The 72,089-nt window shown below is 33.5% G+C and overlaps 3 protein-coding genes across 4 annotated transcripts in view; 1 reads left to right on the top strand and 2 right to left on the bottom strand.

Annotated features, from left to right (window-relative positions):
* Positions 1-1,348, bottom strand: part of gmeb2 (glucocorticoid modulatory element binding protein 2) — an 11,184-nt gene extending 9,836 nt beyond the window's left edge. The window contains exons 1-3 of one of the 2 annotated variants that reach the window (XM_073822578.1): positions 1,294-1,348; positions 650-818; positions 479-579 (exon numbers count right to left, since the gene is read on the bottom strand). In XM_073822578.1, the coding sequence (XP_073678679.1) occupies positions 479-579; positions 650-783 (235 nt within the window). In that variant the 5' untranslated portion in view covers positions 784-818; positions 1,294-1,348. The remainder of the gene's footprint in view (positions 1-478; positions 580-649; positions 819-1,293) is intronic. The other variant, XM_073822579.1, reaches the window with a different exon arrangement.
* A 2,287-nt stretch (positions 1,349-3,635) lies between these two features.
* Positions 3,636-5,820, bottom strand: LOC141291488 (dolichyl-diphosphooligosaccharide--protein glycosyltransferase subunit DAD1). Its single transcript, XM_073823647.1, has 3 exons — positions 5,540-5,820; positions 4,628-4,783; positions 3,636-4,002 (listed from the first exon to the last, which is right to left on the bottom strand). Exons 1-2 carry the CDS (start codon positions 5,748-5,750, stop codon positions 4,653-4,655), a joined length of 342 nt encoding a protein of 113 aa, XP_073679748.1. The 5' UTR covers positions 5,751-5,820; the 3' UTR covers positions 3,636-4,002; positions 4,628-4,652.
* A 35,534-nt stretch (positions 5,821-41,354) lies between these two features.
* Positions 41,355-69,371, top strand: scp2b (sterol carrier protein 2b). The gene is made up of 5 exons (XM_073823726.1): positions 41,355-41,476; positions 47,479-47,578; positions 53,460-53,589; positions 59,969-60,048; positions 68,471-69,371. Exons 1-5 carry the CDS (start codon positions 41,382-41,384, stop codon positions 68,564-68,566), a joined length of 501 nt encoding a protein of 166 aa, XP_073679827.1. The 5' UTR covers positions 41,355-41,381; the 3' UTR covers positions 68,567-69,371.
* The last annotated feature ends 2,718 nt before the right edge of the window (positions 69,372-72,089 follow it).

Below are 72,089 nucleotides of genomic sequence, written 5' to 3'. Positions count from 1 at the left end.
AAAAGTGGAGTGTTCCTTTAAATATGTTAAATAATTCAAATATCCTTTATGTGTTTAATCCCATTTTATTAACCAATGTCTTTGCTGCCGACCTTCTATGATCCAATTTATCCATACTAATAAGCAAAGATTACATTTGTTTACCTTTCTGTATTTCTGAAGAGTTTACTTTTTTTTCTGTGGTTTACTATACAGACGTGAATTTACTTTTCTCTAAGCCTGAGGCTCTTGGTGTGAAAAAGGCGTTTACATTTGCCAAAAAATAGAACTTTTTATATTAAAAACAAACAAGCAAGCCCTACCCAGATTTAAAAAGCAACGCAAAAGTAACGTAGCGCATTACTTTCCGTAAAAAAGTAACTAAGTAATGTAATGAGTTACTTTTTTAGAAAGTAACTCAATAATGTAATGAAAGTAACTTTCTCCAACACTGGTAATGAATCCTTTTAAGTAGATTATCGCTTCATTCAGTTCCTACCCAACACAGTGTCCTTAGGCAGGGAAATACTGGTGCTAGACTCAGCCTCGGACTCCATAGTTTGCTCCTCCATGTTTTCACTGTGGACGAAAAGACAAAAGCTGCTGCGAGACCATGAGAGGTGCGTTATAAAATATGATAGGGTGAGTCACAAAAGAGTTACATGCTCACCCAGACTGTTCCAGATCCGTCGCCACCAGTATATTCTTCTCCTCCTCGGCGGACGAAGTCTGACCCGCCGTGTCGGGGGTCGTAACCACCACAACCTCCTCCATGTGGACGTTCACCTCAGAGGACGATGCCATGAGGTCAATAGCGTCTGACAGGTGTCAATCAGCATCTGATGGGGATGGAAAAGAAACTAGAGTTTAAATAGTGCTTTACTTACTTACTGCAGTTACTCTTACTATTTAAAGTACTGTACTGCTACTATGGTAAAATTACGTATCAGATGGTTGTACCATTTATTTTTGATATATAACATGGTGCTGAATGACTGCATTTGCATACCCTTGTTTTCAAAGGAGCTTTTGAAAATGCCATGGTAAATGTTCAATACCACTGCACATTTACTTAGTATAATCAGTTATTGCATTTATTAATAGCTATTCATTATTGTAAGCCAGTTCACAGCCTTCAAATCAATGTTTTGAGTTCTATCGCTGAATGTTTGCGCTTTGGCCAAATTGACCGAGTTAAATACGAAAAAGCAGCGACGACAAACGATAAATATGAACGTATGCGGAGGGAGGAAATATATTCCAAAAGCAATTCTAACAGCACGCAGAAAAACACAGTATAAACCGAAACTTTACCAGCAAGAGTTTGAATCCGTGTTTAGGAAGCGCTGTGCAGACAGACTCTACCGCGCATGCGCTCTCGTGACGTCACGTGTGCCTAAAACAACAGAAATCGAAATAGGTAGATGTCATGAAGGTGTATTTTGTGTATCTGGGTTTCTATTTCAATATTTTTGTAATGTCCATTTATTCTTCTTTAATAATAATAATAATAATAATAAAAAAAGATGTCATGAAGAATATGGAAGTCTATACTAACATAAAAATGGAATGTATGATAGAAATTTGTATATTTGATGTGCTTTTTTATACGGAAAATGAAAGATTACGTATTAAAGAACAACATATAATACATTTGTTTATTTTATAAGGAAAATTCCATGTACGTAAAAAAGTAGGCTCAATGTAAACCAAATTTTTCTCATTTTATTAATGACTTCAAATTGTATGTAAATCGGAACAAAAAAAGCACTGAAAACACGTAATGCTCTAAAAACATTGACATTATGTCATTTTATTATTACATATTACGCAATACCCCTTGTTCTTGTGGCATTGAATTAAAACTAATAACAATAAAAGATGTCATGAAGCATTTAGGTCGACTTTTCTAATTTTGGAAAAAATACTTAGATCCAAACTTCTGTATAACCCCCAAAATGTATTTTTTTTTTTTTTTTGGTTTCTCTTTAAATTTAGACCCTTCTCACTGTAAATGTATTATTAATTTATAGTTATTCCTTGCTAAATTTGACATTCATAAATGTACATTTTCAAAGAAAACTCCTTACTTTTTTATTTTCAGGAAAGATTTTTTTCTCATTAAGAAACTCTATAACCTAATAATTCTATTGCATGTAAGACTCTTTCATGGCGTAAATCCTATAAGCTAATATAATACTGTATGCTTTGGATTAATGTATGTAATCCTCATTGTCTTTTTGTTATTATTTTATTTTTGTAGTTGTAATTGTTGTTGTTTATTGCATAAAAAAGCAATGGTAAAATGAGCAGAGTTAGCAGACTTAACTTTTTTTTTGTTCAGATCCTTATTTGAATTATTTGAATTAATCAAAAGCCAAGCTTTCTTAGTATTATTATTGAGATTCAATTCATTGTCTAGTGCTGAAGAAGCACACGGTTAGGCTACTTTTCCGAGATTTCAATTACTTAAAATGGAGGATTTGGGCTTTCTGGGCCTCCATGGGCCCTCTTGTGGAAAGTTCACAACAAGTTGGTTACATAGTAAACAGTAATTATACCCAGGCATCATTTGAAAGAAATAAAATAAAAAATACATTATACAATTACAAAATGTTGTATTGAATTCTAATTTGCATACGAGTCTTAACTATTGTGCATTTCTCTTTTATTTCACTTTTTTATTTACATTTATGCAGTTGACAGATGCTCTGATCCAAAGCGACTTAACATTACATATAAGGCATATATTTTTAACAGTGTAAATGTTCTTAAATGCTGGGAAACAAACCCATGACCTTAGTGTTGTTTGAACTACAGAAGTGTTTTTTTTTTATTAATATATTTTTTTATATGAATAATTTGTGTATATACAGTTGAAGTCTAAAGTTTACATACACCTTGCAGAATCTGCTAAATGTTAATTATTTTACCATAAAACTTTTGAACAGAATGGAGATGTGTGCATTTAGCTTATTTTGCTTAAATATCTTTTTTTTTTTTTTTCATTTAGTACTGCCTTCAGAAGCTACAGAAGATGCTTACATTTATCCCAAAGAACAAAATAAATTCAATTTACCCTGATCTTTAAATTACAAAAGTTTAATCCCAGCTCTTATTTTTGCCTTCTGGAGCATCAGTGAGTGTTTGAACCTTCTGTAATAGTTGCATGTGAGTCCCTCATTTGTCCTCAGTGTGAAAAGATGGATCTCAAAATCATACAGTCATTGTCGGAAAGGGTTCAAATACACAAAAATCTGAAAAACCAAAGTATCTGTAGAATCTGAAAGATTTTTCTAAAGAACAGCAGGCAGTTTAACTGCTCAGGACAAACAAGGGACTCATAAAATACTACCACTAAACAAAAAACAAACAAACAAACAAAAAACAAACAAACAAAAAACACAGCTGTGAATCATTCAGGTAACAACAGGGTCATTTTTTATCAATTCAACTAATACTTACTCTTGTGGACTCTAAATGTCTTTTATGTGAAATATCTGCTTTAGGTCAGTATACTAAATAAAAAAAATAACACGCATTTTGTATGATCCCTCTTATTTTGATAAAATAATTAACATTTTGCAGATTCTGCAAGGTGTATTTAAACGTTTAACTTTAACTTGTGTCGTAGTCACAGACAACATAAATCAGCGTGGTTTATTATGATTTATTTCTGAATCAAATCAAAAATATATATCTATATAATACTGATAATGTACAATCATGTTTGACATTAAAAGAAAAAGAATATGAATCAACACTCCAGTTGAGCATAATAACCTAGACTGAATTATCTTCAATAATCACAGGTTATTGGAAGGCAACATAAATGAGCCCAAAATGTATCCCATCACATATCATTTAGTAGTATTTTAGGATTTGTCACAGTGCTGCTGAGAATCTCAATAAAGTGTGCAGGTGCTGTCAGTTTTGGGAGAAAACAATCATACACATCATGCTTATTATCTGCTTCCTTTAGTTGTATGTGCTTTCCAGGTTTGGTCATTTTCAACAGTCAATCTGCATAGAGAGAAAGAAATTCATTAATGAGTAATTGTGAAAAAAAAAAAAAAAAAGTAAAAACAAATATGTGACCCTGGACCTCAAAACCAGTCGCAATAGACAAAAATACATTGTATAGGTCAAAATTATCAAGGTTTCTTTTATGCCAAAAATCATTAGGATATTAAGTAAAGATTATGTTTCATGAAAATATTTTGTAAATTTCCTACAATAAATATTTAAAAACTTAATTTCTGATTAGTAATATGCTTTGCTAAGAACTTCTTTTGGACTACTTTAAAGGCGATTTTCTCAATATTCAGACTTTTTTTGCATCCTCAGATTTCAGATCTAAATTTTGTCCTATCCTAACCAATTTATTCACCTTTCAGATGATGTATAAATCTCAATTTCAAAAGACTGATTCTTATGACTGGTTTTGTGGTCCAGGGTTTAGTACAGTGCAAAGTTACAGGTTATCTGGTAAACATTAATCTTCATGTCAATATTTTAATGGATTTATCGCCATATGTTGATATATGAGACATAACAATGACCCTTAAACACTTGAGTTACAAATTACACAGTGACCAATAAGGTTTGTGTTTTCCTAAGGCTGTAGGTTAAAGTCAGTTTATTTTACCTTTTTATCAGCACATGAGGACACTTTAACCGATGAAATTAATAACAACCAAATGAAGCACAGTGTGGGCAAACAGGAAGTCAGCAAATGCTCTTTCTGGTGAGATGGACAAGAACTCGCCTTTATTCTGAGGATTAATCTGGATTCTCAGACACACTGAAAAAGATGTTATAGAGATATTATTAAATGCAATAATTAAACCTATTTGTATATGAGTGTTTTCTAAATGTGAACCTGGACCACAAAACCAGTCTTATGTAGCGCAGGTACATTCATAGCAATAGCTAAGTATACATTGTATGAGTCGAAATTATCTATTTTTCTTTTATGCCTATAACTAAAGATCATGCTTAATGAAGATATCTTAAAAATTACCTACCATAAATATATTAAAATGTTATTTTTGATTAGTAATATGCATGGCTAAGAACTTCATTGTGACAACTTATAGGCGATTTTCTCAGTATTTTGATTTTTTTGCACCCTCAGATTTTCAAATTGCAAATACTGCAACCAAATACTGTCCTATCATAACAAACCATACATCAATGGAAAGCTTATTTATTCAGATTCCAGATGGACAGACTTTAAAAAAAGTGACCCTCATTGCTGGTTTTGTGGTTCAAAGTCCCAAATAATAACAAAAATAAACAAACTATCACTTAATGTTAACTTTATTGCACATCAACAAATAACGCTCAAGAAAGAATCAGTTACCTAAAGTGGAGATGTCGTGACATTGATAATAAAATACAATGAAGTAGAAGGATAAACAAGTCAAATGCATGTCTATAAATAAATAATATTAGCCAAACAGCACAAAAATAAACAAACCATTCTGTTAAACCAACACTGGATAGTCATTGTGCACATAAACAAATAACGAAAAAAATACAAGAATAAATCAATTACCTGCAAGAATAAACGATCCAACGCAAGCAATAAAGCCAGACAGAAAGCTGTTGAACGGAAACGTGCCGACTAATAAACAATAGAGAAACTGCAGCGCTCCTGTCATCAGAATATAGAGGAGATACGCGTCTATCACTTTCAGTTTGTTCGGCGTGGTCGACGCATATTCCTCCAAAAACCTGGAAATGACAGAAATTACTGAATTAGACATTTTCAATATCGATTTAACAGCTAAACACCGAACGCTGACGTGTGCGTAAATAATGTTTACGCAGATAACGGAATCCCGTGAGGCACAGTTCTTCCTCCAGGCGGCGCTTGATGGCTCATAAACAGTAAAAAAAAAAAAGAAAAAAAGCTACTTACCGTCATGTCTTTCCAAAACTGAATACTGTTGTGTTTTCTTGCCAAGTAAAGTTTTAATGTGAAATAAAGAAAAAAATAAATTTATAGAACTAATTTAGCATTTAATTGAAAAGACAGACTGTGGACTAAATTAGACTTCTATCCTGATGCCATGATTCTTTTGTTTAAATCAAATATCAGTTTCTTTACACACATTTTGCATACAGGTATGACTTGCATTCTATTTATCAGGAGCCGTTTCCATGTTTCATTAACAGTTAATGTTAACATCTTCATTAACATCTTAGTGTTGAGTACTAAAGACTGCTATTTCCGTTACCCCAAAAATGCCACTTTTTTATTTTCTCCCCTGGTGAAAAAAACCCCCAGCTAAAACCAGCTTAGACTGGTTGGCTGGTTTTAGAGGGGTTTTGGTTACTCTTCCAGCCTGGGACCCCACCAGCTAAAAGCAGCCTGCCCAGGCTGGGAGACCAGCTAAAACCAGCTAATTCCAGCTAAGACCAGCCAACCAGCCTAGGCTGGTTTTAGCTGTTTTTTTTTTTTTTTTTTGTTTTTTTGTTTTTTCAGCAGGGGCTGAATGGCACTTCTTCCTTTTTTGAATTAAGCAATTTTGTTGTGTGGTTTTGTCGATTTTATTGACCTGTGCTACAAAACAACTCATAAGGGTTAAAAAAATGGGATAAGGCTATACTTGAACAAGATACAACCATTTGAAAATTTGGAATCTAAGGGGGCAAAAAATAAATAATAATTGAAAAAATACATTTTAAAGTCATCCAAATGAAGTTCTTACTAAATAGTTTTTTTCTTTTTTTGGATGCATTTACAGTAGGAAATTTACAAAATATCTTAATGAAATATGATCTTTACTTAGTAAGTGAATTATTTTTGGCTTAAAAAAAAATATATATATATATAGAGAGATCATTTTAACCCCTACCATGTATCTTTGGCTGCTGCTACAAATATACCCCAAGGCTATTTTGGTTTTGTGGTCCAGGGTGTAACAATCTCTGGAAGGAAGGACCCAAAAGGTTAAAAAAAATAAATAAATAAATAAATAAATAAAAATTAAAAAACCCAGCACATACACACAACACCCCATCCCCCCCCCCACCAATTTATTGAAGCACAATAACAGTACAAGCCAAACATGTAGAGTCCTTTGAAGCTGCATTGAAACTGAAATTTGGCCTGTTGTCTCTCATCGAAATATGAAGAAAAATCCTGAAATTCCTCAAAAACCTTTTTGACAGAAAAAAGAAAGACATTTTTCTTAGAAATGCATCTTGATTTAAGAATCTTTAGATTTTTTTAAATTGGAAACAACAAGACAATAATACTACTGTAAGAAAAGCATTTTTTAGGTGCATTAATTTATTGCACATATTTTCATAATGCAGACACTGTCAAAGTGACAAAAAAAATTATATATATATATATATATATATAAATATATATGTGTGTGTGTGTGTGTGTGTGTGTGTGTGTGTGTGTGTGTGTGTGTGTGAGAGAGAGTTACCATATATATATATATATAAAAATTTAACCACCACCACAGCTATCTTTTTTCCCTAAATGCACAAATGCAACTTTTATTCTTTTTCATGTTGGATTTTAATATTCTTCCAGTACTTCCATCTCCTCTTCATCTGAGCCTTCTTGCTGTTGGCTGAGTAGGCGTCAAATGTTCATTTCATTACTCTAATTAAGAAATGCAACTGTTTGGATTAGAGAACATTTAATTATGTTAAAAGAGCATTAGACTGTGGAAAAAGCTGCTGCAAATTGAAACAGACACAGAATTATATTTTAATGTCAAATATTAGTAAAGTCATGTAGCCTATACCCATGAACCCTTTATGCTTAAAGCTTTACCTGGTTGAATTATGTTTTTATACTTTATGTTTAGCTGTTTCATTCTTCTTATTTTTTTTTATTTTATTTTTTTGCCTGTGGGATACCATGAAATTGAATAGTTTAGTAACTTACCGTTCTGCCAGTTTTTACCTTTGCTATTCTAATTATTAATAATTAAATTATTATATTCTTAATAATTATTAAGAATTAAAGTTAAGCATTGGTAAGCTCGAAGTATGCAGAGGTCTTTTTGGCAGGAGCTGTTGCCATGGTGAATCATAATTTCGGAGCTCCATTGATCAGGGCTTTTCATAGTCATGGTGCAAGCACTAAACTCAGAGTAAACCTACTCAGAGTGGATTGAACTAACTTAGTTCAGCTGTTCTGAAACCAAAAACTCAGAGTTTCCCATCTCAGGGTAAGTCAATTCAGAGTTCAAGTTTAAACTCAGAGTTGGTTGAACCTCCTTATTGAAACAGGCCCCAGTTCTGGACAAGGAGACAGGAAAATAATCAAACAGATATCATGAAGGTGCAGGGCAGTCCAGCAACCAAATCCAATCCACAAAACAAAAAGTCAAGCAGGCTAAAAGGTCAAGCTGCACTTTACCTAAAATAATAATTATTGTTATTATTACTATCATAATAAATACATACAATCTTTGACGGAATGGTTCTTTGTGAAACTAAAAACCTTTTAAAGCACCTTTATCTTCAAGAGTGAGGGTGCAGACAGATCCATCCAGAAAATCCAAAGCTCACAGTTCAAACAGGGAGAAGAAAGGCAATCTAAAAGGCAAATGGAACCCCTGGAAAATGCAAACTCCAAAGTAACAGTCCATTAGGTCAGCAACTTGAAATTAGCAGACTCTGAAGATAAAAGGATTACAGCAACACAACTACACAAAAAGAAAGTCTAGTAGAGTTAAACTAAAGTAACTTAATTTCATAACTAAAATAAAACAAACTTATCAACAGCAAAATAACAGAACCCGCTGGCAAAAAGCAAGATAAAAACAGAGTAGATATCGGAGAGAAAATCAAACAATGAAATAAAACAGGTGCGTGATAACGAGCAATCTTAGGTCACACACCATCAGCTGTGCACAAAAGCACATGGAAGAACCCAAAACAAAAACAAAGACAGACAAGGTGGAAGATCAAACCCAAGTCCTGACACAGGGTCACATATACAGGTATGTGCCAGAAAATTAGAATATCAAGGGAAAGTCCATTTATTTCAACAATTTGTTTCAGAAAGTGAAACTTGTATGTTATATTAGTTCACACAGAAAGTGAAATATTTCAAGCCTTTATTTGGAATTAATGCAAAAGGAGGCCCAACAAAGTACTGAGCACATAATACAGTACATTCACACACTTTTCAAAAGGCCAACATGTGTTTAAGATCCGTTTTTTTATTGGTCACATGATATATTCTAATTTTGTGAAATACTGTTTTTTTTTTTTTTTGTCTTTAATCCACGATCATTAAAATTGAGACAAATAAAGGCTTGAAATATTTCACTTTGTGTGTAGTGAACTAATATAGCATACAAGTTTCACTTTCTGAAACAAATGATTGAAATAAATGGACTTTCCCTTGATATATTTTTTGGCACACACCATAGTTTTTGTCATATTTTATTTTAGGTTTAGTTATTTTAGTAGCTACCTGGGGCCTGTTTCAATAAGGAGGTTCAACCAACTCTGAGTTAAAACTTGAACTCTGAGTTGACTTACCCTGAGATGGGAAACTCTGAGTTTTCGGTTACAGAACAGCTGAAATGAGTTAGTTCAATCCACTCTGAGTAGGTTGACTCTGAGTTTAGTGCTTGCAGCTTGACTATGAAAAGCCCTGATCAATGGAGCTCCGAAATTATGATTCACCATGGCAACCGCTCCCGCCAAAAAGACCTCTGCATATTTCGAGCCAATGCTTAACTTTAATTCTTAATAATTATTAAGAATATAATTATTTAATTATTAATAATTAGAATATCAAAGGTAAAAACTGGCAGAACGGTAAGTTACTGAACTATTAATTTTCATGGTATCAAACAGGCAAAAAAATAAAATAAAATAAAATAAAAAATAATAATTAGAAGAAGAAAACAGCTAAACATGGAAGTAAACATAATTCAACCAGGTAAAGCTTTAAGCATAAAGGGTTCATGAGTGTAGGCTACATGATTTTACAAATATTTGACATTAAAATGTGTCATATAAAAAAACAATTATGTGTCTAATTTCACTTTGCAGCAGCTTTTTCCACATAGTCTAATGCTCTTTCACAAAATGAAATGTTCTCTAATCCAAACGGTTGCATTTCTTAATTAGAGTAATGAAATGAAGCCAACAGCATGAAGGCTCGCAAAATGATGAAGAACAGATGAAGAGGAGATGGAAGTATTGGAAGAATATTAAAATCCAACATGAAAAAAAAGAATAAAAGTTGCATTTGTGCATTTATAGGAAAAAAAGATGACCTAGTAAATTTAACAGCTGTGGTGGTGGTTATATATATATATATATATATATATATATATATATATATATATATGTGTATATATATATATATATATATATATATATGTATATATATATATTATACATTTTCATCTGCCATTCTTCCATTCCATACAGCAATCAGCTTCATATTTGATGGATTTGTGCTCAGTAGGCAATGACACTAAAATTCTCAGAAAGAGCATTAGAGCAAGGCACACTTTCTTTACCGCTCTGCATACAGTGTCTGTACTAATGTGCTCTGACTACCATTTAAAAATGACACAGGTCAAATAAATACACATGTCTAATCAAAATAATCCTATACTATATGATAAATAATAATCGTATTTATGAAAGGACATGCCATTTTTGTCACTTTGACAGTGTCTGCATGATGAAAATATGTCCAATAAATTAATGCACCTAAAAATGCTTTTCTTACTTAGTATTGTCTTGTTGTTTCCAATTTAAAAAAAAAAAATCTAAAGATTCTTAAATCAAAATGTCTTTCTTTTTTCTGTCAAAAAGGTTTTTGAAAAAAACATTCCAGGATTTTTCTCCAATTTTCGATGGGAGCCAACAGGTTGAAGGTCCAAATTTCAGTTTCACTGCACCTTCAGAGGGCTCTACATGATCCCAGCCAAGGAATAAGGGTCACTGGAAACTTCAACTTCAACCCATTGTAGTCCACTATATGCAAAAATCCGGGAATATTTTCCTCAAAAACTTTACTTTTTTTTTATTTGAAGAAAGAAAGACATGAACATCTTGGATTACATGGGGGTGAGTAAATTATCAGGACATATTTTCTCTGCAAGTGAAGTTGTCTTAAGTTGAATATATATTTAATTAAACATTCTGATGAAACTGTTCCATGTTCTTCATCAGCACAGTATTTTAAATGTAATTGTGCTGTATTTCTTAAAAAAAAGCTAAAAATTTAAAATGTACATTTTATATGGCATTTGTAAAGACTTTGTATTTTGTCTTTTAAATAAAACTGTCCATTTTCCACCTTGAGCATGCTTTGAAACTTTATTGAAGGTTTTTTTTATTGTAATGATTTGTAAAATAACAGTGTTTCTCTGTAGAACATTTAGTGCTTTTATTGTAGTAATCTAGGTAAAATCTGTCAAATAAGGGTTTTACACTGTAAAAAAACAGTCAAACCACTGGCAGATACAGCTGCCAAAAAGGGTTTTACAGTGTAAAACCCTTATTTGACAGATTTTACCTAGATTACTACAATAAAAGCACTAAATGTTCTACAGAGAAACACTGTTATTTTACAAATCATTACAATAAAAAAAACCATAGTAAAATATTGTAACTGAAACAAGGGAAATTTTGTAAAATAAAGGTTTTATACTGTAAAAAAGGTCCCGTAAAAAAAACGGTCAAATGACTGGAAGCTGTGTCTGCCAAACAAAAAATTTAAAATTAAAGTTAAATATCATAATTGAAACAACGAAAAATCTGTAAAATAACTTTTTTCTGTAAAAACTTCTCTCTGTAAAATTATTGTTTTTGCACTTTATTTCATTTTTTATATTTTTTTACAGTGTACAGTGTAAGGTGTTTATTTAATCTTTTAAGTGTATTTTTCTTATTTTGCATATTATCTGTCAATTGGGTAAGAAAAATAATCTTGTTTCCAGTTGCATTAAGATTATTTTTCATGTTTTAAGTAAAATGCACTAAATTTACATTCCAAAACACTCATTAAGAAAAGCATTTTTGAAGCATAAATGAATGAATGATGTATTTAAACATCACTTGCGCTTTAAAAAGGGGGAGGAGACCGAAAGAAACTCTGGGTTTACCGAAGAAAACCTGCTCCCGACCAGGTTAGGTTCACAGAGTAAGTTGCCATGGTAACTGACTCTGAGTATAAGTTACCTCTCTTTCAGAAACGGGCTTGACTTACTCTGCTTTCTCAGGTTTAACATACCTCCCATTCTGAAACCGAAAACCCAGAGTTTCCCTCATTTCAGGGTTAACATACTCAGAGTTTTCACTTAACCTCCTTTCTGAAACGGGCCCCTGATGTAAGACCAAATGAAAATGCAGAAATGCTTTCATTGCATTTTTTGTCAATAAAATAAACGTGAATGGAGACAAGGAAATAACAATGAGATAGGTGCAAAGCACGGATTTCTCTGGGAATATTAATTTCCGCACTTGAAAATAAGGTGGATGGTTAACCACCTCTGCCCAGAGATGGCAGCAGAGGGCTGTCCCGAGGGTGCCTCACAGTAAATCCAATTTTGCTTAGATTCTGCCTATGTATCCAAACAACAACAACAACAACAACAAAAAATAATAATAATAATTAAGAACAAAACTACTTGCGTCAATAGCCTTGCCACATTTCTGTATAGCTTTACACAAACTACTTTAGAAAAGTTTTATGTGATTAATTGATACTGAATTTGAGAAGCATCAAGCTGATGTTTGCAGAGATTTTTTTATTGCAAGTATAACTGCGGCAATTAAATACAACATTGGATGACAGTATACATAAAGAAATAATACAGGAAGACAATAAAGCAAATATAAATATACTTAAAAAAGCATAAAACAAGAGGTACAGAGGTAGCTACACAAATTGCATAATATTCAACAAAATCATTATACATTTTCACGAATTTGACACTTTTTTATGTTGTTAGTATATTTAAGTGTCCTACTTAGGTAGTTAAAGTCAAAAGGAAAATTTAGCAATTTAGTAATGTTGAAGAAAATTGATTAATATGTGACCCTGGACCACAAAACCAGTCTTAAGTCGCTGGGGTATATTTGTAGCAATAGCCAAAAATACATTGCATGGGTCAAAATTTTTTATTTGTCTTTTATGCCAAAAATCATTAAGAAATTAAGTAAAGTTCATGTTCCATTAAGATTTTTTGTAAAATTCCTACTGTAAACATATCAAAAAGTAATTTTTGATTTGTAATATGCATTGTTAAGAACCTAATTTGGACAACTTTAAAGGTGATTTTCTCAGTCTTTTTGATTTTTTTGCATCCTCAGATTTCTGATTTCAAATAGATGTATCTCAGCCAAATATTGTCCTATCCTAACAAACCATACATCAATAGAAAGCTTATTTATTGAGCTTTCATATGATGTATAAATCTCAGTTTTGTCAAATTTAACCTTATGACTGGTTTTGTGGTCCAGGGTCACATATTTATGAATATATTTTGCCAATAAAATAAATACATTTCCTTTATATTCTGTTAAGTTTTAACATATACATATTAAATGTACTTTTTTAACTTTAAATGTTGCTCTTTTTGTTTTGAATTTTACACTTTATTCAACTCTTATTGCACTTCACTCTTTCTCTGCATGTAGATAAACATTTCATCCATTTTGAAAGGATATAGAGTGTAATGTTTACAAAAGCCTTTTATTTCAGATAAATGATGGTCTTTGGAGCTCTCCGTTTATCTGAGAATTGTCAAGGTTTGGCGAAGAGGACCCAAATGCAGAATGAACAAAGTTTATTAGCAGAACTGGGTGCACAGAAGGATGAAGCGGGTAGACGGTCCACACACAACAGGGAAAACAGGCTGGTCGAGGATTGAGAAACTCCAGACTTTGTGGAAAAGGAGACTAGATTGAAGCCTAAGGAACCACAGGCTTGGCAGTGGCACAGATGAAGAAACTCCAAGCCCCAGAACGTCTGTGAAGCCAGGGGCGACTCAAACAGGGTAGGAACCAATTCGACAAACACAAGGACAAGACAACAAGAAAACAGATCAACAAGTATAAACTCACAAAAACTATGACCTAGGGGGAATAGAGAAAATAGAGCTGAAAAAGACAAAAAAAAAAAAAAAAAAAACAACAACACAATGATTTCTAGAAATAAACTAGAATGAATGAAACTAAAAGGATAATGAAAAAAAACCACACACACGTTGGGTTTACATGTTTTATGGGGACATTCCATAGGCGTAATGGTTTTCTGTACAAACCGTACTTTCTATGGCCCTACACCTAAACCTAGCCCTCACAGGAGATTGTGCATACTTTTACTTCCTCAAAGAAACTCATTGTGCATGATTTATAAGTCTGTTTCCTCATGGGGACCTAAGAAATGTCCCCACAAGGTCAAAATCTACTGGTATTACTATCCTTGTGGGGACATTTGGTCCCCATAATGTGATAAATACCAGGTACACACACACACACACACACACACACACACACACACACACACACACACACACACACACACACACACACACACACACACACACACACACACACACACACACACACACACACACACACACACACATGCTGGGTTTACATGTTTTATGGGGACATTCCATTGGCGTAATGGTTTTTATACTGTACAAACCGTACTTTCTATCGCCCTACACCTACCCTACACCTAAACCTAGCCCTCACAGGAGATTGTGCACACTTTTACTTCATCAAAAAAACTCATTGTGCATGATTTATAAGCCTGTTTCCTCATGGGACCTGAGAAATGTCCCCACAAGGTCAAAATCTACTGGTATTACTATCCTTGTGGGGACATTTGGTCCCCACAACGTGATGAATACCAGGTACACACACAAACACACACACACACACACACACACACACACACACACACACACACACACACACACACACACACACACACACACACGAGAAAGGGAAAAGACTAAACTAGACTGGAAGAAATACACCAAATAACAAGCTCTAACTAAAGATACTAGCTAAGAGAATGCACACAAGGCACACGCAAAATGAACCAGCAAAGACAAAATAAATAAATTGTTTGAAATAAAAAAATTAGAATGAAACCAAAAGGATAAGTGACAAAAAAGCTATAAAATAAAAAGTCTAGAACTACTAACAAAATAAAAACGACAGCAACCTTGCTGAAAACTAGAAATTAATTACATTTACATTTATTCATTAAGCAGACGCTTTCATCCAAAGCGACTTACAATTGGGAATACAACAAGTGATTCATCCTAAGGAGGCAGATCAACATAGGATGTGTTCAAACATACCATATATCAGGCGTTGTTAGAGGTGTACAGGCTAGAAAGGGAAGATCAAGAAAGAGAGGAGAACAAAGTTTTTTTGTTTTTGTTTTTTATTACTGAGTCAGATAGCGTCGAAAAAGATTCAAGGTTTTCAGCAGTCGCTTGAAAGCTGTTAAGGAGTCTGCGTTCCAGATAGGGGTGGGAAGATCATTCCACCAGGCAGGAACGTTGAACGAGAATGTTCTGGAAAGTGAACTGGACAAAAATCGAAGTAAATAACTAAACAAAGACAGCAACTAGACAAGGAACAAAAATAAAAACTAAAATCTAAGAGAGAGGATAAAGACTAAACTAGACCAAACGAGACTAAAGATACTACCTATAGGAGAATGCAGACAACCCACACGGAAATAACCTATAAACATATATGTTTTAATATAGGTTTTGATATAGGTTTGTAATATATGTGACATATATAAAATTGGCCGTTTTCCTATAATATATGCACATATAATGCTCAGACACAAGACAAATAAAGAGACATTAAACAAAGACAAGACTGACAAGGCTGTCAGGGCAGGACCCTGACATCAATCTTGTAAAAAAGTATCAACTGTTTTAAATATTGATAATAATAATAATAATAATAATAATAATAATAATAATAATACATTTTCTTGAACATGAAATCAGCATTTTAGGACGATTTCTGAGGGACATTAAAGACTGGAGTAATCATGCTGAAAATTTAACTTTGATCACAGGAATAAAATACATTTTAAAATATATTCAAAAGGAAAGCAGTAATTTTAAATAGCAAATATATTTCACAATTTTACTGCATTTGCTGTATTTTGGAGCAAATAAATGCAGGCTTAGCGAGCAGAAAAGATTTCTTTAAAATCATTAAAAATCTTACTGTTCAAAAACTTTTGACTTATGACAAAATTATATATATATGTGTAAAAATATATCAAATAAAAACAGTTTTGGAGAACATTCTGCAAAACCCAAAGTGAACGTCCACTTATATTTATTTACAATGATAGTTATGTGTAAATATGTAAATGTTGCCCTTTTTGTTTTGACTTTTGAACTTTTTCCCTTCTTTCAACTTTTATTTTATTTTATTTTATTTATTGCACTTATCTCTTATTTCTTTCTCTGCGAGTAAATATACATTTAATTCAAGATACAACGTTTTATTGCCAGCCATCACTGGTGCATGTTGTGTTAGGCCTTTGTATTTGAAATTGAGATTTATACATGCTGAATAAAAAGGCTTTCTATTGATGTATGGTTTGTTAGGATAGGGCAATATTTGACCGATATACAACTATTTGAAAACCTGGAATTTAAGGGTGCAAAAAAATCAAAATATTGAGAAAATCGCCTTTTAAGTTGTCCAAATGAAGTTCTAAGCAATGCATATTACTAATTAAAAATTAAGTTTTGATATATTTTCGGTAGGAAATTTACAAAGTATCTTGATTGAACATGATCTTTACCTAATATCCTAATGATTTTTGGCATCATTTTGACCCATACAATGTAATTTTTGGCTATTGCTATAAATATACCCATGCTACTTAAGACTGGTTTTGTGGTCTAGGATCACAAGTGTAGACTTGACTGTTAAATGTGGGATTCTTTATTTTTCACTGTTTGATATTCCATCCTTCATGTTCAGACACTCAGTCCAAAAACTGATAAAACTATAAACCTGAAACTTCATCTACACTCTTAAAAATAAAGGTGCTTCACAATGCCATAGAAGAACTTTTCATGTCTAAATGGTTCCATAAAGAACCTTTAACAACGTTCTGTTCCGCAAAAGGTTCTTTTTGGAGAAAGGTTCTTCAGATTATAAAAAGGCAAGAAAGAGATGGTTCTTTAAAGAACCTTTGACTGAATGGTTCTTTGTGGAGCCAAAAATCGTTCTTCTATGGCATCGCTGTGAACAACCTTTTAAGGCACCTTTATTTTTAAGAGTGTAGCCTTTTTAGACAACTATTGTGTTAGTGCCATCATTTAGAAACTCTTCTTTTTTTCTTTATTACAGTATTTATTTCTTGTTTAAGTCTGTTGACTTAGAATACTTGTATGAATAATCAAAGTATAATATTAATTAGAATTAAAGCTGCAAGCAGCGATGAACGGGCCCTCGCACACGGGCTCACCGCCGACCGGTGGCTTTAGGAACACAGCAAATGGTGGGTAGTATGCTTTTAATACAGTAAAAATAGGAGAAATATGTCAAAGTCACTTAAATGTGCCAAATTTCCTGCTGCCAGCTGGTGGCGCTATGCATATAACTGATTATTGGCATGTAGATGTGTTCAGGCCACCACTTTCATCAAACATATGAAGTTTGGTGCAGATTGACCTTGGTATGTTTGAGTTAGTGAAAGATATGATATATCTTGCTGCCAACAGGTGGCGCTATGATAATATCTGAATATTGGCCTTTAGGTGTCTTCAGGCCAGGACTCTTACCAAACCTGTGAAGTTTGAGGCAGATCGGACATTTTATGGCTGAGTTATAACAACTTCTATGTCCATGGCGAAACATCAAACTTTGTCACGCCGCCACAGACACGCCCTTTAACGAAAACTCAAGATCTTCGCAATTTAACATCTCTAAGGTCTCTAGATCAGACTGACCAAATATAATGTTGATATCATTAAATCTCTAGGAGGAGTTTGATACAAGTCATTTCCTGTTGCCAACAGGTGGCGCTGTGATTATAATAGAATATTGGCCTTCAGATGTGTTCAGGCCAGGACTCTTATCAAATAGGTGAAGTTTGAGGCAAATCGGACATTTTATGGCTGAGTTATAACAAGTTTTATATCCATGGCGAGACCTCGAAATTTGTCAGGCTGCCACGGACACGCCCTTTACCGAAAACTCAAGATCTTCACAATTTAACATCGCTAAGGCCTTTATATTAGACTGACCGATTTTGGTGTTGATCTGAATAAATCTCTAGGAGGAGTTGGTTGTAGAGTACAGCATGACACTTCCTGTTGCCTGCAGGTGGCGCTATGACTATAACTGAATATGGGCATGTAGATGTCTTCAGGTCAGGAGTGTTATCACACATGTGAAGTTTGGGACAGATAGGACATTGTATGCCTGAGTTATAGCAACTTCCTTTTTCATGGCGAAACATCGAAATTTGCGAGGCCGCCACGGACACGCCCTCCGATGAAAACTCTAGATCTTCACAATTTAACGTCACAAAGGGCTTTAGACTAGACTCAGCAAATTTGGCGTTGATCCGAATAAATCTGTAGGAGGAGTTCGTTCAAGTACGACACCTGAAAAAGGCAAAAATGACACAAATTTTGCTGAGAATATTAATATTAACCGACTTCCTGTTGGGTTCCGGATTTTGCTCCAAGAGGCTTTTTTGTAGGTTTTGGTGTGTTACATGTGTGTACCGATTTCCGTGCATGTACGTGAATCACAGCTGAAAGCGCACACCGCTGAACGTCTAAAGGTGGCGCTGTCGAGCCATTTTGCCACACCCACTTCTGAAACCCAAATCAGACGTAAATTTTCGCCAGGTTTGATGTGTGTGCAAAGTTTTGTGAGTTTTCGGGAATGTTTAGGTCCTCTAAAATGCGATTCACTTTGGAGAAGAAGAATAATAATAATAATTAAAGCTGCGAGCAGCGATGAACGGGCCCTCGCACCCGGGCTCAACGCCGACCGGTGGCTTCAGGAAATCAGCAAACGGTGGGCAGTATGCTTTTAATACAGTAAATGTAGGAGAAATATGTCAAAGTCACTTTAATGTGCCAAACTTGCCGCTGCCAGCTGGTGGCGCTATGCCTATAACTGATTATTGGCATGTAGATGTGTTCAGGCCAGCACTATTATCAAACATATGAAGTTTGGTGCAGATTGACCTTGGTATGTTTGAGTTAGTGAAATATATGAGATATCCTGCTGCCAACAGGTGGCGCTATGATAATATCTGAATATTGGTCTTTAGGTGTCTTCAGGCCAGGACTCTTACCAAACCTGTGAATTTTGTGGCAGATCAGACATTTTCAGGCTAAGTTATAACCACTTCTATGTCTATGCAGAAACATCAAACTTTGTCAGGCCACCACGGACATGCCCTTTAATGAAAACTCAAGATCTTCACAATTTAACATCTCTAAGGCTTCAAGATCAGACTGACCAAATATAATGTTGATTTAACTAAATGCAATCAATGCAAGGACTTCAGATAAATGCCAACTGTGAACCAGTATGCTACCAATGATGATAAGAACATGATTCATGATGATAGCAAAATGATATTATTGCTTCCTTTACATCCACCACTTCTGCTTAAATGTCATTGTTACCTATCTGTACAATTTTTGTGTGGATATTGCTTTGCTGGTGACTCCTGTTATAAGACATCACTCTTAAGCGCTACATAACTAAGAATCAATAAGGAAGACGGTGCCCAGTTGGCACATGCATTCACAGTAACCCTCTGCTAGTTTGGATTTTAAGTTTACAGAATTGAAAGGGTTACACTTTAAAATCAACACACAGACACATACACACAAAATATAAAATGTTGCCATCCAGTTTCATTTGTTAAAATTAACTATATTAGTTAACATGACCAATAAATAAATAGCATTTATTAATGTTAATTAATATTAAGCTAAAAAAAGTATTCATATAAAGTTTATGTACTGTGAATTAACATGAACATGAACACAGTTCATGTGGGTGTACAGCAATACACAATAAAGTGCTCTATAAACTCTTCATTCTTTCAAAATATCTTTAAAAATCAAGTTGAGTATTTTAACGGGGTGATATATATTTATAACTGATCTTAAAATTATGGTTTTCAGATGTTTTGAAGAAATTAACAGTAACGTTTGTTTTGTTGTCAAAGTTTGTCATAATTTTTTATTATTATTATTTTATATTCAATAAATAACACTATGTAAATATTGTCTATCAATGAAGATAAATTGATCATGCTAAAAAGTTGTATTTTTTTTAATCTTTTGCTATGTGACTGAATAGGACAAGTTCATGGTACAGTTAAGTAAAAAATAAATAAAAAACAACAACTGCAAAATACGAACAATGAAAGACTAAGTGACCCTTTATATTTTCTCAAAATATCAGACTCTCAAAGATCAGACATATTTATGTAATTAAAATACATATGTGCATTTTTTGTTCAAAGATGGTCTGTAGGATGGCTCTCTACTCTGTCACCCTCTCTGCCTCTCACCCCTCCCCCCTGCAATAATGAGCTTCTCTGTGCCTGACTGAACGCACACACATACTGTAGAGACATTCACCAGAGTGACAGCAGGTTTCTGAGTTATTTTTTTAATTTTCTTTAATTCATTGAAGCTTATATAAAATTAATATTTCCAGCACTTGCTCAGAATGATTAGATCTCTGTGTGAAAAAAGTTTTAAAGAGTTTGGATGCTGCACTTTAAAGATATAAAAAATTAGGGTTATGTTTTTTACTATATCTTTAAAAAATCACCACGTCAACACCGTTCGAAATATCCAAAATCCGCTCGCAATTTAACATCTTCAGAATCTTCTCTTCATGTTAAAAAAGTTTGGTGTGAACAGCTGGTTGTTCTTAGGAGTAGTGTGAATTTGTTTACTACCTGATTTTTCAAAAAATCCACCTTCAAATCAAAATAGCCGGCTTTCTGTTGGTCTTAGCTAATGAGTTTGATTTAGAAAGTTGTCCAGATTGATGAGAACAATATATGTACAGAGTTTGGTGACTGTAGGAAAAACTAACCCCCCAACTTTTGTCAAAAGATGGCGCTATAGAGTGCCTGCTCCACGCCCATTTATGACCTTTTGCCAGTGTCTAACTATCATTAATATTGATGTGTGTGTTGAGTTTCATGAAATTCTAAGCATGTTATCTGCCTCGAAAAGACAGGAATGTAATTTTAAAGTTTGTCACGTTGCCATGGCAACAGCATTTGATTTATCATCGACCCCTTTACATATTCTTATCGGCCGTGTTTTGACATGATTTTGATGAAGTTTAAAGAAAATCGAGTAAAATTAAGAGGCTGATTTCAAAGCATTTTGAAAATGACACGTTTCCTGCTGCCAGTTGGTGGCGCTATAACTTTGACTCATAATAGTCACATTTATGGAATCGGCATCATACAAGGAACAAACTGGTGAAGTTTCATCAGAATCAGGCAATGTGTGCAACAGTTATTAGACACTTCCTGTTTCTCATTTCTCGCCATAACTTTGTCGCCTTGCCACGGCCAAACCGTTCGAGATATCAAAAATCTCCTCGCAATTTAGCGTCCCCAATGTCTTGAGATCATGCTGACCGAGTTTGGTGACAATCCCATGGAATTCCTGGGAGGAGTACGTTAAATTCCAGAGCATGCGCTTTTTAAACAGCCCTAAATATCTCACTTCCTGTTGCGTGGAGCCCATGACATAGAGTACAAAAGTTGTTCAGCTCGATGAGTTCTATATGTGTACCGAGTTTCATATGAGTACGTGCAAGTATGTGTGCGCAGTACATCAAGTTTTCAAACTGTGTTCCAGGGGGCGCTGTAGATGCCCTGAACCACGCCCGGGTCCCAGCCTCTGTGGCGTCCGGACGACGGCAGATTCCAACGTGTGTGCAAATTTTCAAGAGTTTTTGAGTATGTTAAGGCCCCCAAAAGTGCCCCAACGGTTGAAAAAAAAAAAAAAAAAAAAAAAAAATTAAAGCTGCGAGCAGCGATGAACGGGCCCTCGCACCCGGGCTCACCGCCGACCGGTGGCTTCAGGAAAACAGCAAACGGTGGGCAGTATGCTTTTAATACAGTAAATATAGAAAAAATATGTCATAAGTCATTTAAATGTGCCAAACTTGCTGCTGCCAGCTGGTGGCGCTATGCCTATAACTGATTATTGGCATGTAGATGTGTTCAGGCCAGCACTATTATCAAACATATGAAGTTTGGTGCAGATTGACCTTGGTGTGTTTGAGTTAGTGAAATATATGAGATATCCTGCTGCCAACAGGTGGCGCTATGATAATATCTGAATATTGGTCTTTAGGTGTCTTCAGGCCAGGACTCTTACCAAACCTGTGAATTTTGTGGCAGATCAGACATTTTCAGGCTAAGTTATAACCACTTCTATGTCTATGCAGAAACATCAAACTTTGTCAGGCCACCACGGACATGCCCTTTAATGAAAACTCAAGATCTTCACAATTTAACATCTCTAAGGCCTCAAGATCAGACTGACCAAATATAATGTTGATTTAATTAAATGCAATCAATGCAAGGACTTCAGATAGATGCCAACTGTGAACCAGTATGCTACAAATAAGAACATGTAATTCATGATGATAGCAAAATGTTGTTATTGCTTCCTTTATATCCACCACTTCTGCTTAAATGTCATTGTTACCTATCTGTACAATTTTTGTATAATATATTTTTGTATAAAATTAATTGTTGTCATAACTAAGAATCAATAAGGAAGACGGTGCCCAGTTGGCACATGCATTCACAGTAACCATCTGCTAGTTTGGATTTTAAGTTTACAGAATTGAAAGGGTTACACTTTAAAATCAACACACAGACACATACACACAAAATATAAAATGTTGCCATCCAGTTTCATTTGTTAAAATTAACTATATCAGTTAACATGACCAATAAATAAATAGCATTTATTAATGTTAATTAATATTAAGCTAAAAAAAAGTATTCATATAAAGGTTATGTACAGTGAATTAACATGAACATGAACACAGTTCATGTGGGTGTACAGCAATACACAATAAAGTGCTCTATAAACGCTTCATTCTTTCAAAATATCTTTAAAAATCAAGTTGAGTATTTTAACGGGGTGATATATATATTTATAACTGTTCTTAAAATTATGGTTTTCAGATGTTTTGAAGAGATAACAGTAACGTTTGTTTTGTTGTCAAAGTTTGTCTTAATTTTTTATTATTATTATTTTATATTCAATAAATAACACTATGTAAATATTGTCTATCAATGAAGATAAATTGATCATGCTAAAAAGTTGTATTTTTTAAAATCTTTTGCTATGTGACTGAATAGGACAAGTTCATGGTACAGTTAAGTAAAAAATAAATAAAAAACAACAACTGCAAAATACGAACAATGAAAGACTTAGTGACCCTTTATATTTTCTCAAAATATCAGACTCTCAAAGATCAGACATATTTATGTAATTACACTACATACAGTATGTGCATTTTGTTCAAAGATGGTCTGTAGGATGGCTCTCTACTCTGTCACCCTCTCTGCCTCTCACCCCTCCCCCCTGCAATAATGAGCTTCTCTGTGCCTGACTGAACGCACACACATACTGTAGAGACATTCACCAGAGTGACAGCAGGTTTCTGAGTTATTTTTTTAATTTTCTTTAATTCATTGAAGCTTGTATAAAATTTATATTTCCAGCACTTGCTCAGAATGATTAGATCTCTGTGTGAAAAAAGTTTTAAAGAGTTTGGATGCTGCACTTTAAAGATATAAAAAATTAGGGTTATGTTTTTTACTACATCTTTAAAAAATCACCACGTCAACACCGTTCGAGATATCCCAAATCCGCTCGCAATTTAACATCTTCAGAATCTTCTCTTCATGTTAAAAAAGTTTGGTGTGAAAAGCTGGTTGTTCTTAGGAGTAGTGTGAATTTGTTTACTACCTGATTTTTCAAAAAATCCACATTCAAATCAAAATAGCCGGCTTTCTGTTGGTCTTAGCTAATGAGTTTGATTTAGAAAGTTGTCCAGATTGATGAGAACAATATAAGTACAGAGTTTGGTGACTGTAGGAAAAACTAACCCCCCAACTTTTGTCAAAAGATGGCGCTATAGAGTGCCTGCTCCACGCCCATTTATGACCTTTTGCCAGTGTCTAACTATCATTAATATTGATGTGTGTGTTGAGTTTCATGAAATTCTAAGCATGTTATCTGCCTCGAAAAGACAGGAATGTAATTTTAAAGTTTGACACGTTGCCATGGCAACAGCATTTGATTTATCATCGACCCCTTTACATATTCTTATCGGCCGTGTTTTGACATGATTTTGATGAAGTTTAAAGAAAATCGAGTAAAATTAAGAGGCTGATTTCAAAGCATTTTGAAAATGACACACTTCCTGCTCCCAGTTGGTGGCGCTATAACTTTGACTCATAATAGTCACATTTATGGAATCGGCATCATACAAGGAACAAACTGGTGAAGTTTCATCAGAATCAGGCAATGTGTGCAACAGTTATTAGACACTTCCTGTTTCTCATTTCTCGCCATAACTTTGTCGCCTTGCCACGGCCAAACCGTTCGAGATATCAAAAATCTCCTCGCAATTTAGCGTCCCCAATGTCTTGAGATCATGCTGACCGAGTTTGGTGACAATCCCATGGAATTCCTGGGAGGAGTACGTTAAATTCCAGAGCATGCGCTTTTTAAACAGCCCTAAATATCCCACTTCCTGTTGCGTGGAGCCCATGACATAGAGTACAAAAGTTGTTCAGCTCGATGAGTTCTATATGTGTACCGAGTTTCATATGAGTACGTGCAAGTATGTGTGCGCAGTACATCAAGTTTTCAAACTGTGTTCCAGGGGGCGCTGTAGAGGCCCTGAACCACGCCCGGGTCCCAGCCTCTGTGGCGTCCGGACGACGGCAGATTCCGACGTGTGTGCAAATTTTCAAGAGTTTTTGAGTATGTTAAGGCCCCCAAAAGTGCCCCAACGGTTGAAAAAAAATAAAAATAAAAAAAAAATAAAAAAAAAAAACAAATAAGAATCCTTAGAAGAACAATAGGGCCTTCGCCCTTTTGGGCTCGGGCCCTAATTAAAGCTGCAAGCAGCGATGAACGGGCCCTCGCACACGGGCTCACCGCCGACCAGTGGCTTTAGGAACACAGCAAACGGTGGGCAGTATGCTTTTAATACAGTAAATGTAGGAAAAATAGATCAAAGTCACTTAAATGTGCCAAATTACCTGCTGCCAGCTGGTGGCGCTATGCATATAACTGATTATTGGCATGTAGATGTGTTCAGGCCACCACTTTCATCAATCATATGAAGTTTGGTGCAGATTGACCTTGGTATGTTTGAGTTAGTGAAAGACACAATATATCCTGCTGCCAACAGGTGGCACTATGATAATATCTGAATATTGGCCTTTAGGTGTCTTCAGGCCAGGACTCTTACCAAACCTGTGAAGTTTGAGGCAGATCGGACATTTTATGGCTGAGTTATAACTACTTATATGTTTATGACGAAACATCAAACTTTGTCATGCCGCCACAGACACGCCCTTTAACGAAAACTCAAGATCTTCACAATTTAACATCTCTAAGGCCTCTAGATCAGAATGGCCAAATATAATGTTGACTTCATTAAATCTCTAGGAGGAGTTTGATACAAGTCATTTCCTGTTGCCAACAGGTGGCGCTGTGATTATAATAGAATATTGGCCTTCAGATGTGTTCAGGCCAGGACTCTTATCGAATATGTGAAGTTTGAGGCAAATCGGACATTTTATGGCTGAGTTATAACAAGTTTTATATCCATGGCGAGACCTCGAAATTTGTCAGGCCGCCACGGACACGCCCTTTACCGAAAACTCAAGATCTTCACAATTTAACATCGCTACGGCCTTTATATTAGACTGACCGATGTTGGTGTTGATCTGAATAAATCTCTAGGAGGAGTTGGTTGTAGAGTACAGCATGACACTTCCTGTTGCCTGCAGGTGGCGCTATGACTATAACTGAATATGGGCATCTAGATATCTTCAGGTCAGGAGTGTTATCACACATGTGAAGTTTGGGACAGATCGGACATTGTATGCCTGAGTTATAGCAACTTCCTTTTTCATGGCGAAACATCGAAATTTGCGAGGCCGCCACGGACACGCCCTCCGATGAAAACTCTAGATCTTCACAATTTAACGTCACAAAGGGCTTTAGACTAGACTCTGCAAATTTGGCGTTGATCCGAATAAATCTGTAGGAGGAGTTCGTTCAAGTACGACGCCTGAAAAAGGCAAAAATGACACAAATTTTGCTGAGAATATTAATATTAACCGACTTCCTGTTGGGTTCCGGATTTTGTTCCAAGAGGCTTTTTTGTAGGTATTGGTGAGTTACATGTGTGTACCGATTTCGGTGCATGTACGTGAATCACAGCTGAAAGCGCACACCGCTGAACGTCTAAAGGTGGCGCTGTCGAGCCATTTTGCCACACCCACTTCTGCAACCCATATCAGACGTCCATTTTCGCCAGGTCTGATGTGTGTGCAAAGTTTCGTTAGTTTTCGGGTATGTTTAGGCCCTCAAAAAAGCGATTCATTCCGGATAAGAAGAATAATAATAATAATTAAAGCTGCAAGCAGCGATGAACGGGCCCTCGCACACGGGCTCACCGCCGACCGGTGGCTTTAGGAACACAGCAAATGGTGGGTAGTATGCTTTTAATACAGTAAAAATAGGAGAAATATGTCAAAGTCACTTAAATGTGCCAAATTTCCTGCTGCCAGCTGGTGGCGCTATGCCTATAACTGATTATTGGCATGTAGATGTGTTCAGGCCACCACTTTCATCAAACATATGAAGTTTGGTGCAGATTGACCTTGGTATGTTTGAGTTAGTGAAAGATATGATATATCCTGCTGCCAACAGGTGGCGCTATGATAATATCTGAATATTGGCCTTTAGGTGTCTTCAGGCCAGGACTCTTACCAAACTTGTGAAGTTTGAGGCAGATCGGACATTTTATGCCTGAGTTATAACAACTTCTATGTCCATGGCGAAACATCAAACTTTGTCACGCCGCCACGGACACGCCCTTTAACGAAAACTCAAGATCTTTGCAATTTAACATCTCTAAGGCCTCTAGATCAGACTGACCAAATATAATGTTGATATCATTAAATCTCTAGGAGGAGTTTGATACAAGTCATTTCCTGTTGCCAACAGGTGGCGCTGTGATTATAATAGAATATTGGCCTTCAGATGTGTTCAGGCCAGGACTCTTATCGAATATGTGAAGTTTGAGGCAAATCGGACATTTTATGGCTGAGTTATAACAAGTTTTATATCCATGGCGAGACCTCGAAATTTGTCAGGCCGCCACGGACACGCCCTTTACCGAAAACTCAAGATCTTCACAATTTAACATCACTAAGGCCTTTATATTAGACTGACCTATTTTGGTGTTGATCTGTATAAATCTCTAGGAGGAGTTGGTTGTAGAGTACAGCGTGACACTTCCTGTTGCCAGCAGGTGGCGCTATGACTATAACTGAATATGGATATGTAGATGTCATCAGGTCAGGAGTGTTATCACACATGTGAAGTTTGGGACAGATCGGACATTTTATGCCTAAGTTATAGCAACTTCCTTTTTCATGGCGAAACATCGAAATTTGCGAGGCCGCCACGGACACGCCCTTCGATGAAAACTCTAGATCTTCACAATTTAACGTCACAAAGGGCTTTAGATTAGACTCACCAAATTTGCTGTTGATCGGAGTAAATCTCTAGGAGGAGTTCGTTCAAGTACCACGCCTGAAAATGGCAAAAATGACACAAATTTTGCTAAGAAAATTAATAATAACCGACTTCCTGTTGGGTTTCGGATTTTGTCCCAGGAGGCTTTTTTGTAGGTATTGGTGAGCTACATGTGTGTACCGATTTTCATGCATGTACGTGAATCACAGCTGAAAGCGCACACCGCGGAACGTGTAAAGGTGGCGCTATCGAGCCGTTTTGCCACACCCATCTCTGAAACCCATATCAGACGTCCATTTTCGCCAGGTTTGATGTGTGTGCAAAGTTTCATGAGTTTTCGGGTATGTTTAGGCCCTCAAAAATGCGATTCATTCCGGAGAAGAAGAATAATAATAATTAAAGCTGCAAGCAGCGATGAACGGGCCCTCGCACACGGGCTCACCGCCGACCGGTGGCTTTAGGAACACAGCAAATGGTGGGTAGTATGCTTTTAATACAGTAAAAATAGGAGAAATATGTCAAAGTCACTTAAATGTGCCAAATTTCCTGCTGCCAGCTGGTGGCGCTATGCCTATAACTGATTATTGACATGTAGATGTGTTCAGGCCACCACTTTCATCAAACATATGAAGTTTGGTGCAGATTGACCTTGATATGTTTGAGTTAGTGAAAGATATGATATATCCTGCTGCCAACAGGTGGCGCTATGATAATATCTGAATATTGGTCTTTAGGTGTCTTCAGGCCAGGACTCTCACCAAACCTGTGAAGTTTGAGGCAGATCGGACATTTTATGGCTGAGTTATAACAACTTCTATGTCCATGGCGAAACATCAAACTTTGTCACGCCGCCACGGACACGCCCTTTAACGAAAACTCAAGATCTTCGCAATTTAACATCTTCAAGGCCTCTAGATCAGACTGACCAAATATAATGTTGATATCATTAAATCTCTAGGAGGAGTTTGATACAAGCCATTTCCTGTTGCCAACAGGTGGCGCTATGATTATAATAGAATATTGGCCTTCAGATTGGTTCAGGCCAGGACTCTTATCGAACATGTGAAGTTTGAGGCAAATCGGATATTTTATGGCTGAGTTATAACAAGTGTATTATCCATGGCGAGACCTCGAAATTTGCCAGGCCGCCACGAACACGCCCTTCAACGAAAACTCAAAATCTTCGCAATTTAACATCGCTAAAGCCTTTTTATTAGACTGACCGATTTTGGTGTTGATCTGATAAAATCTCTTGGAGAAGTTTGTTGCAGAGTACAGCATGACACTTCCTGTTGCCAGCAGGTGGCGCTATGAGTAAAACTGAATATGGGCATGTAGATGTCATCAGGTCAGGAGTGTTATCACACATGTGAAGTTTGGGACGGATCGGACATTGTATGCCTGAGTTATAGCAACTTCCTTTTTCATGGAGAAACATCGAAATTTGCGAGGCCGCCATGGACACGCCCTCCGATAAAAACTCTAGATCTTCACAATTTAACGTCACAAAGGGCTTTAGACTAGACTCTGCAAATTTGGTGTTGATCCGAATAACCCTCTAGGAGGAGTTCGTTCAAGTACGACGCCTGAAAATGGCAAAAATGACACACATTTTGTTGAGAATATTAATATTAACCGACTTCCTGTTGGGTTCCGGATTTTGCTCCAAGAGGCTTTTTTGTAGGTATTGGTGTGTTACATGTGTGTACCGATTTGCGTGCATGTACGTGAATCACAGCTGAAAGCGCACACCACGGAACATGTAAAGGTGGCGCTGTCGAGCCATTTTGCCACACCCACTTCTGCAACCCATATCAGACGTAAATTTTCGCCAGGTCTGATGTGTGTGCGAAGTTTCATGAGTTTTCGGGTATGTCTAAGCCCTCAAAAATGCGATTCATTTTGGAGAAGAATAATAATAATAATAATTAAAGCTGCAAGCAGCGATGAACGGGCCCTCGCACACGGGCTCACCGCTGACCGGTGGCTTTAGGAAAACAGCAAACGGTGGGCAGTATGCTTTTAATACAGTAAATGTAGGAAAAATAGATAAAAGTCACTTAATTGTGCCAAACTTCCTGCTGCCAGCTGGTGGCGCTATGCCTATAACTGATTATTGGCATGTAGATGTGTTCAGGCCACCACTTTCATCAAACATAAGAAGTTTGGTGCAGATTGACCTTGGTATGTTTGAGTTAGTGAAAGATATGATATATCCTGCTGCCAACAGGTGGCGCTATGATAATATCTGAATATTGGCCTTTAGGTGTCTTCAGGCCAGGACTCTTACCAAACCTGTGAAGTTTGAGGCAGATCGGACATTTTATGGCTGAGTTATAACAACTTCTATGTCCATGGCGAAACATCAAACTTTGTCACGCCGCCACAGACACGCCCTTTAACGAAAACTCAAGATCTTCGCAATTTAACATCTCTAAGGCCTCTAGATCAGACTGACCAAATATAATGTTGATATTATTAAATCTCTAAGAGGAATTTTATACAAGTCATTTCCTGTTGCCAACAGGTGGCGCTGTGATTATAATAGAATATTGGCCTTCAGATGTGTTCAGGCCAGGACTCTTATCTAATATGTGAAGTTTGAGGCAAATCGGACATTTTATGGCTGAGTTATAACAAGTTTTATATCCATGGCGAGACCTCGAAATTTGTCAGGCCGCCACGGACACGCCCTTTACCGAAAACTCAAGATCTTCACAATTTAACATCGCTACGGCCTTTATATTAGACTGACCGATTTTGGTGTTGATCTGAATAAATCTCTAGGAGGAGTTGGTTGTAGAGTACAGCATGACACTTCCTGTTGCCTGCAGGTGGCGCTATGACTGTAACTGAATATGGGCATGTAGATGTCTTCAGGTCAGGAGTGTTATCACACATGTGAAGTTTGGGACAGATAGGACATTGTATGCCTGAGTTATAGCAACTTCCTTTTTCATGGCGAAACATCGAAATTTGCGAGGCCGCCACGGACACGCCCTCCGATGAAAACTCTAGATCTTCACAATTTAACGTCACAAAGGGCTTTAGACTAGACTCTGCAAATTTGGTGTTGATCCGAATAAATCTGTAGGAGGAGTTCGTTCAAGTACGACACCTGAAAAAGGCAAAAATGACACAAATTTTGTTGAGAATATTAATATTAACCGACTTCCTGTTGGGTTCCGGATTTTGCTCCAAGAGGCTTTTTAGTAGGTATTGGTGTGTTACATGTGTGTACCGATTTCCGTGCATGTACATGAATCACAGCTGAAAGCGCACACCGCGGAACGTGTAAAGGTGGCGCTGTCGAGCCATTTTGCCACACCCACTTCTGAAACCCATATCAGACGTAAATTTTCGCCAGGTCTGATGTGTGTGCGAAGTTTCATGAGTTTTCGGGTATGTCTAAGCCCTCAAAAATGCGATTCATTTTGGAGAAGAATAATAATAATAATAATAATAATAAACGAAGCAGATCCAATAGGGTCCTCACACCATCGGTGCTCGGGCCCTAATTAAAGCTGCAAGCAGCGTTGACCGGGCCCTCGCCGTCTGGCAGTCGCCATCCCAATAGCATCAGGAAAACGGTGCCCAGTTGGCACATGCATTCACAATAACCCTTTGGACTAACCCTAACTGTCTCTCCTCCTGTCTGACTCTTTCTCTTACCACCCATCCCACCTCCTTACACTCAGCCACTTACCACACAAACACACACATAGAGTGCAGAGCAGAGTGAGATCAGATTTGTTTTTTAATTTTCTTTCATTCGTGGAGTTTTATATAATTATGAAATGAACTGTGTTTAATCAGAATGAATAGTTATTTGTATGAAAAAAGTTTCAAAGCGTTAGGATGCTGCACTTTAAATATATAATAAATCATTGAAAATTGAAAATGGGAAATGAAATTCTAGGCACGCTATCTGCCTCAAAAACACAGGAAACAAATATTTGAATGTATTTTTTATTTTTATTTATTTGCCATGGCAACAGCATTTGATGCATCAGGGGCGCCTTTACAGACTCGGCCGTGTTTTTACATTATTCTGATGAAGTTTGAATAAAATCGAGTACAAATATATTGTCCGTTGTTCGTTCGTGTTTGTTAGTTCATTAACCAATGTTAACAAAAGAGACCCTATTTTAAATAGTTACCATGTTTTATGATCTACATCCATTTTTTTATATTATTTTAATGATCTATAAGCATCTGTGAAATAATTATAAACAAATATATTAAAAATAAATACATATTTACTTAGTTGATGTATTTGTTTCTCATTCTAATTAAGTGAACTGAGCAGTATAGTGTCATACTTATAATATTTTTTATTCTATCAGTGAGATTGTATATATGTATATAAATCATATAATTTTTCATTAAAAGATTAAAAAAATATTTTAATGCTCTTTAAGCACCTATACAAAATAATTATGTAAAAGTACACTGACAGTACAGTCTATATCAACTGATTCTATGGATTATTTTCATTCTTATACACTGAGAATGAGCTAAATAGCATTAGAGGTCAAACGATTCCTTATCTTATGAGGACCTCTAGTGTTCATCCCTGGTATTAGAGCTTTAATCTGACAAATTTATGTGACACTTTTAATGTTTTTGGGGCCTCTGAGCATGATAACATTTTGAAACTACACGTATTTCCTAAGAATTTCTTGTTCTTTATATGTAAAAAGTTTTGATGAGTTAGAATAATGCAATTTAAAGATATATGAAAATAACTCTTCATCTTTTTTATTGTTACTTTCATAAATCACCACATCAACACCGTTCAAGATGTCCCAAAGCCGTTCACAATTTAACATCTTCAGTATCTTGGCATCATGTTGACAAAGTTTGCTGTGAACTGTCTGATTCTGCTATGAGTGATATGAATTTATTCACAGCTATATTTAAAAACACAGGAAACAAATGTTAAAGTTTGACATGTTGCCATGGCAACAGCATTTGATGTATCAAGGACCCCTTCACAGATTCTCATCGGCCGTGTTTTGATATTATTCTGATGAAGTTTGAAGCAAATTGAGTAAAATTAAGAGGTTGATTTAAAAGCGTTTTGCAAGCAACACACTTCCTGCTGCCAGTTGGTGGCGCTATAACTTTGACTCATAATAGTCACATCTCTGTGATCGGTATCATACGACGAACAAACTGCTTAAGTTTGGTCAAAATCAGATAAAGTGTGTCAAAATTATTAGACATTTCCTGTTTCTCATTTCTCGCCATAATTTGTCGCCCTGCCACGGCCAAACCGTTCGAGATAGCAAAAATCCCCTGGCAATTTTGCATTCCCAATATCTTGAGATCATGTTGACCGAGTTTGGTGGCCATCGGTGGAAAGGTCTAGGAAGAGTATTTCAAATTCCACAGCTTGATTTTTCCAAATATCCATATTTAAATAAAAATAGCTGACTTCCTGTTGGTCGTAGCTAATGGGTGTAAATTAGAAAGTTGTTCGGCTTGATGAGTCCAATATATGTACCGAGTTTGGTGACTGTAGGACAAAGTAACCCCCCAACTTTTGTCAAAAGGTGGCGCTATGGAGCGCCTGCTCCACGCCCATTTATGGGCTTTTATCAGTGTTTAACTGTCATTAATACAGATGTGTGTGTTGAGTTTCATGAAATTCTAAGCATTTTAAGTGGCTCAAAAACACAAAAAACTAAAGTTAAAGTTTGACACGTTGCCATGGCAACATGATAAAAGTTATGGATAACGCCCTTCACAGATTCTTATCGGTCGTGTTTTGACATTATTGTGATGAAGTTTGAAGCAAATTGAGTAAAATTAAGAGGCTGAGTTTAAAGCGTTTCAAAAACGTCACGCTTTCTGCTGCCAGTTGGTGGCGCTATAACTTTGACTCATAATAGTCACATCTCTGTGATCGGCATCAGACGGTGAACAAACTGCTGAAGTTTGGTCAAAATCAGACAAAGTATTTCAAAGTTATTAGGCACTTCCTGTTTCTCATTTCTCGCCATAAATTTGTCGCCCCGTCACGGTCAAACCGTTCGAGATATCAAAAATCCCCTGGCAATTTTGCGTCCCCAATGTCTTGAGATCATGCTGACTGAGTTTGGTGGCCATCGGTGGAAAGGCCTAGTAGGAGTATTTCAAATTCCATTGCATGCACTTTTTAGACATCCCTGAATAGCCGACTTCCTGTTTGGCGAAGCACGGACTATGAGTGTGAAATTTGTTCGGCCCGATGAGGTCTATATGTGTATGAATTTTGGTGACTGTAGGTCAACCGTTGTGCGCTCCAGAGCCCTTCAAAAGTCGCAATTTTTAACGCTGTGCCATGCCCCCCCCAGGTGACCCCCCCATGTCAAAGTCTGTCCGGCCCTGATGGCCGCAGGTTCCAATGTGTGTGCAAAGTTTCAAGAGTTTTCGTGTATGTTAAGGCCCCCGAAATCCCCCAAAACATTGAAAAAAAAATAATAATAATAATAATAATAATAATAATAATAATAATAATCCTTAGAAAAACAATAGGGCCTTCGCCCTTTTGGGCTCGGGCCCTAATAATAATAAACGAAGCAGATCCAATAGGGTCCTCACACCATCGGTGCTCGGGCCCTAAATATAGCTGCAAGCAGCAATTACGGGGCCAAGCATTCAAAGGGGAAAATGAGGAGCTAAGGATGGCAGGAACGGCAGACCAACTGCAACAATAAGTAAAAAGAAGCCATTTTAGGATGATTTTAGTCAAAACGACAGAAAAATGATGTAGAACGCCTACTGATATGATTTAATGGCTTATTAGGTTTGACCAACAGGTGGCGCTGCTATCAGATCGATGTGGTGTGTTTAGTGTGAGGTGACAAAGGTACACTCAAAGTTTGGTGTCGTTATGTCAAAGCTTTGCAGAGATAAAGCCTCAGAATAATTTTGGCATCAAGCCTAAAATTTGTAGAGGCGTTGTACGAAAACGGTATCATCTATCAACATAAAATTCATAACTTTTTGTCAGTGTAATACTTTCTGTTTCACTACCTCGTGAAATCTTATATGATTAAATATAATTCCGAGACACCATGCAGTATACGTCTCATGTCCAATGTTTATTCCGTTACCTCACTTCCCATGACCATCAGCCTTATGGGTAATGTAGTTTCACATACAACGATAGCAATCATTACATCTCCCTTTTTTTTTTTTTTTTAACATGAATATTATGCATGTGTATATGTATATAAAAAAAAACATCGAACACAGCCAATCAAATTTGAATTAACAGTTAAATTAAAATATTTGGCTCATTACACAACGAACTTAACTCTATGAAGTCTTTTGAAGTGTATAGCTTATACTGACGAGTACTCTCTACTCTTCTAACTAACTCTTAGAACACAACAAAATGCCAGAAGCTATTAATCTTGTAAACAACAAATATAATTAAACAGTGCATTTAGTAGTCATATCTCACGTATCGCAACATTATGGCACAGATACGTTACATATATGTTTTTTTCTCTTTTGTCCTGTAAACACCACGTTTAAGCAAAATGCCTATTACACAGGCACTTACATGACATGAACTTAAGTCATTTTACAGATCCAGTATTTGTCTTTGCTTAACTCTACGGCCTGATCTGGTAATCACACAATTATCAGTCGGTGTAGGTGTGTGTGCATTCGAGTCTGTAGTGATGCTGGTTTGACCAGTTTCCTGAGAATCCACGGCACGGTCAGGAACAGGCGCTAGTGGCTCAATTTTCTTTTGCCCCTTGATATCCATTAGATGTTTGCGGTTCCTGCGATATTCCTGACCTTCGGTGTTTCGGATGATGTAAGAGCGTCCGTCCTCCAAGGCATGCGATACAACGGCAGGTGTCCATTGCCCTTTACACTGCTGTGAATAGACGTTGGCTCCTGGTTTCAGTACGGTAAGTGGTTTCGCAGCTCTGTCGTAGTACAATTTTTGCTTTGCTTGGCATTGTTTTCTTTTGAGATGTACAGCAGCGGGTCGGCATGTCTGTGGTTGCAGAAGTTTGTCCGTAACGGGGATAATGGAGCGAAGCCGTCTGCTCATAAGTAGCTGAGCAGGTGATTTGAAACAATCGACAGGTGCATTTCTATGCTCCAAGATACTCAGGTACGGATCCTTCCCTTCTTCGCGTGCTTTTGTTAATATTCGCTTTGCCGTTTGCACCGTTTTCTCCGCAAGTCCATTACTCTGGGCATAATATGGGCTTGTTGTTGTGTGCACAAAGTCCCACTGCTTCGCAAAAGCCTGGAACTCCTGTGAACTGTATTGCGGACCGTTGTCAGACACGACTTTTTCCGGTATTCCGTGGCGCGCAAACATTGCTTTTAGCTTTCGGATTACAGCAGCCGCTGAAGTCAAATGCAGCTTTTCTAGCTCGAAGAAGCGACTGTAGTAGTCGACGGCAACTATGTAGTTTTCGCCCTGCCATGTAAAGAGATCAGTAGCGACTGCTTGCCATGGGCGCTTTGGAATTGGGTGCGCAATCATTGGTTCTCGCTGGTTGGAGTCACGGTGCGCAAGACAAATGGAGCAGTTTTGCACAATTTCCTCTATTTGCTTGCTCATGCCCGGCCAGAATAAGACGTCCCTCGCTCGCTGCTTACTTTTTTCCACACCCATGTGGCCTGTGTGTATCTTTTCTAGCATGTTAGGTCTCAGACTGCGTGGCACAATGATTTTTTCACCTTTTAGCAAGATGCCGTCAGCGCACGACAGTTCGTCCCTGTGATTCCAATACTCCATAACCAGCGGTGGACAACTTCTTCGCGTCTCCGGCCATCCTGCTTGGATTATCAGTTTTAAGGCCGCGAGCTGGGAGTCCTGTTTCGTCTCCTCACGCAGCTCCGCAAGTTTGCCGTCTGACACGGGTAAGTTGCTGACTACGGCATGCACTTGTGCCTCCATTCCTTCGTTTAACGATGCGTCGTAGTAAGCAATGGATTTCCTAGATAGCGTGTCTGCAACAGGTATTTCTTTACCTGGTCTGTGAATCAATGTGAAGTCGTATTTTTGCAACTGCAGACTCATCCGCTGTAGACGTGGTGGGGCGGCAGAGAGCGGTTTCTTAAGTATAGACTCTAAAGGTTTGTGATCTGATTCGACGATGAATGCTCTCCCATACAGGTACTGGTGAAAACGTTTACACCCAAACAGAACGGCGTACAGCTCTTTTTCTATTTGTGCGTAGTTCTGCTCCGTCTCCGTGAGCGATTTGGATGCATATGCAATTGGTTTTCCTGTTTGCAAAAGAACTGCACCCAAGCCGTTTTTAGACGCATCAACCTGTAGGTGCAGTGTTTCATTTGGGTTGTAGTATGCCAGTACAGGCCCTGGCTCTCTGGTGATCAAGTCCTTGATCTGTTGGAAAGCAGCGCTGTGCGTTTCGTCCCATGCAAACTCGTTGTCTTGTTTCAGCATCTGGCGCAACGGTGCGTTCAACTCTGCCAGCCTCGGGGCAAATCGGGACAGATAATTAATCATACCCAGTATGGTTTCTAGCTCCGATTTATTTTGTGGCGGTTCCATTTCTTTTATGGCTTTAATCTTCTTTTGGTCCGGCTTGATGCCGTCGTGCGTCAGTCTGTGTCCGAAATAGCTGACTTCAGGGACGCAAATGGTGCATTTTTCCGGGTTCAGGCGGACACCTCTTTCTCTTGTTCTTTGAAGCATTGCACGTAGGTTTTTGTCGTGGTCTTCCTTTGTATTTCCGTACACTAATATGTCATCTACTATAGCTGCTACTCCGGACAGTCCCTCATATGTCTCGTCTATTTTCCTTTGGAACTCGTCTTGCGCAGAAACTATTCCAAACGGCAGACGAAGGAACCGGTACCGTCCGAAAATCGTGTTGAACGTTGTAAGCTTAGATGACTCGTTTGCCAACTTGATGGCCCAGTACCCTGATCTGGCATCTAATACACTAAAGTATTTTGCACCTGAAAGTCTGGAGCTTACGTCATCCAAGGTTGGTAGTGGATAATGCGGCCGTTTTATTGCCTTGTTCAGGTCACGCGGGTCGAGGCATATTCGGAGTTCCCCCGTGCGGGGTTTTTCTACTACGACTAACGCATTGACCCAGTCTGTCGGTTCGGTTACCTTCTTGATTATTTCTTGACGCTCCATTCTATCTAATTCCTCCTTTAAGCGTCCGCGCAAGGTGAATGGAATTTTCCGTGGAGGATATACTACTGGAATGGCAGCTGGGTCAAGGTGTATTTTACACTCGCCTGGAAATTCCCCGATTCCCTCGAACACATCAGTGAACTCGCTTAACAGGTCGCTATTTTGTCCGACACTTGTCTGTACGGAAAGAACCAGCTTTATCAGATCCATCTCTAGGCACGCTTTAAGTCCTAGTATCGGTGGTGCATGGGTGTCGACGACGTAAAATTCCTGCATGGTTTTGGTCTGTTTATGTTGGCACTGGAGCTGACAGGTTCCTTTTACAGATAGGGGTTCTCCTCCGTATCCTGATAGTTTTCGTTCCGATGGCTTAAGTTGACTGATGCTTGTGACGTCCCTAATTTTGTTTTCTGGGATGATGTTTACTTGTGCCCCAGTGTCCAATTTAAATCTCATTTTGTGTAGATTCAGACCTACTTGAATTTCGGCAAAAGCCTGCTCGTTTACCACTTTTTCTTCATTTATTGTGTCAATGAAGAATTCATGTGTTGCTTCACAGTCGGGCTCAGTGTCGTTATATACAGCGTGCACCGTTTTTTGCTTCCAAGGCTGTTGTGACTTGCAAGCCTTAGCGAAGTGGTTTGGTTTTCCACACTTCTTACATTGTCTACCCATCGCTGGGCATTTCTCCTTATCCCGGTGCACCTGTGCACATCGTCCGCATGTCATAGATTTCGTGCTGTCTCGCTCGGCTTTGAAAACAGTTTTCGCACGACTTTGCCGGTTTCCTCTTCTAAATACAGCATGCGCGACCTGTGGCGTCTGAGCTGCATTGTGCGGTCCAGCCATGGACTTTAGTTGACCCTGTGCTACTTCGTGAGATCGTGCTATGTCTATGGCTTTTTCTAGGGTTAAATCTGGTCCATAGTTAAGGAGTTTTTCTTTTACTTTTGCGGAGTTTATGGCAAATACTATTCTGTCTCTTACCATCTCTTCTGCATTGGTGTATCCGCAATCTTTCACTAGCAATTTTAGTTCTGTTACGAAATTGTCAAAACTTTCACCGTCCACTTGCACTTTCTCGTGGAATTTGTACCGTGCAAAAATGTGGTTTTTCTTCGGCATTACGTATGCTTCGAATCTGTTGTAGTATGTGCTTAACAGTTTTGCATTTTCTTCGGTCAATGTCCAGGTGTTATAAATGTCTCGCCCTTTCTCTCCTACCCACAGCAGGAGGTAACTGCAGTGTTCCTCTTCTGATTTTTCGTGGAGTGGGCCTTTGAACATCAGCTCAGCGTGCTGTCGGAATCTCCTCCATGCATCAGGCAAATCCAGGGAATCCCAGTCCATCCTGGGCATCGGCACACCAGCAGAGTCCATCTTTTCTTCCTGTGAGTTCTTTTAATTTTCTGACACCATGTAATACTTTCTGTTTCACTACCTCGTGAAATCTTATATGATTAAATATAATTCCGAGACACCATGCAGTATACGTCTCATGTCCAATGTTTATTCCGTTACCTCACTTCCCATGACCATCAGCCTTATGGGTAATGTAGTTTCACATACAACGATAGCAATCATTACAGTCAGCACAGTCTGAAGATGATCTGACTCGATTTTGGTGAAAACAGTCTAGGACTAGTTCGAAAAAGGAGGTTTTCAACATAAATCAAAATGGCGGACAGAAAGTTTGACCAACTGTGGCATATTTGGTATCTATGTTTTCGGCATGACCCAAGGAATATTTTGAAATTAATTTCATTACAATAGGCAAATGCTATCTACAGTTATTAGCATTTTTGGACAATTTATAATTGATAGTTAATGAATGGTTTATTACTCTTGACCAATAGGTGGCGCTGTTACCAAATTGATGTGGTGTAATCAGTCTGAGGTGATAATGCCACATACAAAATTTGGTGCAAATATCTCAAAGCTTTGCAGATGTGCTTTGGCATCTTTTCAGCAAATTTGTTGATGCGTTAAGTGAAAACGGTTTTGAATATCAACACAAAATTCATAACTTTTTGTCAGCATGCTCTGAAGATGATCTGAGTCAAATTTGGTGAAAATCAGACTAACGGTCTAGGAGGAGTTCGAAAAAGTAGGTTTTCTACATTAATCAAAATGGCGGACAGGAAGTTACGCCAATTTTAGCATAATTGGTATCGATGTTCTCAGCATGACCGAAGGAATCTATCAAAATTTGTTTTATTTCAATAGGCTAATGTACGCAAAAGTCGAAATTTTGTTATAACTTTTGACCACAAGGTGGCGCTGGGCCCAAAATTTTTATGTACATTCAGGGCATGGTGCCGAACATTTTTGTAATTAATGTCGAAATGATACGCTAATCCGTTCTCAAGATACAGCATTTTGAATCTAAATTCAAAATGGCCGACACCCAAAATGGTTGACATGGGAAAATTGGATATGGTTCGACTCGGCATGCTCCTCCGAATCTAACGGGATGTGTTTCGAGATTTTTGGCCAAAGCACTGAGTAGTTATAAGCAAAAATAGCCAATTGTCATATCTCCTGACCACTAGGTGGCACAGTGGTGAAACACTGCAGGTAGCCTCAGGCCATGATTGTTATAACACACACCAAGTTTGGTCTCAATATTCCAGAGCGTTGCAGAGATATGGCCTCACATCCATTTTTGCACGCTTTTCGTATAATTAATTAGCGCGTTATTCGAGAATGGTTTGTCCAATCAACTTGAATTCCATAACTTTTTGCCAGCATGGTCTGAAGATGATCTGAGCCAATTTTGGTGAAAATCAAACAAACCATCTAGGACGAGATTGAAAAAGTAGGTTTTACAAACAAGAAATTATAGGAAAAAACTAAACCTTACGATTTTTGAATTTTGAGTTCAATCGACTCGGCATGACCCACGGATTCAGAGAAAAAAAGAATTTTGATTTTATGGCTTACGGTTCAAAAGTTATTAGCAAAAAGAAAGTGAAAATTTGGACAAGTGGTGGCGCTAGAGAGTTTGAGTTAGAGACTCCAAACTTGCTATGGTTAATGTTGAGACTATCCTCTATCAGTGTGCAAAATTATACAACTTTCCCGCAAGCGGTTCTATGGGCTGCCATAGACTTGCGGCGGAAGAAACGGAAGAAGAAGAATAAGAACGCCAACGGATACAATAGGTGCCACCGCACCTTCGGTGCTTGGCCCCTAATAATAATAATAATAAACGGAGCAGATTCAATAGGGTCCTCACACCATCGGTGCTCGGGCCCTAATAAATATTAATTTAGAGAGTTTAAAGGCACTCCTTTTCTCATTGTATATCCAAACTTTGCGATTTAAACTGTCACAGTCTTATGGATCAGTGTTTGATTATTCAGGTCTGCCTCATGGCCACAGAACACGGAAGTAGCGCCCAGATACAAATGTATTGCCGATTGTCCGAATGCCAGCGGCCTTCTGATCACCTTTCTGTCTGCACTTCATATTCAGCAACAATGCGAGTCCCACAGATGTCAAGGTGAGGAGGATATTTAGACGTGAGTTTAGTCATTATGTGCTTACAGAGTGTTTTAATGCTGCTGTAGAGCTGAGAGTAAAACAGCAGCATATGGAGGTCATTTACATATTTGTGTGCCATTTAGTACAGGTTTTCTGTTTTTTAGTCGATAATAGAGTGTTTTGAAGGATGACTGTGAATTGAACTAATGGTTGACAGACATTTTTGGCTTATTGGAGCTAAATTCTAAAGAATAAGACACATTCACCATGCAAAATGCACTGTAATTGTGCAAAATTAAGTATATTTGAGTATGTATTTAAATATATATACACACTAACAGTCAAAAGTTTTTCGATTTTTTTTATGTTTTTTTAAAGGTCTTAAAACCAAGCCTGCATTTATTTGATCTAAAGTACAGCAAAAACAGTAACATTTTAAAAAATATATTTTTACTATGTAAAACTTTTTCTATTTGAATATTTTTTAAAATGTAATTTATTCCTGTGATTTTAAAGGTGATTTTTTTAGCATCATTCCTCCAGTCACACGATCCTTAAGAAATCATTATAATAATTCTGATTTGCTGCTAAAAAAAATTATTATTATTATTATGTTGAAAACAGCTGAGTAGAAATGTTCAGGTTCCTTGATGAATAGAAAGTTCAGAAGAACATCATTTATCTGAAACAGAAATGTTTTGTAACATAACATCATCATCGCTTTTGATCAGTTTAAAGCATCCTTGCTAAATAAAAGTATTAATTTCTATAATTTTTCTCATTATATAGTGTATAATTTTACGAAAGCTTTTTATTTCAGGTAAATGCTGATCTTTGGATCTTTCGGTTCATCAATGAATCCTGAAATAAATGTACTCAGCTGTTTTAAAAATTCATAATAATGATAATAAAGGTTTCTTGAACATTAAATCAGCATATTTGCATGATGTCTTAGAGATCATGTGAACTGAATACTAGAATAATGATGCTGAAAATTTAGCTTTGATCACAGGAATAGAATATATTTAAATAGAAAGCAGTCATTTTAAATGGTAAAAATATTTAACAGAATTACTGCTTTTGCTGTATTTGGATCAAATAAATGCAGGCTTGGTGAGCAGAAAATATTTCTTTTAAAACACATTAAAAATCTTACTGTTCAAAAACTTTTGACTGGTAGTGTATAAAAAAATATATGTATACACACACACAAATATATCGAATAAAAAATAAATGAAATTTGTTAATAATATTAATATTAAAAATACTTAATATAAAATATTTATATATTTTATTTTACTATATATTTATTTGTTTTACCCATGTGAAAATATCCAAGGTTGTCCAATTTTTCTTGATATCCCAAAAATAGAAAACAAACTTTTTGTGTAGCTTGTTGAAGAGCAAACTGTTTTCATCTTGCTGTCTGCAGCATGTTTATGTGAGTGTTTGGTATAAATCTCGAAGGAAAGTCTCTGAGTAACATATCTAATGAATTGAAATCATAACATTTTATAAAAAAGAAAAGAAACTAAATTTAACAATTTTAGGCCTCTATAATATGTTTTTTGTGTGTCAGATTCCATTTTAATGGTTTAATTACATTTTAATAATCAAAAAGCATGTCTAATCAATTAATCACTTTAACATCTTAATCATTTATTACGTTTTACAATAATAGGGCCCTATGAAATGTTTTTTCCCCCCAGAAATTCTGTCTTGTGTGTTGTAATTTTTCTGTATTTATGATTTAACACAAAATTATTATCAAAAACAGTGTTAATTAAATGAAGGCATATTACTTTAAGAAATATTTTTGAAGTTTTACAGTTAAAGGTAAAACATGGAGGTTATTCCTTAAATTTTATATTTTAATAATTATATTATAATATTAATTGTTTTTGTTATGAAAATTATTCTACTGTACAATAGGAATGTATTTCTGTCGCAATTTCAAGTTAAACAGAACTTTATTTTGACAGGTTGCCGCAATGTTTCTGTGTTAATGATATGACAATAGTTTTTCTCAAATATAACAGTTAAATGCTTTTTTTTAAGATAAGGACATAATACTGACAAGATTCAAACCTGTATAGCCACATTATACTTACTGTTTGTCAAATGTTCCTTTTTTTTACTTTCTGTGCTCTGTTTCAGTGGTTAAATTATATTTTAGTAACCAAAGCATGCCTAATGAATATAAGTCATTAAACTTATAACTTCTAAAACTAAATCAAACAAGTTTTAAGCCTTTATAGTGTATGTTTTATTTTTTCCAAATTCTGTTTTTGTCGTTTGAGGTTTTTAATGGTTTAATTAAACGTAACAAAAACCACGTCTAATCACCTTAACATATTAATCGGTTGTTTGCAATTTGCGTGATTCTGATGGCATGAAGTGATTTTTTTTTCTATAGAAATCACTAGCAGAAACTCGAAATGCCTTTTTTTTTTTTTTTTTAGTTGTTTACGAAGAATTTCATTTCATATCGTGTATGAAAATTTGCTGTTCATAAGGAGGAAAAGGCAAGAAATTGGCTCAAAATCGTTGAGAAAAGTGGCTTGTAAACCTGCTTCTGCGGTCAGGAACAGAGTCAGATAATGTTTGTGTGTGCAGATGGTTAATAGAAGATATAATAATATTAAGATATAAAGAAATGTATAAATCAATACAGTGTATCGGAACCTTGTGAGGTTGCAATAAATTCAAGTGAGTGACAGCTTTTTAGTGACTGAAAGCAATATTCGCTTGCTTTCTAGGCTATAATCTAATCAGAATTTGACAAAAAGTTTTGCTTAATGTGCTGCTTACAGGACCAATAGCCGCCAACCCTGTCCAGCAGTAGTTTCAGGAGCGACATATATCCTGCATCCTGCATTTGGAATTACTTTCGAAATAGTTTGTTTGCGGTCAGACTTACTTGTTTAGCTTATATCCACCGCCTCGATAGCAGGCAACTATTTCAGTTTAGTTGTAAAATCACTCCTCTTCATAACATAAGGATCACATCCAACATATGTTGTGATTTTCCCTTTATACCTTTCTCAACCCTTCATATCATCTGTTCTGCTTTTTCAGTCACGCACATGAAGCGAAACTTTTTTCTTAACATGCTTAAAATGCAGTTCTTTAGTGTTAATCATCCAATATTTGCGTTCTTTAGAACCAGTGTTGTTTTTGACAACCATCTTAGATTTAGTCTTAGTCTTAGTCTTTTGGACTAAAATGGTTATTAGTTTTAGTCAAATTTTAGTCACTTCTATATGTGATAGTTTTAGTCCAATTTTAGTCGACGAAAAGTCAAGAAGGTTTTAGTCTAGTTTTAGTCGACGAAAAGTCAAAAAGGTTTTAGTCTAGTTTTAGTCAATAAACTGGGGGAAAAGTAGTCTTTTAACAAATTAATGTAGGTCAGTAAGTATTTTGCTGTTGGGTAGTGTCACTTATAAGTTCTGAAAATAGCAGATCTATAGGCTAATTCAACACAATGTGAGCTTCCGGATCGACTATTTTTTTTTTACCAATAATTACAATAATGAAGGAATGTTTTAAAACATAAAAGACAAACAAGGATGGAATGCTAAAACGGCTTGCCATACTAGTATGGCAAAGAGCATTTAATGCTAAAACGGCTTGCCATAGCGGCAGGTACTTTTTTTCGGTTTTAATTGGCATGCACAATAAGCAGAAATGTCATGCATTTTAAACGTCTGACGGACCACCCACTAACATTTTCGTCTATTCTCGTCTCGTCAACGAAAACTCACACACGTCTCGTCATGTTTTAGTCATCAACGAGCCATTTTTATCTCGTCATCGTCTCGTTTTCGTCATGGAAAAAAGTGGCGTCAACGAAATGATTTCGTCATCGTCATCGTTGACGAAAACAACACTGTTTAGAACGTTCTTTAGAACTTTCGCATAATGATGAGCCAGCTGGTAAACTTGCGCTGAAGCTCATTTTATACGTGCTATATATAGATGTTTTTCCTAAACGCAGAAGTCACACCTGGCTCTTAACCTGAAGAATGCTTTGCATTTCCGGTCTCCAGTGTTTCTAGTCAATGCAGGGTATATTCCAAGCTGTTAATCTAATGTTGAAACTATTAAATTGTTTCTAAAAATCACATGGCCCTATGGCGCCGTCACTTTGCAACACTATTTGAATGGGATCCTATGGAGACTGGAACATAAGAGTAGGGCTGCACGATTAATCGAACGATGTTGTGAGGCGCGTTTAGTCAATGAAGCCGGTACTTTGATTAGTAGTAAATCCCCATCACGTGCGTTCAGCTGGAGCGGCAATTCAAACACCCCAGCATAAATTACTGACAAGCCACGCCAAATCGCGCTCAAAATCGAATTCGATTTTCAGCGCGATTTGGCGTGGCTTGTCAGTGATTTAAGGCTGTGTGTATTAACTGCCGCTCCAGCTGAACGCACGTGATGGGGATTTACTACTAATCAAAGTACCGGCTTCATTGACTAAACGCGCCTCACAACATCGTTCGATTAATCGTTGCAGCCCTACATAAGAGCATCCAATCTGAGGTTAGTTTACGTAATGGCGTCGTTCATCGTTTACTCAGGGAAAAAGGTCTATAGTTGGACACTCTTGAGACTCCTGTACTACCTTATTCTTATCAGAAACTGAGATAAATAATAATTGCAACATTGTAAATAATGATAGCGGCATGAACATTCAGTTTCATATTATTTAACAACATATCATTTAATTGCAGAGCCTGGTAATCCCAGGAGACTACCTGCATAGTTGTACATTTAAACGCTGACAGCTAAACACTATCATAGCGTATTTAGGCTAACGTTAGCTAGCTAGTGATGTTTCTCTTCAAGCACATCTTAATCATATTCTTGTTAATCAGTCATGAACCCATTTTTAAAATCTTGTAATATTTTAAAGCCTTTGTTATTTTTCACCTCTACAGCTGTGCAATAAAATTCACTTCAAAGATTCACTTTTCATTCATAAAGATGACATGGGGAGAAAAATGTATTTTCAGGGAAAACAATGTCTTTTTAATATGAAAATGACATGTAATTACCCATATAACCAGAAGATGGCAGCAGAGGATCAATCATTGGCTGCAGCTGCCATTTCAACTCCCTAGTTCTTTAAAGAATCTTTTCAATTTATTGTAAAATTACTAGTTTAATAAACAGTAGTACTTTTACCGCACTAAAGTATACATTACAAGTGCAGAAAGTCATTTGAATAAATAAATAAATAAATAAATAAATAAGCTAAAAAAACAGCCTATAAAGGTGAATTATTTAAGTACTTATATATATATATAGTTTACTACAAATTAAACAAGTTAAATATTAATGATATAAAAATTAAATAATGCACTTAATGTGAATCGATATGAATTTTAAATATTTTTATAATTTAATAACTACATCTTTTAAGCTTTATCTTGAACTGTAAAAGCTATTAAATAGCCTATATTTAACCAACATAAACTTGTTACTGCTGTAGTTTTGTTACTCTGAATTTAGGCTGAATCATTTAATGCACAGCTCTTTTTTTGTCCGGTTATTACCGTCAATCATAGCAATGACTCGCGCATATTTAGACGATTTACGTGTCATTCATAAAACGGTGTACATGGACGTTTGTTCCACTTAGACAAACACAACTTTTCTTCGATTGTGAATGGATTATGTACTGTAGAGGATTATGCCTATTACGGCACTGTACAGTTGACCGGAAATGACTTAGCTGGCTTGTCTAAAACAAGGAAGTAACCCGTGCATATGGTCATTTTTTATGACATAGTAAGTTTCATTTACATGATTGGATTCCGCCATTCTGTTTTGTTTTCCGCATTGCGCAAATCTACTTAAAGGAAGAGTTCACTCAACAATGATTAACTCGCACTGTTGGTTTCAAACCTAACTTACTTTCTTCCGTGGACCACAAAGAAGAACTCTCAGATGAATTATTAGTTTTCCATGTTTTCTGATTGTGTCTTTCTTGTGCATGTCTTTCATTCCCAGCTCTTCACAGATCCAGGCGGCGTTAACCAGCTCATCTTCAGGTCTAGAGGGCTTCAAAGCTCACGCCGTCTTCCAGGAGATCAGTAAAAAGCTGCTTGAGGTACAAGCTCGGTTCGTTTATTTGATTGAATGGGCTGCAGTTTTAACGCCACTTAACTCCTCAACATCTCTGCCCAGGGCTACAGCAAGATCAATCTGAATCTGTGTTATTACCCGGCTTTAATCATGTCAGGAATGATCCTCTGTCAGGTTTCAGGCATGCTTTTCCCTGCTGGCTGGGTGGACGGTTTTTATTCAGACTACAAAGTTATTAGGTGCTGAAAGGGTCGTCTTTTCATTAAACCCAAATCCCTCGGTCTTACCCGGTCGATCCTCTTCATGCTATTTCATGAAAAGGATCAACCGGGTCAGTCTTTTTAATGTGTCCATCCCGTTTTCTCAAACTGCTCTTTCATAACCTGGTTGATATTATAAATTGAGCAATGACAGTGTCTTTACCCACCTGGCGATTACAGAATAGTTAGTCACCTCATATTGTACCAAACTCATATGGTATACTTTCTTACATGCAACATAAAAGAGAAAAGCTTTAAAAAGATTTAGCAGAATGTCTGAGAAAGTTCTTTTGAATGTAAAAAAAAATGTAAAAATATAAAGCAACAACTGTTTTTAACATTGATAATAATCATCAGCATATTAGAATGATTTCTAAAGGATCATGTGACACTGAAGGCTGGAGTAATGGTGCTGAAAATAACAGGAATAAATTACGTTTTACAATATATTCAAATCAAAAACAGCTATTTTAAATTGAAATAATATTTCAAGTTTTGACAGTTTTTACTGTATTTTTAGTCAAGTAAATGCAGCCTTGGTAAAACATTTACACAGTCTTATCAACCTTAAATTTTGAACAGATGTCTGTATATTTAGCTACAAAAAGCAAAAGGAGACACAATAATATTCAGTTTTTTTCATCCTAAAATATTAAATATGTATTTTCTTATGAAAAAATAAATTTGTACTGTGCAAGAAAGCTATTGCGTGATATTGTAAAGACATTTCATTTTGTTTGGCATGTATTCAAATTAAATAGACTTTTAATAATCAGACAAATTTAAATGAACGTTTAAATTTAATTTTATGTATATATGTTAAAGATGTTATACATGTACACTACCAGTCAAAAGTTTTTGAACAGTAAGACTTTTAATCATTTTTAATGTTTAAAATCTCTTTTGCTTACCAAGCCTGCATTTATTTGATCCAAAGCACAGCAAAAACAGTAATTTCAAAATATTTTTGGTATTTAAAAGACATATTACTCTAGTCACATGATCCATCAGAAATCATTCTAATATTTTGATTTGAAGTAAAAAAAAAAAATTATATATTATTATTATGCTGAAAACAGCTGAGTAGAGGTTTCTTTGTTGAATAGAAAATTCAGACGAACAGCATTTATCTGAAACAGAAATCTTTTGTAACTCTATAAATGTCTTTATCATCACTTTTGATCAATTTAAAGCATCTTTGCTAAATAAAAGTTTTTTTTTTCTCAAAAATAAACAAATAAATAATACTTACTCCAAGCTTTTAAATGGTAAAGTTTATAATGTTACAAAAGCTTTGTATTTCAGATAAAGGTGGATCTTTGGCCCTTTCTATTTGTTAAAAAATCCTGAAATAAACGTTTTAAATATTGATAATAATAATAAATGTTTTTTGAGCAGCAAATCAGCATATTAAAATGATTTCTGTAAAATCGTGTAATTCTGAAGACTGAATGATGCTGAAAATGTAGGTTTGATCACAGGAATAAATTACATTTTAAAATGTATTCAAATAGAAATAAGTTATTTTAAATAGGAAAAAATATGAAATAGTTTTTTTGCTGTACTTTGGATCAAATAAATGCAGGCTTGGTGAGCAGAAGAGACTTCTTTAAAAAACAATAGTCTTACTGTCCAAAAACTTTTGCCTGGTTGTGTATTTAACTTGAAGTAAAAAAAAAAAAAAAAAAAAAATGCACACATTTAATGAAGAAAAAAAAGTTTTTCATGATTTTCGATCTTTAGAAAACAGAATGTATTATATCAAATATTATTATCAAATTCAGTGAGTGTGGAAAAAAATTGCTTTAATATTTATAATCAATGATAACTTTTATCATATGTGACCCTGGACCACAAAACCAGTCATAATGATATATATACATCATATGAAAGCTCGATAAATAAGCTTTCTATTAATGTATAGTTTGTTAGGATAGGACCATATTTGGCCGAGATACATCTATTTGAAAACCTGGAATCTAAGGGTGCAAAAAAATCTAAATACTGAGAAAATCACCTTTAAAGTTGTCCAAATTAAGTTCTTAACAATGCATATTACTAATCAAAAATTACATTTTGATATGTTTACAGTAGGAATTTTACAAAAAATCTTCATGGAACATGATCTTTACTTAATTTTCTAATGATTTTTGGCATAAAAGAAAAATCAATAATTTTGACCCATGCAATGTATTTTTGGCTATTGCTACAAATATACCCCAGCGACTTAAGACTGGTTTTGTGGTCCAGGGTCACATATTTAATTTATATATCAAGTGCACATGTTGAATTTAGTAGCTATAAATGCATTTATTAAATGCAAAATGTTTTGTGAAAACTTGGAACGAGTCATAACATCAACTTTTATATTTCTTGATCCTTTTTGGAAGTTAATAAATAAAAATGCCAATCCACTTGCATTGAACGAAAAGCATCAGCTCCAAAAAACACCTTTCCGAGATCTTTTCTTTTGTGTTGTATCTTTTCCGAGAGGTTTGGAATGAAATGCCGATTGTAATCTTTGCATGAACTAACCCTTAAAAGCCCTCATCTATTCATCCGTGCCTCTTATTATCTAGCCATATGTTTGAGTTCACTCTTGGTTATGTTGGATGATGTGGCCTAAATAATGCATGTCTGTTGTTATTATTCAGCCGTGGCTCTCGCACCCTCTCGAGATTTGGCTCGTTTAACTCCCACACGACCGAGACGCCGATAATCTCCCACCATCAGCCACGTTTCAGCCTCTGTCAAAAAAACAAAACAAGACTCAAAAAACAGCCTCTTACACAACCAAAAGGACTCTGGGAAAAACCGATGCGCTTTCAGATCAGTTTTGCTCCATTACGCTCTGAAACGCAGTGTGTAATTTTACAGGGAAATTTAATGTTTCACTCTCACAGGTTTGGAAGGCTGAGTGGTGTGCTTTATGTTAATAACCTTGCATTTTGCTGCTGTTTTACAGCTGCTTCTGCTTTGAGTAAAAAGCAAGCAAGTCGACAAATGGGATGGAAATTTGTTTGTTTGTTTGTATGCACTGCAGATATTTAATAGCATTTTACTGTTTCTTTTCAGGGTTAAAATAAGTCTTGCCATCCTTTTTAAAAACATTTTCTCATCAACTTTGAGCAATTTTGATGGGTTTAAATAATAAATATGATATATTTATGATATTATTAGATATTTAAGGTGAGACACTGCAGGTAAATAGGGTAAAATAAATTAACTAATAGTTATCACCTTACTTACCCAGTTGATTGATTACATTGATAATTACAAAAAAAAAATGGTATGACAAGTTTTCTTAAATGTTTTATTTTTTTAAAGAATTTCGATTCTACAAGTATTGCGATTTGATATTGCTTTTAGGGCTGGGTCAATACGCTAGTCTGCCGATTCAAATCGTGTAGAAATGAGTAGAAAAAATACTTTCTGAAATAAAATAAAATGCTATCTTACTTTGCAAATGTTTTAGTCATGTTTAGTCACAGTTTATTAAAAAATAACATTCAAATTTGATCAGTTTAGAGCTTTAAAGTGCTGGAAATAGTAATGTTAAATGCTGGAAAGTCTTTAAAAAAGGTTCTTGAATTTCACTCTGAATGTATACCGTTTCAAGAATGACAAATGCGAGTTAAAAAAAAAATCCGCGAGTAAATCGGCTAAATGTGCGCGAGTCATTGCTATGATTGACAGTAACAACCGAACAAAACAAGCTGATGTCAAAAAAAGAGCTGTGCATTCAATGATTCAGACTAAATTCAGAGTAACAAAACTACAGCAGTAGCTTCATGTTGGTGAAATATAGGCTATTTAATAGCTTTTACAGTTCAAGATAAAGCATAAAAGATGTAGTTATTAAATTGTATAAATATTTCAAATTCATATCAATTCAAATTGAGTGCATTATTAAATTATTAAACCATTAATATTTAATTTATTTGATTTGTAGTGAACTATATATGTGACCCTGGAGCCTGGACAACAAAACCAGTCATAAGGTTAAATTTTACAAAACTGAGATGTATACATCACATGAAAGCTCAATAAATAAGCTTTCTATTGATGTATGGTTTGTTAGGATAGGACAATATTTGGCCGAGATACATCTATTTGAAAATCTGGAATCTAAGGGTGCAAAAAAATCAAAATACTGAGAAAATCACCTTTTAAAGTTGTCCAAATTAAGTTCTTAACAATGCATATTACTAATCAAAAATTACATTTTGATATATTTATAGTAGGAATTTGACAAAAAATCTTCATGGAACATGATCTTTACTTAATTTCCTAATGATTTTTGGCATAAAAGAAAAATCAATAATTTTGACCCATACAATGTATTTTTGGCTATTGCTACAAATATACCCCAGCGACTTAAGACTGGTTTTGTGGTCCAGGGTCACATATGAGTATTTAAATAATTCACTCTTATAGGCTGTTTCTGCACTTGCTATAGTATATACTTTTAGTGTGTTAAACATACTACAATTTATTATACTAGTCATTTTATAATAAATCGAAAAGCAAGACGTCTTGTAAAAACTAGAGTCGAAATGGCAAATGCAGCCAATGGTTGATCCTCTGCTGCCATCTTCTGGTTATATGGGTAATTTAATATCATTTGTATCTTAAAAGAAAGATGTTTTCCACGAAAAGACATTTTTTCCATGTCATCGTTATGAATGAAAAGTGAATCTTTTAAAAACGTGTATATGACTATGACTAAATATAAATAGATTCTGAGATAAACCAATCGATTTTTAAATGGTTTCAAAAAGAATCCCAATAGTTGGGTGCATCGTTTTTTTTTTCTCTCTCACCCACCCCTATAAATTAGGCATTATTTAATGAAATATGCACTAATTTTCCATACATTTATTGTACAAAAATCTAAACACTGGATAAAGTCAGTTTCAAAATTCTTGTAAAAAAATTTTGACCTATTTTTTGGACAGTTAAATGTTTTTACAGAGGGAATTTTGTCACTCAGAAATCATTCAGAAAAACTTAGAACAGACAGAAAATATTTTTAACATTTTTGGAGCAATAAAATGTATAAAATTAAGCAAATTATATATGAACAAATCCCTCTGTAAAAACCTTCAGTGTATATATATATATATATATATATATATATATATATATATATATATATATATATATATACACACACAAGAATACAAGAATAAAAATGAAAAGTTTGGTGTGTGTAAGTGCTACTGAATTGGAGATTTAAGGCTTAGTGTAGGAGAAAAAAACTCTTTAAAAATAGATGAAGTGCTATAAAAGAAACACTTAACAGTGTATTTTAGATGTTTTTTTTCCACTAGCCTGAGAAAAACACCAAAAAAGCCCCAAATCTCAACCTTGACAGGTGCTTAAAAAAACTGTGTTTTTGCCTGCCATGTCTCCCTTTAATATATAAATATATTATATAAAATCTATATAATATTGTATTTTTATAATAGGGTGAATTCAGGTCGATTGGGTCGTTTTTTGCATTAAGGTTCACACATTTATTTCTGTCTGACGTGAAAAACATTATCTTTTCGACCTTTTTTTAAGTTTAGCTGTGGTTCACAGAGTTTGCAGCGGGTGTGCAACTGATGAACTCTTTGACATTTGTGTGTGTGTGTTTTGCAGGATGGAGAGCAGTTTGTGAAGAAGATCGGAGGTGTATTCGCCTTCAAGGTGAAGGATGGGCCGGGAGGAAAGGAAGCCGTGTGGATCGTTGATGTTAAGAACGGAAAAGGCTCTGTTCACAATGATGCAGGTGAGTCTGTTCTAAATGCAGACAGTATTGATTTGCGAACGGCTGACATTTTCCAGCTCATCGGTGTGTCAGGATAGACGCGTCTGGATCAGGTGTAGATATTTTACTTGAAAAAGGCTGTAGAAATTGTTGTTTTTTTGGGGGGGGTCATGGGTTGAAGGAGAGGTTCGTTATTGTCCCCAGATTTTCCTGTGCGTTTCTGAAAACTGCAAGCAGTTATCAGAGCAACTCCTGCTTTGACACACACACTTAATGCCAACAACATGAAAACCCACTTAAAATTAATAAATAATACTTAATTAATATACTTAAATCAATTAACAAATGCACAAATGTAATTTTTAATTAATAATTAGTAATTTAGTTAAAATGTATTTTATTAGTGCAAATTTACTATAATTAACAATACTGAAATGTTAAAATAGTAATAAAGTTTTTAAATTAATACAAAGAATACACAATTACCAATACTATCAAAATAACAGCTTTTTAAAATAAAAAAATATTAAATTAATACAAATTATACATAGTTGAGAATACTGATATCATATTTCAAATAAAGTATATTAAATGAATACAAATTAAACATCATCAAAAATGCTCTTACAAACTGCTTGCTTTTCAAATGTTAATTAAGACTTATTAAATACAAATCATACATAATTAACAATTTTATTATTCAAAAAATATATATAATATCTAATATACATGAATAATTATTTTAAAAACTTCAGATATTTTAATTAAAATATATTAAAAATGGCTTTTTGTAATAAAATGAATATTAATATTGTAATTAAAAATGTATTAAATGAATACAAATTATTTATTTTTATTTTTTATTTATCCAAATTATACATAATGAACAATACTATTAAAATAACAGCTTTAAATGATTAAAAATGTATTAAATGAATACATATTATACATAATTAACAATATTATTAATATAACAGTGTTTATAAATTGTTACAATAGAGATAAGATGTTTTTAATTAATATAAATACTATCAAAATAACAGATTTTAAAATATAAAATAAATAAATACAAATTCTGCATAATTAAAAATGCTGTTAAAACAGCTTGATCAAAAATATTGCATGAATACAAATATACATAATAAACAATTCTTTTTACTTTAAATTTTCTTTTTAAAACTAAAATATATTAAAAGCTTAAATTGTAATTAAATTTAATATTAACATTAACATTTTAATTAAAATGCATTAAATGGATGAAGTTAAACATATTTAACAATAATACAGCATTTAAAATAGTAATAAAAGTTCATTTTCAAAATTATTAAAAGTTTTAAATTAATATATTATTACGAATACTATCATAATAACAGCTTTGTAATAAAAAAATTAAATAATACAAAGTCTACATAATTAACATTATTATTGAATATCATATTTTTAATAAAATATATTAAATGAATGCAAATTATACATAATTAAAACAGCTTTTAAAGTGTTATTTTAAATACAGGGTATACATAATTAACAATATTATTAAAATAACATAAAATATATTGCATAAATACCAATATACAGGTACATAAGAAACGATCCTTTAAAAATATTTTGAAATATTTTAATTAAAATATATTGAAAACAGGTCATATTATAATTAAATGTATTATTAATATTGTAATTAAAATGTATTACATGAAAACAAATTATACATTAACAAAACTGTTAAAAACTGCTTTTAAAATTATTCTAATTAACATTATTTATGCAAATTATACATAATGAACAAAATAACCATTTTTAAATAATTAAAAACATATTAAATGAATACAAATGATATATAATTAGTATAATTTAGTTAAAGAGTTGTTATTCTAATTAAACTGGAATAATTTAATATTCGTTTTAAGCTAAAACCGTTTTTAAAATATTCTAATTAACATTTATTATGCAAATGATACATAATGTACAATACTATTAGAATAGCATCTTTTAAGTTATTCAAAAAAGATATATTTTGCATCAATACCAATACACATAATAAACAATTATATTTATTTTTTTGTTTATTAAAATATATTGAAAAGAGCTTATATTGTAACTACATTAAAATGTATTAAATGAAATAAAATACACAATTGTATAATTTGGTTAAAAAATATTCTAATTAACATTTATTATGAAAATGATACATAATGTACAATACTGTACATCTTTTAAATTATTAAATACCAATATACGTAATAAACAATTATTTAAAAAAAAACTTTTGAGATATTTTAATTAAAATATATTGAAAACAGCTTATATTGTAATTAAATAAATTACAATAAATTCAATGTAATGAATGCAAATTATACATAATTAACAAAACTGTTAAAAACAAGCTTTAAAATGTTCTAAGCACATTTTTATTTATGCAAATTATACATAACTAATAAAACTATGAAAATAACTTTTTAAATTATTCTAAATGATTAAATGAACATAAATTATACATAATTAGTTCTATTAAAATACATTTTTAAATATTAATTGTAGTCTAAATGCAAATTATACATTAGCAATGCAGTTTAAAAACAGTTAAATAAATTCTAATTAACATTTATTATGCAAATAATACATAATGAACAATACTCCTAAAATAACATCTTTTAAATTATTGAATTCCAATTTACATAAACAATTATTTAACTTTTGAGATATTTTAATTAGTTTAATTAATATATTGAAAACAGCTTATATTGTAAAAAATATTAAATGAATGCAAATTATACAGACATTTTGTTAATATGTAGTAATTTATAGTAAATATTATTATGTTATATTATATTAATATGTATTAATGTAAATTATACACAATTAACAATACTATCAAAATAACAGCTTTTAAATGATTAAAATTGTATTAAACAGTACTATTTAATCTCATATTTTAAATAAAATATATTAAATTAATACATTTTTTTAAATGATTAAAATGATTAAATGAATATAAATTATACATAAATAGTTCTATTAAAATAGCTTTTAAATTGTTAATTGTAGTCTAAATGCAAATGATACATTAGCAGTGCTATTAAAATTACAGCTTTTAAATGATTAAAAATGTATTAAATTCATACATATTATTCATAGTTAACAATGCTGTTAATATAACGGTGTTTAAAATGTTAAAATAGTAATAAAATATGTTTTAAATTAATACAAAGAATACATAACTACAAATACTATCAATATAACAGCTTTTTAAATTATGTAAAAAAATATTAAAAACAAACTATATGTAATTAACAGTACTATTAAATCTCATATTTTAAATAAAAGATATTAAATGAAGACAAATTCTACATAATGAACACTACTATGAAATCTCATGTTTTAAATGAAATATATTAAATTAATAGAAATTGATTAAAAATGATTAAATGAATAGAAATTATATTTAATTAGTTCTATTAAAATACCTTGTAGTCTAAATGCAAATTATACATTAGTGTTGCTATTAAAATAACAGCTTTTATAATATTTAAAAACATTTATTAAATTAACACAAATGATGCATAATTAACTTTTCTTTTAAAATAGCAGCTTTTGAAATATTTTCTTTTAAGAATTAAGTAGAAAAAGCAGACAAGTTTTTAAGTTCTACTTTGAAGATGTTCATTTCAGATAAAGACAGAAGCTTTGAAATTCAAGCTGTCACCAGTACGTCGGCGTAAATCTGCTCTGTTATATTTGAACAGTTTTTAAAATATTCTAATTAACATTTTATTATGCAAATTATACATAATGAACAGAACTGTTAAAATAACATCTTTTAAATTATTAAATAATTAACTATACATAATTAACAATACTATTACAATAACAGCTTTTAAATTATTAAAATTGTATTAAATGAATATATTATACATAATTAGTTTGATTAAAATAGCTTTTAAATTGTTAATTGTAGTCTAAATGCTAATTTTACATTATCAATGCTATTAAAATAACAGTTTTAAATAATTAAAAAATATATTAAATGAATACATATGATACATATTTAGTATAATTTAGTAACGGTATTCGAATTAACATTTATTATGCAAATTATACATAATGAACGGTACTGTTAAAATAACATCTTTTAAATTATTAAATAAGTAATTAACTATACATAATTAACAATACTATTACAATAACAGCTTTTAAATTATTAAAATGGTTTTAAATGAATATATATTATACATAATTAGTTTGATTAAAATAGCTTTTAAATTGTTAATTGTAGTCTAAATGCAAATTTTACATTAGCAATGCTATTAAAATAACAGTTTTAAATAATTAAAAAATATATTAAATGAATACATATGATACATATTTAGTATAATTTAGTAACGGTATTCGAATGAACATTTATTATGCAAATTATACATAATGAACAGTACTGTTAAAATAACATCTTTTAAATTAAGTAATTAATTAATTATACATAATTAACAATACTATTACAATAACAGCTTTTAAATTATTAAAATGGTATTAAATGAATATATATTATACATAATTAGTTTGATTGAAATAGCTTTTAAATTATTAATTGTACTCTAAATGCAAATTTTACATCATGAACAGTACTGTTAAAATAACATCTTTTAATTTATTAAATCATTAATGAATTGTTGCAAATTATACATAATTAACAATGCTATTACAATAACTTTTAAATGATTAAAAAATGTATTAAATATAAATTATACATAATTAGTTCTAGTAAAATATCTTTTAAAATGTTAATTGTACTCTAAATGCAAAGTATACATTAGCAATTCTATTAAAAATGCTTTTAAATGATTTAAAAACACATTAAATCAATGAAAATGATACATAAATAACATTTCTTTTAAAATAAAAGCTTCTGAAATATTTTATTTCAAGAATTAAGTAGCAAAAGCAGACAAGCTTTTTCATTATTTGAGTGTTTTTACGTTCTGCTTTGAAGATGTGCATTTCGGATAAAGACAGAAGCTTTGAAATTCAAGCAGTCACCAGTACGTTGGCGTAAATCTGCTCTGTTATATTTGAACAGTTTTTAAAATATTCTAATTAACATTTTATTATGCAAATTATACATAATGAACAGAACTGTTAAAATAACATCTTTTAAATTATTAAATAATTAACTATACATAATTAACAATACTATTACAATAACAGCTTTTAAATTATTAAAATTGTATTAAATGAATATATTATACATAATTAGTTTGATTAAAATAGCTTTTAAATTGTTAATTGTAGTCTAAATGCTAATTTTACATTATCAATGCTATTAAAATAACAGTTTTAAATAATTAAAAAATATATTAAATGAATACATATTTAGTATAATTTAGTAACGGTATTCAAATTAACATTATTATGCAAATTATACATAATGAACAGTACTGTTAAAATAACATCTTTTAAATTATTAAATAATTAATTAACTATACATAATTAACAATACTATTACAATAACAGCTTTTAAATTATTAAAATGGTATTAAATGAATATATATTATACATAATTAGTTTGATTAAAATAGCTTTTAAATTGTTAATTGTAGTCTAAATGCTAATTTTACATCATGAACAGTACTGTTAAAATAACATCTTTTAATTTATTAAGTCATTAATGAATTGTTGCAAATTATACATAATTAACAATGCTATTACAATAATTTTTAAATGATTAAAAAATTTATTAAATAAATATAAATTATACATAATTAGTTCTAGTAGAATATCTTTTAAAATGTTAATTGTACTCTAAATGCAAAGTATACATTAGCAATTCTATTAAAAATGCTTTTAAATGATTTAAAAACACATATTAAATCAACGCAAATGATACATAAATAACATTTCTTTTAAAATAAAAGCTTGTGAAATATATTCTTTCAAGAATTAAGTAGCAAAAGCAGACAAGCCTTTTCATTTTTGAGTGTTTGTACGTTCTGCTTTGAAAATGTGCATTTCGGATAAAGACAGAAGCTTTGAAATTCAAGCTGTCACCAGTACGTCGGCGTAAATCTGCTCTGTTAAATCAGACTTTGAAAATAGCAATGCACCTTTCCTCAACAAGCCGCACGATTTGATCTCTCAAATCATCTGTTATGTAAAGTGAAGCTCATTGGAGAATGTGTCTTGAGGCATTTGGCATCCTTTCCTCACCTTCCTCATCTGTTTTAATGATGTGTGGGTCACAGGTATTCACAGGTGTGTGTTTAATGAGCGGAATCAAACCTGCTCACGCGTGCCGGATTCTCATTCGTTGTCTAATAAGAGCTATAAACACACCAAACCAACAAGTTTTGAGCTGCTGTGTCGACCTGTTCCCCGTTCCTTATTAATGTTCTGCCTTTTTGTTTCTCAGAAAAGAAAGCAGACTGCACCATTGCCATGGCCGACTCTGACCTGCTGGACCTCATGACTGGAAAGATGAATCCACAGACCGTAAGTCCTGATGAAGCAGACAGAAAAATCAGCAAAACAGCCCTCTGTCTGACCGAGAAATATTATGAGCCGTCTATATTACTTTCCAGTTACAAGCTAGATTGCAAATTTGTATTTTTTCCCATTAAAAATACAAAAACGTCTTGGTACTTCTTGTCTTGTTTTAAGAAAAAAAATTGCTAGTGGATCAAGTAAAATAAAGGAAATTCAAGACATATTCTCTAAAAAACTACTTTTGCTCATTTCATTTTAATATTTATTTAATATGCTTGCTTTAGTAATGTTTAGATTTTTTTTTTTTTTTGAATAGCATTAAAAATGTCAAAATAGTAAAAAAAAATGTTTTAAATGAATGCAAAATACATAATTACCAATACTACCAAAATAACAGCTTTTTAAAAATATTCAAAAGTGTTTCAGATGTTTTACATTTTTAAAATAAAAAACATTATTAAATAATGCAAATTATACAGTTAAGAATACTAATATCATATTTTAAATAAAATATATTAAATGAATACAAATTATACATACTTAATATTTTAAAAGCAAGCTGTTTTTAATAGCATTTTTAAGACATATTTTCATATTTAAACGAAAATATATTAAATTAATGCAAATTATGCATAATTAACAATACCATTAAAATAACGGCTTTTAAATTACATTGTAAATACATAAACAATTTTTTTAAAACAATATTTAAAAATATTTCAATTCAAATATATTGTACTACCTGCTAGTGGACCAAGTAAAATAAACTAAATTCATTACATATTCTCTGAAAACTACTTTTGCTTATTTAATTTTAATATTTATTTAAGCGTATTATGCTTGCTTTAGTAATGTTTAGATATTTTTTTTATTTTGAACAGCATTTAAAATGTCAAAATAGTAATAAAAATGTTTTAAATGAATGCAAAATACAAAATTACCAATACTATCAAAATACCAGCTTTTTAAATGATTTAAAAATGTATTAAATTAATACAAATTATACAGTTAAGAATACTAATATCATAATTATACATAGTTAAGAATACTAATATCATATTTCTAATGAAATATATTAAATGAATACAAATTATACATAATTAAAAATGCTATTACAAACAACTTACTTTTTAAATGATTTAGGAATGTTTTAAATGTTTCACATTTTTAAAATCTCTCTAAAATGTATTAAATTAATACAAATTACACACAGTTAAGAATACTGATATCATATTTTAAATAAAATATATTAAGTGAATACAAATTATACATCAAAAAACTTGCTTTTTAAAAGATTTAAAAATGTTTTAAATGTTTTACATTTTTAAAATCTCTCTAAAAATGTATTAAATTAATACAAATTATACACAGTTAAAAATACTAATATCACATTATAAATAAAATATATTAAATGAATACAAATTTTACATCATTAAAAATGCTATTACAAACAGCTTGCTTTTTAAATGATTTATGAATGTTTTAAATGTTTTACATTTTTTTTAATAAAAAAGCAATAAATTAATACAAATTATACATGGTTAAGAATACTAATATATAAAATATATAAAATGAATACAAATTGTACATCATTAAAATGCTATTACAAACAGCTTTAGAGACTTAGAAAAAGAGAAAAAAGTCTTACTAACCCCAGACTTTTAAACAAAAATTCAGGTTTGATCACAGGAATAAATTATGTTTTAACATGTATTCAAATAGAAAACAGTTATTATAAATTGTAATAATATTTCACAATTTTACTGCTTTTACTGAAATGTTTAATCAAATAAATGCAGCTATGGTAAGCATTAGAGACTTCTTTTAAAATAATAATTAAATCTTACCATCCCTAAATGTCTAAACGTAAATTCAGTTTTGATCACAGTTATAAAATACATTTTAACATGTATGCAAATATTAAACAGTAATTTTAAAGCATAATAATATTTCACAATTTTACTGATTTCACTGTTTTTTTTTTTTTTGTTGTTGTTAAAATGAATGCAGCCAGAGTGAGCATTAGAGACTTCTTATCTTAGCAACCCCAAACTTTTAAACAGAAAATCAGTTTTGATCACATAAATTACATTTTAACATATATTTACATAAAAAAAGTTATTTTAAATTGAAATAATATTTCACAATATTACTGATTTTACTGAAATTTTTAATCGTGATTGGTGAGCATTAGAGACTTCTTTCAAAATACTACAGCAATCTTACCAAGCCCAGACTTTTGAACAGTAGTGTGTGTCAAATTATACAATTAAAATAGGTTGCAAATGTTATTTCATGCTGACTTTTAAACAGAGGTTGCATAACATATCCTGGAAAATAACTTGTGAAAAAGCCTAAAATGGCTGCAAAAGCAGATCCCTGACATTTGCAAGCGGTTTGTATGGTTATAATTATGATGTTGGCTGATTAGTCTCAGTTTTCCTGTTTGGATGTACCACAGAGACTCATCCCACAAGAACCCAGATGTTTTTCTTTCCTTTACACTGTCCTGCATAGTTTTTTATTGATGCATTGAGATCTGCATCCATGTATGCGGCTGTGAATTCAAAGCAGTATTGGTTTTTAAGATACGAAAGCGCCTTTTTGTATCGACCTGTGATTCATGAATGAATAAAGGAAATGTAAAAACATTTTCTATTTTGAGGTCTCTTTTGAGGAACATCAAGGTTGAGCACTTGAAAGCACAGTTTGTGTAGCTCCCACCCTCCTTTTGTACATTGTCTCAAATCCACCTCCTTTTTTCCATGAAGAGTTTCTCCACAGATGCTCAAAAACACACTCGCCCCCACTCGCTTTCCTTTTTTTAATGCTAATGGCCCATATTGAGAGAGTAAGATTATTGTGCGGCCTCCCATCTGGATCAGAGAGAGTTTCCATTCCTTCAGATTTCCACACTTCACTCTTCTTGGAAAAGACACAGATGAAGCAAAGACATTTACGACCCGTGACCGATCAACGAGCTCCAGTGAGACTGCTTAACCTGGCCATACTCAACCTGAGCTGGTTTAGTGGCCAAGTCCACAAATGGCTTTTTTAGCTGGAAACATAAGCCAGAGACAGTAGACATTTGAAATGTTCACTGAATATTTGGGATTTTCTTTTTTAGGTTTTCTTTCCGATTTTCAAACAATTCAGCCTGTTACCATGCATATTATAAGGAGAAATTATTTAATTAATTTTTTTGGGGGGGAAGTACAGGTTTTTCAAGAACTAGAAGTGCCAATATTTTCAAATTTACACTACCGTTCAAAAGTTTGGGGGTCAGTAAGACCTTAGTCTTTAAGGAAGTTTCTTATGCTCATCAAGGCTGCATTTATTTGATTAAAAATACAGAAACAACAGTAATATTGCAAAATGTTTTTACAATATAAAATAATGTATTTTAACATGCTTTAAAATAGAATTTATTCCTGTGATGAAAAGCTGAATTTTTATCAGCTGTCGCTCCAGACTTGGGTGTCGCATGATCCTTCAGAAATCATTCTAATATGCTGATATATTATTAGAATGATCAATGTTGGATAATATCAACAGTTGTGCTGCCAAATATTTTTTGGAACCTGTTTCAGGATTCTTTCATGAACTACAAGTTTAAAAAGTACAGTGTTTATTCAAAATAGAAATATTTTATAACAATGTAAATTATTTATTAACTTTTAATAAACTTTTAATTATTAACTTATTACGTCCTTGGTGAATAAAAGCATTAATTTCTTTAAAAAAAAGAAAACAAAGAAAGAAACCTATAAAAATGTACTGACCCCAAACTTTTGAACGGTAGTGTAAATCTCAGCCTTTTCCAGTTTTAAATTTTAAATTTGAAGTTTCCCTCAGAATTCCAATAATAGAATGTTCAGCATTCGACAGTGATTACATCATAGTAATTCAATTTAAGCAAGGATTTCCTGGGTTTGACTTGTTTTTCTTTCTTGCATCTGTTTAACCACCAATAGCCATTTTTGCATTCATTATTATTTCCTAGTTATTAGATCTAGCGTTAAATTGTGATATTACGCCACCACAAAGCCATTTTAATATAAAAAGTTCCCTATCTCTAAGGAAAAGTTCACACAAAAATCAAAGTTTGCTAAAAATGAACTCACTCTCAAGTCTTCAGAGATGTAGATGAGTTTGTTTCTTCATCAGATTTGGAGAAATGTAGCATTACATCACTTGCTCACCAATGGATTCTCTGGAGTGAATGGGTGCCGTCAGAATGAGAGTCCAAACAGCTGATAAAAGCATCAAAATAATCCACAAGTAACTCACACTACTCCAGTGCATCAGTTAACATCTTAAAAAGTGAAAAGCTGCTTGTTTGTAAGAAATAAATGCACCATTAAGATGTTTTTAGTTTCAGATGATTAACATTGATTTTTTTTAACTAATCCTAACTTCCGGAGTTTTTAACTTCAGATCTTTGCAAATCGAGTCCTCCATCTATAATATTGCTTTCTCCAGTGAAAAAGTCATCTGGTCTGAATGGGAAAGGAATCTGCACAGATCAAACACCATTTACAAGCCAAAAGTTCTTAACAATTATGATGTGAGAGGACAATAGGAGATGGACTTTTTCACTGGAGGAAGCGTTATTATGCACTATGAACTAATTTTTTTGGCCTAAAGTTAAATGTATTATTGATAGATTTGTTTTCGCTTTACAAGATGTTAATTGATGGACTGGAGTGGTGTGGATTATTGTGATGCTTTTATCAGCTATTTGGACTCTCATTCTGACGGCACCCATTCACTGCAGAGGATCCATTGGTGAGCAAGTGATCTAATGCTACATTTCTCCAAATCTGATGAAGAAACAAACTCATCTACATCTTGGATGAACTATCTGTTTATAAACCTGAATGGTAAAAGTGAGTTTCAAAAGCTGCAGTTGAGTAGCGAGGTGGTGTTTCCTCACTCACTTTTAGTGTCGTCCATCAGCGTGAAATCTGGCTATATTTACCTGACCTTAATTCGTTTTTATATTCTGTAATTGCTTCCACACAGCTGGTAACCGATGTTTGGGAACAGACTGACACGAGGAGTCATTATCAGCGTTCACTCGTGACTATGTTTTAGTGCTACCTGAGTGCTTCCTGTCAGCAGAGATGGAGGCGTACGGTTGTGCGGCGCTTACAAAGCTTTAATGACTCATTCCCTGAAATGGTTTCAGGGTTCATCCCTTCTCTTTTACGAGGAGCATTTCTGTCCTTCAAAAGAGGACTCATGAAAGCCTGCCTTTGCAAGCGCAGCTGCTGTTGCTCTTTCACAATTATGTCACGGCACACCTTTCAATGTGACTAGAGAACAGTTTGTGAGATAATTCACCCGACCTTGAAAAGTTAATGAAGGTAATTGAATTGTTGCGCTTCGTTGCACCTTGTTTTTTGTTGAGTTTTTTTTTTTTTTTTTTTTCTCTAACGCCGGTTTCACACCGCAAGCGTGAGCAGAGCGTCAGCGTAACTACAGCGTTACTGCAGCTGCAGACTCGCAAGAGTATTCACACTGGAAGCGTTATCAGCTTTTTTCTATGAAACTGATTACAGGTAAATATGAAATTGATAATGAAACTGCAGAAGCAGCTTCAACCCAATAATTATTGGTGGGATCATAAAGCATATAGGGGAGCGCGGGCCACAAACAAAGCATTTTGGCTCGTTTATGTGTCTTGTGTTCTATGAGAACTGTTTGTGGAGTGTTTTTCTGAATGTTTCATCTATTTGCGCACATTATTTTGAACTATACTGTACAGCTGTGTGTTGCGATTAGGGTCGTAACACGCATGGTTGCGATGTGTTCATTGTCAAACTCAAAAATATTATATATTTTTTTAATTATATATATATATATATATATATATATATATATATATATATATATATATATATATAAAATAAAATAAAACAATTTTTGAGATATATATTAATGGCATTATTCTATTTGAGAAAGTAAATAATTTTATTTTATTGACCAAATATTTAAGTTTGTCGTGTATATTTTTTTTTCATTCGATCAGATAACATTTTAAGCTGTTATTTGGTGATGTTACAACGTGCTCCTCACGTGTTACATTGTATCCCACCACCTTGGCATGTTGTCGCGCTTACCTTCCCTTCTTTTGAGGTAAATAACAAAAAATACGTATACACTGTAATTATGAAACAAAGCGACATATTTGTACTAGACAAACAAGTGTTACGTTGTGTTCACCTAATCATAAAGCTGCACATGAATGAGGTAAAATATGGGTAGCGCTAGAGCCTACATATGTGTATAATTTTTATTTTATTTTTTACATTTTTTATTTATTATTATTATTATATTTTAATATTGTATTTTACCTTTATTTATATAGTACTTTATACAATCCAAGACTCAATCAAAGCAGCTTTTTCTCGATGCAAAATAAATAAATAAATAATAATCTGCCGTAAAACATTTAGTAAGTTTCTGGCTTTTTTTTAATACACCATGCTTGCCAAACTAAGTAATTGAAACACATTTATATCTTCTGTTGCCTAGGCATACATATTTTGAATTTTTGAATTCTTGTTGAACTCACTAGACATGCGTATTATATGTGCATTTTAAGCTTGTTCCGTGCATTTTATAAAACTTTTGTGTGAAATCATTTATTTTGGCCATCAAAAGTGTACTGTCCCTTTATTAAAGCGTGAGCAGCGCAGCAAAAATAGACTCGGCGCCGAAACCATCGCGTCAGCGCTGCTCACGCTACCCTCCTGCTTGACGCTCACGCGCTGCTCCTGCTGCTGGTGTGAATGCACTTGTTTGTTAACATGGGCGCCGAAAAAAATACGCGCCGCTCACGCGCCGCTCACGCTTGCGGTGTGAAACGGGCCTAAGGATGCATCAGAAAATCATAAATGAATTGTAAGATTTAAATAAAAAAATGTATTACAATATAACATTCACGTCTTATGCCTCAGCATGAGATATGTGACTTATTTATTTACATATACATAAACCAAACTTTCAACATAGTATTTAAATATTTTATGAATTTTAAAATCATATTGTTTATATCAGTCAAAAGATCTTTATTGTTTTTTCTGCTCACAAAGCCTGCATTTGTTTGATCCAAAGTACAGCAAAAACTGTACAATTTTGAAATATTTTCTATTGAATAAGTTTTGAAATGTAATTTGCATTGGATCAAAGCTAAACTTTCAGCATCATTACTCCAGTCTTCAGTGGCACATGATCCTTCAGAAATCATTCTAATTTTCTGATTTGCTGTTCAAGAAACATTTTTTATTATCAAATTTTAGGATTCTCTGAAAAGAAAGAGCCAAAGATTAGCATTTATTTATCATTTTTATCTGAAATAAAAAGCTTTTGTAACATTATACACTATACCATTTATAAGCTTGGGGTCAGTATAATTCAGTGCTTTAAATTGATCAGAAGTGATGATAAAGACATTTTATAATGTTACAAAAGATTCTATTTTGTACGTTTTTGTTCATCAAAGAAACCTGAAAATATTATACTTGTCTGTTTTCAACATAATAGTAATAAAGTTTTTGAGCAGCAAATCAGTATATTAAAATGATTTCTGAAGGATCATGTGACACTGAAGACTGGAGTAATGATGCTAAAAATTCAGCTTTGAAATCGCAGAAATAAATTACATTATAAAATAGATTCAAATAGTAAACAGTTGGTTTAAATAGTAAAAATATTTAAAAAAATGCTGTTTTTGCTGTGACTTTGGATTAAATAAATGCAGGCTTGTTGAGCAGAAGAGACTTCTTTAAAAAAACATAAAAAATATTACTGTTCAAAAACTTTTGACTGGTAGTCTGTATATTTGGTTTACGTATGTATAAATTAATTTATTATCTCAGCTGTGTTTTTCAGCCTTTTGACATCTTAACTTCCACACAACATACATAAACCAAACTTAATATTCTAATATTCTAATAATTCTATTTATTTATTATTTCAACTTTTTATTATTTGATGTGCTTAGTCCTGATATCCTCAACCCTTTTTTTTTAAACCATTGAAAATCACATTCAATGTATTTATTGAGAAAGAACATAATATTCTGCTTTAAAACTGTACTGTTCTTTTACAAGAATCTATCTGAATATCAATGAGATACAAATATTAAATACAAAATCACTGTTTTTGTTCATTTGTTAAAAAAAACAAAACAAAACAGACAGAGGACGTTTTCATGGCCAAACCTTTATTTAGTATCTCTGACTAGCCTTTAGTGTTTTCGAAAAGCTAAAGAGTGGCATGTAAGGTCACAGAAAAATACTTCACAAAAACAAATGTTCTCAACTGGAACACAAATGAATAGCTTATCCTTTCAGGAACTTAAGATTAGTAAAAAAAAAATCAATGTTAATCACTCTTTTGTGTCCTCTCGTCCATGCAGGCGTTCTTCCAGGGCAAACTGAAGATCACCGGAAACATGGGCATGGCGATGAAGCTACAGAGCCTGCAGCTGCAGCCAGGCAAAGCCAAGCTGTGAGAGGCGGAGCCTAAAAGAGGGTGGGGCTTGGAGTAGCCCCTCCCACCAAATTCACTCTGTTAGAGTAGCTGAGGGAGTCAGAGTCTCTGCGCTGTAGTTTCAGCCTCTTTCTAACAAGGTAAAGGGATAGTTCACCCAAAAATAAACATTTGTTCATCATTTACTCGATTTCCCAATACTTTTTCATAAAGTAAACCACATGACTTTTTCTTAGTGTTTTTTTTTTTTTGAGAATTAAATCCGAAGTACAGGCTGTTACAAGCCTTTTATAGTCATATGGGTTTGAGGTGGAGAGAATGGTATCAGAAATCTAATTTTTGGGTGAATTATTTATTTAAATTAATCACAGGAGTCTGATAGATGGATACTATATTAATACTTCTAAACTTCTGTCCTTGATTATTTTATTTTTTTTCTTCGATTTGCACCCATAACTGTTTAAATTGTATGTGTGTATGGATCAGTAGTTTGCTCTGAAGGGTTTTCTTTGGAAGTGAAGCCCAGTGAAGTGCCTGCAATCTATAAACTCACACTGGGCTTTGATGGACTAGGATTTGTGTTGTTAAAACGTACAACAGCATTGCGATTCCTACTCTTTCGTCCTTTTAGGTATTCAAAGTTATTAGAAGCAGATGCTGCTTTATTAAAACAAACACCAATTATATAAATACATATCCATCAGATCAGTGCATGGATATATTTGACAGTGTCTTACAGGTAGCATCACGTCAATGTATTTTGAGTGTTTCCCCATCAGATGCTAAAATACTTTTGTACTAAATAAACCTAATCTTTCTCATTAAAATAAGAAGCGTCTGTTTTTAATTTATCAGTTTAATTTAGCATGAATCATAAACTTTTGTTTGGTCACAAAGCTTACAGTTGAGGTCGAAAGTCTATGTGCACCTTGCAGAATCTGCTAAATGTTAATTATTTTACCAAAATAAGAGAGTTCATGCAAAATGCATGTTATTTTTTAATTTAGTACTGACTTGAATAAGATATTTCACTTAAAAGATGTTTACATATTGTCAACAAGAGAAAATAATAGCTACATTTATAAATATGACACCGTTCAAAAGTTTACATACTGTACACTTGATTATTAATCCTGTGTTGTTACCTTAATGAAAGCTGTGTTTTATTTTTATTTTTTTGTTTAGTTGAAGTTGTTCATGAATCCCTTTTTTGTCCTGAACAGTTAAATGGTTAAAATCCTTCAGGTCCCACAAATTCTTTGGTTTTCCAGCATTTTTGTGTATTTGAACCCTTTTCAACAATGACTGTATGATTTTGAGATCCATCTTTTCACACTGAGGACAACTGAGAGACTCGTATGTAACTATTACAGAAGGCTGAAATGCTTACTGATGCTTCAGAAGGAAACATGATGCATTGAGTTGGGGGTGAAAACTTTTAGAATATGAAGATCAGGGTAAATTTATCTTATTTTGTCTTCTGGGAAACATGCAAGTATCTTCTGTAACTTCTGAAGGGTAATACTAAATGGAAAAAAATATAATATTTAGGCAAAATGAGAACAATTTACACTTTTTTTTTTTTTTAAATTCTGTTCAAAAGTTTTCACCCCCGGCTATTAATGCATGGTTTTTCCTTCTGAAGCATCAGTGAGCATTTGAACCTTCTGTAATAGTTGCATATGAGTCCCTCAGTTGTGCAAAAATGGATCTCAAAATCGTACAGTCATTGTTGGAAAGGGTTCAAATACACAAAATTGCTGAAAAACCAAAGAATTTGTGAGACCTAAAATATTTTTTTGAATCAAGTGTATGTAAACTTTTGAACAGGGTCAGTTTTATAATTTCACTTATTATTTTCTAATGTCTTTTATGTGAAATATCTTATTCAGGTCAGTACTAAATAAAAAATAACATGCATTTTGCATGATCCCTCTTATTTTAGTAAAATAGTTACCATTTTGCAGATTCTGCAAGGTGTATGTAAACTTTTGACCTCAACTGTATTTTTCTCAATAATTCAAAAACCAAATAAAAAAAATTCCTCTAATAAGAAGAATTTAAGTCACTTTGTGTACAGGTTATTAATGTGGTGGCAGATGCTTAAGCAAACATAATCCAGCTTTTTTTTTCTTTTTTCTAAGTGCTCTGATCATGTTGAAGCTCGTTTTGCCTGTATATCATTTCTTTCTCTTCTCATGAGGTGATCCAGCATTAAGTGTATGTTCCAGCGCTTATGGAAAGCTCAGACGTTTCCACCCAAAGCCACTGGCCGATGTCCAGTCTGCCACGCTTTTGTTTTTCCTTTGAAAACTTCAGCTGCAACACTAAATCCCTGAAACTTTTAACGAGCTCTGACCTACATTCCACAGCTCAGACGCTCTTTGTCTGTGTCCTTCATGTAGAACCTTTATTTCTTCCATATTACATGCATTATTAATTACAGTTTTGTAGAGTATATTATTACCATAGATGTATTATGTAATCTGAGGAAAACAGAGGACTAAACAAAGCTGATGTTAGTTGTCAATCATACCTCTGCTGACACCGATTAATTAATGTTAGCATATGGTTCCAGTTTGGATCTGGATTGTATTTTGTTTTCGTTTAGATTTGAGTTTCAGTAATTTTGTTGTTTTTTCACATTTATATAATTATTGTTAATATACAATATATATACACACTATATGCCATTTAGTACATGCAATATGCAGATGTTTTTAATCCTTTTGTAAGGGTTTATTTTTAATATATTTTCTTTCAGTAACACAAGTATTTTTTGTTTTAGTTTAATTTTAAAATGTAGAATAATATAATTATTATGTCAAATTAATAATATAGCATAATGTGTTTTTATTAATCTATGCTTTATATTATAATTTCTGCCATTTAATACTTGCAATATGCAGTTTATGTAAACTCTTTATGACTCTTATAAGGGTTTATTTTTAATATATTTTATTTAAGTTAGTTTATTTATAAGTGACAAAATGAATTTTTATGTTTTAGTTTAATTTTAAAATGTTGATGATGATATTGATGATTGTTGTTATTATTATTATATTATTAGTGTTATTGTCAAATGAATAATATACCATTATAAATGTTTTTAGTAAACATCAGTGCCTTTTATTATAATTACTGTCATTTAGTTCAAGCAATATGCCGATTTTTAGTGCCGAAGTAAAAATGTTTTTGATTATTTTTTTTTAAAGTTGATTATTATTATTTTGTCAAATTAATAATATATCATTGTAAGTGTGTTTTTGTAATTAAACGTGCATTTTATTATATTATAATTTCTACCATTTAGTACATGCAATATGCTGATTTTTAACCTTTTATAAAGGTTTATTTCTTATTTTTTTAAATATTGTATTTTAGTTAAAGTTTATTTATAAGTAGCAAAATGTTTTATATTTTAGTTTAATTTTAAAATGTTAATTATTATTACTTTCAAATTAATAATATATTATTATAAATGTTTTTTTCTAAATTAACACATCTATGCCTTTTATTAAATTATAATTTCTACCATTTAGTAC

Source organism: Garra rufa, chromosome 18 (assembly GCF_049309525.1).
Source record: "Garra rufa chromosome 18, GarRuf1.0, whole genome shotgun sequence".
In the NCBI taxonomy this organism is placed as follows: Eukaryota; Metazoa; Chordata; class Actinopteri; order Cypriniformes; family Cyprinidae; genus Garra; species Garra rufa.
The sequence above is the reverse complement of the archived record's forward strand: the minus strand, read 5'-3'. Positions and strand labels throughout refer to the sequence as shown.

Excerpts from the sequence above, each read along its gene's own strand:
- LOC141291488 (XM_073823647.1), bottom strand. The coding sequence starts at position 5,750 with ATGTCTAATTCAGTAATTTCTGTCATTTCCAGGTTTTTGGAGGAATAT. Across the intron at positions 4,784-5,539 it reads TGGATCGTTTATTCTTGCAG|TGTGTCTGAGAATCCAGATT; the intron begins GTAATTGATTTA and ends CATCTTTTTCAG.
- scp2b (XM_073823726.1), top strand. The coding sequence starts at position 41,382 with ATGTATTGCCGATTGTCCGAATGCCAGCGGCCTTCTGATCACCTTTCT. Across the intron at positions 53,590-59,968 it reads CTCTGTTCACAATGATGCAG|AAAAGAAAGCAGACTGCACC; the intron begins GTGAGTCTGTTC and ends TTTGTTTCTCAG. Across the intron at positions 60,049-68,470 it reads GAAAGATGAATCCACAGACC|GCGTTCTTCCAGGGCAAACT; the intron begins GTAAGTCCTGAT and ends TCGTCCATGCAG.